The 72,089-nt window shown below is 34.2% G+C and overlaps 2 protein-coding genes and 1 long non-coding RNA gene across 3 annotated transcripts in view; 2 read left to right on the top strand and 1 right to left on the bottom strand.

Moving 5' to 3' along the window:
• The first annotated feature begins 8,157 nt into the window (after nt 1–8,157).
• Nucleotides 8,158–8,734, top strand: LOC149961094 (uncharacterized). The gene is made up of 3 exons (XR_016479782.1): nt 8,158–8,300; nt 8,356–8,500; nt 8,564–8,734. It is a non-coding gene; the product is annotated as an uncharacterized LOC149961094 (long non-coding RNA).
• A 24,463-nt stretch (nt 8,735–33,197) lies between these two features.
• On the top strand, nt 33,198–59,684 carry LOC149961093 (ATP-binding cassette sub-family C member 2-like). Its single transcript, XM_090156714.1, has 20 exons — nt 33,198–33,444; nt 33,522–33,672; nt 34,320–34,494; nt 34,623–34,877; nt 35,185–35,388; nt 36,517–36,663; nt 36,729–36,822; nt 42,016–42,203; nt 43,949–44,125; nt 44,932–45,099; nt 46,436–46,662; nt 46,967–47,063; nt 47,402–47,935; nt 48,953–49,152; nt 50,483–50,609; nt 51,209–51,310; nt 52,096–52,242; nt 56,609–56,934; nt 58,281–58,475; nt 59,492–59,684. The coding sequence occupies exons 1-20, from the start codon at nt 33,198–33,200 to the stop codon at nt 59,607–59,609; spliced, it is 3,879 nt and encodes a 1,292-aa protein (XP_090012840.1). The 3' UTR covers nt 59,610–59,684.
• Nucleotides 59,685–69,336: 9,652 nt separating this feature from the next.
• Nucleotides 69,337–72,089, bottom strand: part of LOC149961092 (uncharacterized) — a 4,515-nt gene continuing 1,762 nt past the window's right edge. The window contains exons 5-6 of the mRNA XM_090156608.1: nt 70,408–70,609; nt 69,337–69,710 (exon numbers count right to left, since the gene is read on the bottom strand). Coding sequence (XP_090012734.1) covers nt 69,337–69,710; nt 70,408–70,609 — 576 coding nt within the window. The remainder of the gene's footprint in view (nt 69,711–70,407; nt 70,610–72,089) is intronic.

Raw genomic sequence — 72,089 nt, 5'->3', positions numbered from 1 at the left:
GTGTTGGTTTATTAAGTAGGAATTCGAGACCGATGGGGATTGGTGCTGGTTGACCATTTAGGAGTTCGAAACTGATGGGCAGGGCTGCTGGTTGACCATTTAGGAGTTCGAAACTGATGGGCAGGGCTGCTGGTTGACCTTTCAGGAGTTCGAAACTGATGGGCAAGGGTGTTGGTTGACCATTTAGGAGTTCGAAACTGATGGACAGGGGTGCTGGTTGACAATTTAGGAGTTCGAAACTGATGGGCAAGGGTGTTGGTTGACCATTTAGGAGTTCGAATCTGATGAACAGGGGTGTTGGTTAACCATTTAGGAGATCGAAACTGATGGACAGGGGTGCTGATTGACAATTTAGGAGTTCGAAACTGATGGGCCGTGGTGCTGGTTGACCATTTAGGACAGCGATTCAACAACATTGAAAATATAATTATTTAAAGGCCGGTTTAAAAAATCGAAATTTCTTGGAAAACTTGGCAAGTGGTTTTAAGAATATCCTTTTTTATACGCTAAAGCTTTTAAAAAGCTATATGCCTTATAAATTGTTTATAATAATTGTTCACACAATTTTAAACTAGCCTTTATTTAAATATATGTTGTTGGATTGCTGTCGAAGTTGCGTTATTAATAATCGCTTGGTGCATTTTAGGTGTTTCCTAGTTTCGACGAAAGTTTGTAAACGCGATAACTTCTCAACCGTTGGTTGTTGAAGGATAATTTTTCCACTTTCTAAATATGAATCAACCATTGTGAATTCAAAAGCGCGCGAGTCAGTGCCGTAGAACCAATATTTAAAAAGTTGTCAAAAATGAGTTTTGACATTACCCGCCTAAACTATTAATTTTTGGCAGACGAAACCGTTAAATAACGAAAGATATTGGAAAATAAATAATAGTTGCAATTGGTTTCATCGATTTATCTATTATAATTTTCTAGCAGAAATAAAAAGAGGGCAAAAATGTCACCTGTCGAAGACTTTTTAAACGGAGTGTACAGTGTCGCCGATGGCGCCGTGTCGTTCATATCTCTTTAGCAGTCAGGGTTCTGGGCTAGAAGGGTCGGAAAATATCAGATTCTCAAAAGCCCAATATGGATTTTTGGAAAATTGTGCCCAGAACTTTATAAGCCCATTTCTGTGGTTTTGGCATTCTTCTACTGAACTCTTCAACCGATACAGTTATAAGAGTAAATCATGTATCAATAGATCGAAAAGGCCCCCACCATTTTGCAATTTATATCAATTTCTGAGTTTCTAGCCCAAAACTCGAGCAATGTTCATTTTTAATTTCGTTGATGGCATAATTTTTTATTTCTCTTATTATTAACGTTTCCCACGTATTGGAACTGGGGAGTATTTTCCCTAAGGCGGATATTGTTCTTAAGGAACAGGGTGGTAAGAGAACGCTCATTTACGAAAAAATTCATCATACCTTGTTATTTTGCGCTTAGAAATGATGTACAGGGTGATTCAAATATGGTTCCTGGTTAATGTACAAGGTGTTTGTAATCGATTCTTTCTATGATAAAAATGACTCGTAAGCTAGTGCGCTGTTTTTTAGGACAGGGTGATTGAAATTTGGTTCTTAATGATAAGGGGGCTTGGGAAATATTCCACTTATTTTATTTAGTGTTTCGGATAATTGTAAATTGGTTTTAAAATTAACTTTAAAATATCAGTTGTACTTAATACATCAGGATTATTATTTGTACTCAAATGTCCGACACATGTTGTACTATTCTGCTTAAAGTTTTCTCGTTCCATTCCAGGGCACCTTTTTAAATTGAGTGGCGTTAAGTATGAGAACCAATTAGATTTTCACACAGGCGTCAAATATTTTTCGAAGCTGAGTGCTTTGCACTTACGTTATGGTTAAATATCATTATTTTGAATCAACCTTAGCCGGCCAGCTCTTCTATTTTCAGGTTAAAAATTATTTCGATATAAAGTGCTAAAATCAACCTATTGCGCTTCGGGTAAGAGAACAGAGCTAAAGGTAAGTCAATGAAAACAAACGTATTTAAAATTATTTAAAAGCTTTAACATTGTAACGAAGTCCAATTTGTCCTCAGTGGCCACTGTCTTTATAGATAAACCGAAGAAAACAGACTTATATCTAGCTTGGGAGCGGAATTGTCGCTAGACTTATCAATTAAGCAGTCTTTTCAATTATATTTTAAATAAATTTTAATTATTTTGCTTGCATTCTATATGAGGTTTTCCGGAATTGTTTTTAACGATACAAAAACGGGGATAGGCGGCACAGGTTGGGTTTGCCGTGTAGATCAAAATAAAGAAATAAAACGGAGGAAAAGGGTAAAGGATAATTTTTCTCTTACCTTTTGTTAATAACGCCGCCCTTCAAGTAAATGAAAATGAAACGACAACCTAATATTTCGAAATTTTGCGAATGGAAAGAAAATTTTAAAATGTTTATTTAATTAAAATGTGGTTGATTCCAGATCTCATTTATTTCCTCTCAATTGTTTCAATTATTGGGATTCATTTGTTTCAATTTTCGCAATTGTTTAAATTGTTTCAATTGTTGGGATTCAATTGTTTCAATTATTTCAATAGTTGGGAATTGGGATTCAATTGTTTAAATTATTTCAATTGTTGGGTTGCAACTGTCTCAATGGTTGGGTTTCAATTGTTTCAATTGTTGGGTTTCTATAGTGGTGTTTCAATTGTTGGATATTTGGGTATTAATTGTTGGGTTAACATTTTTGGGTATTAATTGTTGGATTTCAATTGTTAAGTTTCCATGTTGGTATTTAATTGTTTCGAATGTTTCAATTGTTGGGTTTAAATTGTTGAGTTTTATTTGTTTTGTTTTACTTGTGTCAACGCCTGTCTATCTTCAAGTTCACGATCAACTAGCCTAAGTAAAACTTGAGCTTGTAATTTATTTATTTTTACAAATAATTTAAAGCGTTGACCCATCGCTCTGTTGATTCTCCTACGCCTTTCACGTTTTCTTAATTTAAAGCATAATGTATTATCGACGTTGTAACACTTATAACTTTAGAAAGCTAAAGAAATAAAAACAAGTTCGGGAATTCTTAAGCCATTGACCTTTTTCTTTCAAGACGCTGGGTTCATTTCTTAATTATCGTTATCAATGATAGTTGGGAGAAACTACTTGAAACTTACCTTGTTTTTGATTAACACCACGTTATTATTTTTAATAATGTATTTGTAGCGAGGAACCAGGATAGACTAAAATAGTGCGTGAGATTTTAAAGCTCGATAGACAAACCTGTTCCTTCGTTTCAGGAAGTACCTTATTTTAAGGCAATAGGGATCGTACGAGAGTTAAATGTAAACAGTTAACAAAACTTGTCAATAATGGTTGAAATGAAACTAACTTAAAAGTAGTCCTACGAAATATTGTATTAGAAATGTTGGACTTTCCAGTTTTTAATGAAATAAAAATTGTAGTGATTGATCGAAAGTGGTTTAGCAGTCTTCAACAGTAAATATTTAATAAACCCTTTTGGGGACTATTCATAATAAAATCCGTTTCAGAGAATCAACAACGAAATCTGAATAAGAAGACAGAATATTTCGGAGAAATCTGCAGACCAGAAGATTGATGGAAATAAGCGTAAACAGACATAGGCAAGTAAGTTGATTTGAATATAAATATACGTATTTCCTAATTTCGGTTATAAAGTAAAATCAATTATAAATTTGGATCATTTATGATTGAAAATAACACTTTTTTATTATAAATATTTCTTATATTTATTTAATTCTTTGAAGACCAGCTTATCAGGGCCTAATTGCATTTTGTATTAGAGTCCGCCACTGTTGTTATTCAAAGATGGCGCTAACAAAGGGACTTACTTCGAAGGATTGGATGGTTCAATCGTGGACTTTTTTATAGCTGCAGCCAAAGGACTAAAGTAAAAGGATTAATTTATCTTTTAAAAACATACATTGCCCCGTTTCGCGTATGAATAAATCGATTTGTAGGGACTACAGCGCTTTCCTAAACAGCATTTGTTTAATCACCATTTTCCAAACCAGCGATTTTCAAATCAGCGTTTTGTCAAAATAGCGCTTTGTCATAACAGCGTTTCTTTATACAGCGTTTCCCAAAACAACAAATTGTTCAAACGGCGCTTTGTTATAACAGCGTTTCCCAAAACAACAAATTGTTCAAACGGCGCTTTGTCATAGCGGCGGTTCTCAAAACCGTATTTTATCGAAACAGCGTTTCCAAAAACGGCGCTGCTTTCTATAGCACTAATAATATAGGCCTATTGTAATACATATTTTTTCTGGAATTTCGGCAAATTTCATTACCTAGTGGTTTCTGCCGATAGTTAGTATTACAAACTTACCTAACCTAACCTAACCTAACCTAACCTAACCCCTGAAGTTCATATGTATGTTATAAATTTTCCATCGTCAATTCATATAAATTTTAAGAAACCGCTGTCTTGACCAAAACCGCTCTACTGATAAAGGCTTAACCAAAAAACGCTGACTAAACAAAACGCTCTTTCGACAGACCGCGGTATTGAGAAACGCTATTTCAACAACAGCTGTTTTAATAAAGCGCCGTTGCAACAAAATGCGGTTTTGAAAAACGCGCTTTTGAAAACGCTATTTTAACAAATGCTATTTTAGTCAAGCCCTTTATACCGTTTTAAACTCTTTCAAGGTCTTTTTAACTTTTTCATGAAAAGAATTAGTTGGAAGAACATGATGAAAAGGTAAACCAAGCACTAAAGAAACTTGAAGAAGCAAATGGTACATTAAATCCTTCAAAGTGTGTTTTCCGAGCAAGGGAAGTCAAGTATATGGAAGAGATAATATCACAAACAGGAGTGAGACCAGATACGGAAAAAATAGAAAGTATTCTCAAAATGCCAACCCTAGCTACGAAGGCCGATGTGCTATAAACTTTCTTGGTAAATACATACCTAACTTTTCAGCAAATACAGAACACCTACGAAGTTTGATGATAAAAGATATTGAACCTGAATGGAAACCGGAACACACTCAAGAATGGAACCACATAAAGAAAGTCCCTTTCTGAAATATTTTGATCCACAGAAAAGCTATAAAAATGGTCTTGGTACGGTTCTGTTGCAAAGTACAGGTATAAATGGCTACCAGTAGCCTACGCACCCAGATCTATGACAGAGACTGAGTCCCGTTATGCTCAGATTGAAATAGAAAGTTCGGGATTGGTTTTTGGATGTCAAAAATTCCACAATTACATTTATGGTAAGAAGGTTATTTTAGAGACTGACCATAAACCCTTACTAGCAATGGCGAAAAGACTTCACCGAGCCTTCAACGACTATTTCTTAAGCTGACCAAATATCAATTTGAAATAGAGTATAAACCTGGAAAAGAGTTGATTCTAGCAGATACTCTATCTAGAGCAACATTATCCAGTGATGATCAAACTCTCCAAGAAGAGGTGCAAGTACATGTGAATATGATTGTCAAGTCGTTACCAGTCAGTGCGCTATGATGACACGTCTCCAGGATGAAACAGCAAGAGATCCTACGCTGGTGAGCCTCAAAGAACAAATTCAAACCGGTTGAAAAAGCAAACCGGAGACAGACAGCTACTCAACAATCTAGTCGGAGCTCACTGAAGCCAATGGATTAATTTTCAAAGGTTCTCGTATCGTAGTCCCACAGTCATTACGAAGCCGTATGCTAGATATCATCCACGATGGTCATCTCGGTATTGAAAAATTCCGTAGACACGCACGACTTTCCCTATACTGGCCAAACATGAACAAGGACATTGAAAACCAATCCAAACTATGACCGGTATGTAATTTTTATCAAAATTCTCAACAATACGAACCATTAATCCACAGAGAAGCTCCAGAGAATCCCTGGAACAGAGTGGCTACAGACATTTTCACAAATAATGGGAAAAACTACTTGGTGATAATCGATGCCTACTCAAACTACCTGGAAGTTGAAAGTCTCACGACGAACAATACAGGTGTAACAAACATTTTGCAGCTTGGACACGTGCTCTATTAGGCTTATACATCACTCCATCGGGTTTCTATCTTTTTTAATTTTGCAAGTAAAAATTGTAGAATTAAATAAATTGTTGGAATACTTATGACGTTTTGGGGATTCCTAATCCTCAAATTGGGAAAAGAGAACTAAATTGGGACCCTTCAAATTCCTCTGGTAATAAGTTTGAACACTTCTGAAAGTTTTAAAATTATAAATTAACTATTTGTGGATATTAGATGAAAGTGTACATTAAGGGGAAACATCATCGGGTATGGTACCTCTTAATATTTACCGTTACGTTATATTCATGATCTTATCTCTAATGTAGATCCGACTGAAAATGAATGTGTAGAAAAGGTTTCGTAGGAGGCCCCCAGGCGGGATAAGCTACAAATATACCATTATTATGAATTGTCTTCAGGTATGAACAACCATGTTTTCATTGAAATTAAAAAAAAGTATTTATATGGTTTTCTAACAGATGAAAACACAAGTCTTACAAATTGTTAGTGAAGAGGATGTACTTAGCGATGAGGAGATATAAAGTTTTTTTTAAATAACTCGCTACAAATGACGGTCAAAAGAAAATTAGTACAGGAGTCCCACTAGCGTTGGGAAATATAACAAAACAAGTTTAACTAGCTATTCTGATTTATTGGTATTTTGAAAATTAATGATAAATTTTGTTGTAGTGAGATATAACCTCACAGCAATAGCATCAAAACACCTCCCAAAAGACCAAAAAAAACTCGTGCTCAGCCACATGATAGCACGTAAGAAACCAAGCATTTTATTTAATGTTAAATTTTATTTTTCGTTATAACACAACTTCCGTTTTTAGCGACTGATTTTGACGCTTCATTTGGGGGAATTTTGTTGGAAGTACACGATTTGCTAGAAACTCCTAAATTGGATTTCACATCGAGTGGCAAAAAATGTGCGGCATGGCTAATAAATTTAAATGTTAGAGATTTGGCGGAGTTAAAGAATACAATTAAGGCAATTCTAACTGAAACGCCTGAAGAAAGAGTTACAGTTAAAAGGAATGAGCTCATTAGAACAAAAATAAAACTCAAGAGTTTTAAATTCTTTAAAACATACTGCAGTAAGTGGAATTTTAAAGATTTTCAAAACCAGGAGAGGTTTTGTGCAATAAAAAAAATTATTCCCTTGGACATGAATTTCCCAATTGAAGAGGCTAAAGGCGCTTTAATGTACGTTGTTTGGGGCCACGTTAAGGGCACTTTGTAGGAAGTCTGATTTTGGTATGCAGCTAGTCAAAAATTTATGCACCACTAAAGAACAGTTAAATTGTGAAGTCAGGAAATGGATTGAAGCCCAAGACCGGGTAAAATTGTTTTACCCAACAGAAGCAGCTTTCGATTTTTTTTTGCGAAATTTACAAACACGTATGGAAATATTATAATAAAATTTCCGTACAAGATAGAGTGACTAAAGCCAAGAAAGAAATTCTCCAAGATAGTGAAATCTAAAAAAAATTAGCAATTTTTGTGATAGAATCGTCCCAAAAAGTGAAGAAAAGGAATTATTAAACCACTGTTTAAAATATTTCTTAAAAACAGTAGGAAATGGGCATATAAAAAAACTGAAAGACGAATTCAAATCAAATCGAAAGCCAGAATGAAAGCAGCCAAATCAAAAGCGAATTCAAAAGATAGGCAAAGAAAACAATTGCAAGAATTGTCAAAAAACATGGTACAATTAAAACTTGAAATTTATTAAATCAGTTCTTCCATGGACTCAATAGATGTATTTCCTAAACCATTATGGTAAGGAATTTTATTTTTTCAACAACCAAAGAGTTTCACGATTGTTGCCAATAGATTCAACAGTGGGGTTTTCATTCAAACCATTTGCTTCTCGTTGTCTTGAGAACTCTAGAGGGTCTTGATTAAAATTTCCTGCTGACACAAATCTAGCTTCTTTATTCAATAAGAATTTAATAATGCTTATCATGGCTTTTGCTGTAATTGGGTAACGCGTGTAAAACTTTAATTATTATTAATAGGGACATGGCACGGTGACGTTGCATCACCTATGCTTTTTACTATTTTAAAAAATCGTCACTACAGAGTGCCATTTCCCTATAGTACATTAATCAGTATTTTAAATTATTCTTATATTTTGTAGTTTCAGCAAAATTGCTAACTTTCCGGGAATAATAGGTGCTGTCGATGTGACACAAATAGCAATTGTGGCTCCTTCTGCTAATGATGAACAGTTTAGAGAATATCTTTACGTAAATCGTAAAGGTTTCCATTCGCTTAATGTCCAAATTGTATGATCTTTCACGTGTTTTTAAATTCAAACAATATAACATATAATATTTTCAGATCTGCGATTATAAGTTGCGCATCACAAATATAAACCCAAAATTCCCTGCATCAGCCCACGAGTCACATGTGTTTCGAATGTCTCAGGTGTCTACATACCTCGAAAGGTCTTATGTAAATGATAAAAAAAGTTATTAGCTAATTGGTAATAATTCATCAAATAAAAATGAGTATATTTCAATATCTAACAGTTAAAAAAAATTAACAGGTGACAGTGGTTACCCTCTCAGACCATGGTTGATTACTCCAATAACCCACACTGTTGAACACTGCGGAGGAAAGGTTTGACAAAGCTTTGACGAAAACGCGCCAAATACTAGAAAGAACTATTGGGGTTTGGAAACAAGTATTTCGCTGTCTTTTATTACATCGAACCCTTCATTACCCTCCTACTGCTGCGGCTAATATAGTGCTAGCCTGTGCTACTTTACACAACATGCGACGAGATAGGGCTCACGAAGAAGAGTATGATGTTTTTACCGAGACCGAGTCCTCAAGTGATAGGGATTCTGAAAATTATGAAAGTGAGTTTATGCGAAGAAGACGACAGCAAGTGAGGGTTCAAAGGAGGCAAATAAGAAGAGAGAGAAGGGCTTCGGTTATAGATGCCCCAGACTATGAACCCCGAGCGAATGAATCATGGCTTACTGGGGGTCAGGGAGTCCGAGAACATCTTGTTCTTCGGTTCCGTTAAACCTACTTTAAATAAGTACATTTTTAAACCATTCAAAGTATTAAAAGTTATTGGAATTTTTATTTGTGTATATATGGAAATTTATTGGCTATATTGGGAGAGTCCAAAAAAATGCATAAAATTATAAATTTAAGAAGTTCAAATAAAACAATTCTTAGTTATAAATTTAAAGAGGGTCAAGCAAAGCGTTAAAGTGTAAAATTATAAAGAAAAAAATTTGTCAAAGAGGGTGAGAGAATAAAATTAGGTTAAGTTTATAGATTAGACAGTCCAATAACATCTTGTTTGTCAGTGACATTAAACATACTTTAACTAAGTGATTTTTTTAACTATTCAAAATATTAAAAATCATTTCAATTTTTATTTGTGTGTATATGGAAATTTATTGCCTATATTGGGAGTTATTTAATTAGTACAGAAAAAGTTAGGCCCAAGACTGAAGAGGGTCAAATATAGCTTTATAGTTTAAAATTAAAATATAGAATATGCGGTTAAAGAGGGCGAGATAATAAAACTAACCTAAATTAATAGATAAAGTAAATTACATAACTTGTTTGAATTCACTTTTTTATTACAGTATTTAAACTATTTAAAAACAATTTTTTTTGCAATATCTACTAGATTTTCCACATTTGCTACAATGGAAGAAAAGCTTTCTGACAAATCAGCAAGGGCCTTGCTTTCTTCTCTTCTACGTTATTTCTTGCAATTAATGCATTTTTAATGTCATTAAAAATAACATTTTTTCATCTTCCATTCGCTCGAGTTTTTCGGCTGTCATTTCAAAATTTTCCTTATTTTCGGTTATTGCGCTGCGCTCTGAATTGTTTTTTGCGTCAAACCAAAAGAAACTTTAAATATAGACTAAACGAACACAAAAACGATGTAAAAAATAATAAATTTTACTCATCAGGCCTAGCAGAACACGCAAAAAACAATCTCAACCACCATATTTTATTTGAAAAAACAAAATAATCTGTGAATTAGACAACTATGTAAAATTAAACTTAAGAGAATCATTGGAGATTTTAGACCATAAAAAAACCGAAGTGACCTTTAATCGTGACGAAGGACCTAGTTCTTTTTTAGCCGACTTTTGGATGACGTAACTAATTGAGAGAGGAAAGCGGTTTACCAGCCCTCACGATTCAGTACATAATTGATGATGATAATTAAATATTTAAATTATTATAAAGAAATTAAATCATTATTAAGATGTAAATTAATAATTAGGATACTAAATTGAAATTGAATAATCAAATTAGGATTAAACAATAAAATCATGATTTTATTATTACCATGATTTATTTGTACATCGTGATTAAATTCAATTTTATTTTACACAATAGCATGTTTTACACACTTTTTAAAAATGAACCAAAGAAATCGGATAACAGCCCATCGATTAGATTCTTGGCTAGAACGACAGTAACACCATATACGCCACGCGCACGAAGCTTATTTTATCTAGTGATCAGGTCTTCCTTGTGAATAACGTAGGCACAGATGTAAATAAACATTTACAGGTGTTGTTGTTTAATTAGTGGTCTTTTATACTTTCTTTAACGGTTTTAGCTGTAGGTACAAAGCGAGTGTAGTCTGCAACTATCCAGAATGTGGTTTTCGGATTCATATTTTTCGAAAGGTAAATACAGCATTTCTTTGTTATTTTACGAGATGATAATTGTTGTAACTTATCTTTATTATTAAAAGAAATAGTTTACGGTATTTAGGTCTAGTTAGGAAGGTTTAGGCTTAGCCTTTGCTATCTGATTATGTCACTCTTGTTAGCTTATGTTATGCAATGATACGTTACCTAGGGGAATTTTACATTGGTCGCATAGGCCTAACTATTTATAATACTTAGTTTATAGTAGGTTTTTAGTTTGCTTCTGATAAAATAAGATGTACTTTTGTTTAGAGAAACTCTTTGCTAAAGGATTATATAAGGTATTAACCAAGTATATTCTTGCTGGCTCTAAGATCTACATTTTGCGTTGAAATAATACACAATGTATATACTAATTCGAAGTATTAAATATAATTTATTATACGTTTGATTCACTCACGTTCTACATATCATTGGTGTCGTGTTTTCTTTTCAAAGCATTGATACTGGTCTTGTTTATTTAATCTTTACGGCAGTCAATATGAACTTAAATTGAAGTGACCTATTCCTCCGACTTTCCCATCATTTTCTCTCACAATATATTATTTAGTGCAGAAATAACAAGAGTTAGCTGGGTGGTAAATTTTAAACGCGGTTACATGAAGAGCGGCGGACGCGTTTTAAGTCAACGAAGGCGCAAACTTGTAAGACGCGTTTCGGGTACAACTTTAAAACCGCGAATACGACACAACGATTGCTCGTATGTAAAATGTGCAAAGAACATTTTTGTAGGAAATAGCCAGGTCCTAATGTTCGTAATTGGGTTTATAGCCGTACATACCATACTAACGTAGATATTCGCGATAACCATTACTTTGCACCGGTTTCTCTTATAACCATTGCGCGTAAAACAACTATTTCTAACAGTAACCTGTGAACAGATATGTTTTTGTTTGAGCAAGTACTCCTAAAATAGCTTTCTACGATTTGAAAAAAAAACGCGTTTTCTATTGGGTTCTTAGCGATTGGAAATTATGGTAAAATAAAACTATTTCTAACACGAACCTGTGAAAAGATATCTTTTCTTTTGTGTATTTAATCTAACACGATTTAATTACGCAATTTTGAGCCATTCTTCATTTTAAATAAAAATAAATAAGAAACCACTGCAACAACCTGATAAGAACTGCCCGTATCCACTTCTATAAAAATTCCTTGAAGGTCGCGCAAAATAACCCTAAAAAATCCTGGAAGCTTATAAACGAATTACTAGGTAAAGGTAGAAAGAAACACGTTACCGCAGTGCAAAACTCCCGAAATAATTTCAACACCTTTTTTAATCCCACCACTCAGCTTGATGCTATCAGCAACTCTTCGAATGAAAGCTTATCCAATATTAAACAAGTAACCAACTCAATGGTGCTATTAGATACGGATGAACTCGAAATTCATAAAATTCTAAACAACTTATAATCCGACTCAGCCCCAGGTTTCGACGAAATTCCTCCGAAAATTATTAAGCTAAAAACCTTTTTATAACCGTTGATTGGCGGATTTTTAACCGTGCTTATACTGTAGGCTGCTGTTTTTTAATACTAATTTTCTAATAATTTTTTAATTTTGTTGAAAGTAGTGCACTATCAAACGTTTTGACCACAATCGAAAACGTCGTGTGTTCCGTCGTCTTACCTTTAGTTTACTATCATTTAAACCATTACATTTACCCTTTTTTTAACGGTATGCTATTAAAGTGTAAAATCTATTAAAGTGATAAAGATAAAGAATAAATTTATATTCTCCAGTTCTAAACACCATAACAGAGCCTAAGCCTTAACGCCAATTCGGTATAAGGTCGATGGAAACTATGGTCATTCTTTCGAAGACGTAAAGTAGTAAACGTAAAGTTGAAATTGAAAACTCAGCCTCTGATTTTCGGCAAAGGATGATGGCTCGTCTAATCTTTCGATCTACCCTTTTCACCTTCATATTGGCATTTAGTGTAAACATAAGTCTATAATACTGTTGAATAAGTCTGAATAATTTAAAATGTGAATATTAATATACGAATTGTGAATGAAAATGAACAAAATGTAAATGCTAAAAGTAGTACTATTAAGTAAAAAACCAACCTTAACATATTGCGTAGGATAAAAATTGTCAACATACAAAAATTGTATGCGAGCGTTATAGTTTTTCAATTCTACAAGTACTTTATGTACACGCTAAAAACCAAGATTCCATCAACGTAACACCTGCTGAAATAAAAGTTTACGTTTACTGCAATAGTGCTGGAACAATAAACCATTGCTATCATTCTATGAAACGTTCGATAAAAAATGGTCTAAACGAAGCTTCTCTTATTTCATAGACTTTCTGAAATTCTAAAATATTAACGAAGTATTGTTTACCGTTTAAATATAAGTCTCTAGTAGTATAAACTTTAAAATGTTTCATTCTTTGTGCCGTTCAAGGTTTTGGGTATGATTATTTTTTTTAATTTAATACCTTGATATTATTCAATTACTTTAGATTTTATCATTTTTATAACTTTAGTTATCAAAAGATTTCGCCTTACCAAGACTCAGTGGCATTTTCTTAGTTTGTTCTTTAGCACAATAAAAATTGAAGTTTGGCGATTATTTAATTTGATAGAGATATCTCTAAAAACATTGTTCTATGCAGGGTGTTCCAATTTACTCTGACCAGGCGTTTTCTCAAAAACCATTTAGAGTTTTGAAATTTGCAGGGTATATGTATCTAGTTGGAGACGTTGTTAATCATTTATTTAAAAAATAGTGAATATATTTGATGGTTTTGTTTTTTTTTGGACTGGTAGGTTCTAGAACATACTTGAAAACGTACAAATTAAGCTTGTTCAATCGAAAAAGACTTATTCGTCACTTACAAGTTAGTTAAGACGTCATGAATAAAACCAGTTCAACGTAGGAGGTAACAGGGATTTACTGGAGTTTAAGTTGATTTTTAAAACTAGCACATATCGAGGTGTCACAAGTTAATTTTGTTTATTTAATTAGAGATACAAATTTAAGTTGATCTAACCTTGACCTACTGCTAGTTTTACGAAGCATGTTTATCTGGTTTAATTTCTACAAAGCGTAGTGAAAACATATTTTTTACAAAAACCTGAAATTATTTCCGATTATTCTGAAATTTTGGATTTAAAGCGAACCCACACTAGAAATTACCTGAAAATTTCGCAACTCTATCTCTTGCAGTTTCTGAAAAAAAATGCCCAGACTGAGCAATTAAAAACACCCTGTATAACAAATTACGAAAGATATGGTTTGCCTTCGCGTAGCCCTATCCTCCAGGTTTCAGCTCAGACAATCCAGGCCTGAAAGATTTCTCTATAGATGACCAGGAATGCCTTAAAAAATAAATATTACAATGATGGGTTTTGGCCTCCCAACGAAAGATAACTTATTCAATTTAGACGCGTTAGTTAAAACTTGCCATGAATTTATTTTCAAAAATTGTTTATCAAACAATAACCTGAAAAACAATGTATTTAATTATCATATCAGATGCTACCAAGGCTTAGTAAGTAGTCGTACCTTTTTCTTTGAAAGGCCTTTGTAGGGGTTTTACTAATACAAATTTTGAAATAATTATAATCATTTGGTTAAGGCTCCATCATCGAAGCGTTATAATTCTAAAATACTCAATACCAAACGCGAACGTGGGTCACGTGGCTGGAATTTATTTTTAATTATTTTAGTGGTGTTCTTTCCCAAAAAAGTAAAAAAAAATGGCGTTACCGGTTTTCAACGACCCACGTCCTGTTCACGTGATATTATTTTACCAGGACGATGCATGATTTATCCCTATTGTTTATGCCCCTGGTCTTTTTACTGTGGGAGTTTCTAATTACCGTTGGGGAACTTAGAACTCCATTCGTAACATCTCATGTCCTTAAAACCATGGTTGCCGTTATAATTCGGTAGTTAGAATAGGCAAGTAGTTATATTTATAAATTTGTATTTGGGTAACACACCCAAATTCAAAATTCCGATGACGTAATTTTAATTTCAAACATGACGCTGCTTCATTAATTTGTAATTTAGGGATTAATTAGTGTAATATTATATTTTTCAGGACTCAAATTTGACTTGGTACACGACTAGTCCAGATTTCACACCATGTTTCCAAAATACCGTCCTTGTTTGGGTTCCTTGCGCGTTTCTCTGGATTTTCCTTTTTCTTGAAATTCAATTCCTTAGGCAGTCAAAAAGAAACGGTATTCCTTGGACAGTTCTCAATATTACCAAAACTGTAAGATACAAGCATCACTAACAAATTGCGAAAATCAAAAGTTCATTTCTATCTTTTGATAATAAGGCAGATACTTCAACAATAAAAAAGCAGTATGCAAATTAAAACCACAATTTATGACGGCGCACTCATAAGTGTGTTTTATAACATTAAATTCCGCAAAACTAATACCCAACTTTCATCTAGGAGAAATCATTTAATGTTTGTTCGCTATTTGTAGATTACTAATGTAGCGCTAATAGTCGTCAATGTACTCAAAATAGTCTACTTTTTTTCCTGGAATCAACCTTTTCTGGTCGATATTTTTCCTTGTTTATTAAAACTTGTGACACAAGTAAGTTATTTTAAACAATTATCTGCTTTTTTCTCTTTGCGTGCCTAAATGTTTACTAATAAAAACTTTGTTAAGAGTTTTCGTAGATGCTTACAACAAGCAATTAGTGGATAGTGCACTAGGTGACACCACCCTGAACCTTTTCAAACGTTTTTGTTCACTTATCATATCATAAAAACTTGTTGAGGTTAACATTAATAGTTAGTGTAGGGAGATGTTGGCTTGAAGGGCTGGCCAGCAGCCTCCTACGCACCGTAACCCGGACACCTGAATTAATGGTTCAAAAGTCGCTTGGTGACTGAGGCCTAAGGTGTTGCCTTGGGTATTAGCCTAGCTTATTATTATTATTAAACAAGTAAATGTAGAAAACCAAAAATATTATCTATGCCAATTGTATTAGAAGCTTATCCTATTTGGTTTGATTTTAGGGTACGAACGAATATTTAATGAACAATTGAAAAATAATATTATCGTATATTCCGAATTTAATAGAAAGTACTTTATTTTAGATCAACTATCATAAATGATAAAATTATACACAAATTACAAACCACTACTGCTTGTATCACAATTTGGTATTTGATCTTATTGACTTCTGATATAACCTTCCTATTAGTCATTCCTGTCCTTTATACCTCTTCTTTAATACACAGGTACTGTCGGTAACCTTAATTTCACTGGAACGAGCGTCTGGCATTCAACGTTCAGGAGTATTATTCGTATATTGGTGCCTCTCAACAGTTGCTGTATCTCTTTCATTACGATCAGTCATTTCATTAACGTTAAATGATGTACGTGCACCATAGATCTAACTTCTGAATAGCAGAATTCTTAACAAAATTCTAAACAATACCATTAACACAATTTTCAGGGGCGCATAGAAAATATTGTCACATTTGCAATATCAATTGGCGAATTTTCTTTAGTTGTTTTACTATTTCTGTTGTCTTCCTTGTTGGATGGAAAACCCATTTACGAAAAAACGCAACCCAATGATGATCTCACTAAACAGGTAATTTAAATACATATGAGCAGATTCTTGTAAAATGAATTATTTTGTTACGGTTCATAAAATGCAAAATTGTTTTGGGCCGTTGTTCTCTAGCCCATATGGTTTTTTTATTATCAGTCGTTTTAAGTTATATATTAGTATATGTTTTATGTAATTAAACACAATTTTTAACAATTTTATTTATTTAGATTCGAGGTAAAATTAGTAAATTCTTCAGCATACGCGGATTGGTTTGTCATTTAATTAGTTTCGTGGTTAATTTGCCACGGAACTAATAAATTATTATATATACAAAAATTATCGCTATGAAAGGCTACATAGAAATATTAAAACTGAAACCATAACCATGATTTATTTGTCTTCGAAATTTATAATTTTGTGTGATAAAAAGACTAATGTGTTTAAATAAGCGGAATTTCTTAGATAAGAACTCCAAAAACAGTATTTCCAGAACAATTATCTAGAAGTCTCTTTATAGGAGGTAAAATAATACTTACACAAACTAAGTTAAAAGAAGTCACAAGCGTCCCTTTTAAAAGTTGTTAACGAAGTCGTAAGAGCATGTTTAACGACTCGTTCGATCTTTTTTAGCATTCTTTCCCGAAAAGTGATGTCAAAAATATAGCATTGGTCTTAACTCGACATGAAATTGGGTTGTCTAGAGCAAGGGTTAAAAATTTACATCAATAAATATTAGTTATCGAATTCTTTCATTTCAATTTGGAGAAGCCGAAGCGAAGATGTTGGCTTTGTTATTTGGGGCTGTCCGAGAGATGATGACATTTACTATTCGAATGCGGTACTTAAGATTTATAAATTTGTTTGCTTAGTTTTTGAAAATAAGGATCTACAATTTGGTTTACGGTGGTTATTTTTGAATTCGTGGCTCGCAAACAAATGTTTTAACACTTACGCATTTCTTTATTTAAAGGCTTTAGAAGTAACCATTACCTTTGTTTATGAAATTTCCATGTTTTTAATATGCGTCTCTTTAAAGAGAGTTTCATAATTAATCAATAATTATTATTCAAATCAGTATGAAACGGAAGAAGAAAAATCTTCATTCCTCTCTCTCTTAACTCATTCTTGGTTGAACAGGTCAGTTTATTTTAACTTATTTTTATGCCTCAGCCGTATGATATTCTATCATGTAAAAAAAGAGAAAACCATTCCATTTCTCTTGACAAAAATCATCGTTGTGTTTTCTAGATACTTTTTTATGAAAATAAGTAAATAATGAAAATATTAAAGTATTTTTATAAAAAAAAAGTGAAGAGGAGAACTTTTAGTGTCGTAATACAAATATTTTAAAACTACACCCTCGAAGTAAAATTTTAAAATTAAATACTTCATATCTACCCCAAAATCGGATAATAACGGTGATATATCTATTATTAGCTGAATCCTGGTCTAATTTCCAAATTGATATAAAATGACCGTTAAATCTACAAATTATACAACCATTTTGATGACTTTTGCATCTTAAACAATAAATATATGGTATAAAACTGTTTTTGACTTTTTAAACTTGTTCAAATAATGTTTTCATAACTTTATAATTAATTTACAAGATAAATGATTGTTTCGTAGTCAATGTTATACAGGCTATAAAACATCATGCCGAAAAACATGATTTCCAAATTAAATCTTTATTTACAAAAAGCAGCATGAGATTGTCAAGAGAACTAGAAATATCTTTAATGCGATCAATTACTTTAGATAATATTTTTCTTCCTAGGATAATAACTACTGCATATAAAAGAGAATTAAAGAGCTCTGACGTGCCAAAATTGCGTTCCAGTTTAAATGCGAAATATACCAATTCTAAACTAGAAACAGTTATTCAAAATAATGTTCTGAATTCCAGAGATTTTGAAAAGTAAGAAACTTCGCTGTTTAATTTATTATTATTGATTTAATTTTTTTGCTTATTAATTATTTATCACTTTTTATGGTTTTATACTGTTTGTTGATGAAGGCATACGTTTTTAAAGTTAACAACTTGAAAACACTGCGTTGAAAGCTTATGTAGTAAATATGTTGTATAAAACTTCTTACAGAATATATTGTCGTAACGTTTTCAACACATTTTGGTGTTCAAAACATGACCATGGCTAGAAATTGAAGGGTCTAAAGTGATACAGAGATTAAAACGTGTACAGTAATAAACACCACGTTTTGCTTATTGACGTTTACCCTTTAAAAATAAATTAATTATACGTAGTAACAGAAGGCCTACCAATCATTGTAAAAGGTTAATATTTAAGGGAAGAGACGTTTCAAGACCCTTCATCAATTCTTTCTTGGAATAACAAATAAAGAATCAATATTAACATTCCATGATCGAAGTAGAGTAAAGGACGTGGACATTGGGACTTTAGAGATTTAGAACATGCTGAACCCTTCCGATAAAAACGCGTTGAAGACTAAACCATATGACATAAGCGACATGTTTAAATTATAAACACACGACATTATCAACATAGTACAACTATGGACACACGACATAATGGAAATGTTGAAAGGATGAACACATTCAGTACTTCACGGAAGTCTGGCATGCGACTAGTAGTTCGAAATGATCAGCTACATGTAACAAAACAAAATTTTAAACCTGCAAAAGACCACAGAGGCGGTTCGTTCAAATTTAAGATTGTATATTTTTTATTCTGTATCGCTGTACATCGATTGTTCGTTTTAACTTACCTTTATAATACTACAACTCGAAGAGCAATAGATATTTTGAAGAATATATACCGTTTTCCATTAAAAATATCGTTAGATAATTTTATAATTTAATAGTATTTCTTATATTGTCGTTTTTATTTTAAGAAATAAAAGCAAGGATGATACCTCCTTTGAAAAGAAATCTGAATTTGAAAACAAAAAGGCAGAAATTGATATAAAAACCGCTCTTATGAAGACGTTTGGATGGTCGATGGTTTTTCCTGTCTTTGTACAATTGTGTTCCGATATACTTACTATGTTCTTGCCATTTTTAATCAAGTAAGTTTTTAAGAATGAAAAGAAAAGAGAAAAAGAAATACATGAAATGTCTTAGCGGTTCTTCTATCTGAAATCATTTCCCTGTAATTCTAGAAATTAGCGCCGAAATATAAAATAAGGCGGAGCCTCAAAACCCCCAAATATCTTTCGTTATCTCCTTTTAATAATTTTACACGCTGCCTCAAGCGGAATTTATTTTTTCTTAAAACTGGTAACTTTGTTGAAACCAGTTGCCCAATATTACTTTTTCAGTACATTTCAGATATCAGTTGATATATATCCTAAGTAAAACATTTGCCAACTACGGTTGCGTTGTTGCTACGTAAAGGTTGAAAAGTTTCAGGAATATCAGTGGTTATAGCCTGCCTGAATACTTTTATTATCTTTAAAAAGGTTCTATGGTTAATTTATAATCCCAAATTTGGCTGATGCCCGAATCAAATGATTCATATCACAGATTTTTCATTTAAGAAGCTTTGATATGAAATTTTTACCTCTACGATGGGACTATGTCCATCAGGAGGGGATTTACAATCAAAGTGTCTGTCTGTCTGCCTCTCTGGGCTGCGAACGCGTACGCATTTTCGGGGCCAAGTGTAACACTGTATCCGCAGTTTCTTGGAATTAGGGAAAAGCTTTTTCATTGGGTGTACACAGAAAAAAAGCGGTTTAGATTTTTAACATCTAAACATGTTTGAAAGCTAAACATGGGTTAGAGGTGGTGTTGTACCCTTAAACACATCTGTTTAAATAAAACGAGTTTCTCAAACAATCTTCCAAGATCTTTCCGGTAGTGTTCCAAACTGGAACAGCTGGTATGAGTTCATGTTTAGAAATGAAACTTGGTGGTTTTAAACATAATGCTAAACACTGATGTTTAATAAGTGTATATTGCGTTACTAGTTTAATAAGTGTATATGGCGTTACTGGTTTAATAAGTGTATATTGCGTTACTAGTTTAATAAGTGTATATTGCGTTACTAGTTTAATAAATGTATATTGCGTTACTAGTTTAATGTATATTTTGCGTTGTCTATATATTTCGTTTAATTTCGTTTTCTATTTTTCTAAAAAAAATTATATTCTTTAATCATCGTTATATCAATAGTGTTAACAACAATATGGACCGGGTTCTTATATCATCTCATATATTTAAGTTATTGGTAATCAAGACTAATTAAATAACACTAATGTATATAAATCAATAATTGAACATGAACTACTAAAAATTAATAAAATAACACTACTTTTGATGTGATTTAAGGCCGTATTAACACAAATATAATTTAAATTAATTTCGCTTAAATATAATCATACAGTTAAAGAAATGAAATCGACAGTATAGGCAGTAGGTTTAATTAATTCGTAGCCAATTAATATTAATGTTATTTTAGATCGTAATTATACAACTCAACTATACGGCTACTCAAAGAGTGGCGTATACGGAAAATTAACACATGTTTTAAACCACAACACCCGTACCTTCACAGAAAAAAGTGTGTTTAGGTTTTGAACACATTTAAATGTTCTATACGTAAACACGGTTAGAATTTGAACGCTTGGAAATGTTACGAAGACTAAAATGTGTTCTAGTGTTATTCCCTTCGAAATAGATGAAAATTGATATCTTAAACACAAAACCTGAACACTTGTTCTGTGATCATGTTAATTCAAGAACATGATCTATGGTTTCGTGTTCTATAGCGATAAAATCTACATTTGGCTTTACCGCGATTTACGGCCTCTTATCTAGAAAGTTTCAGAATTCCCGGCAAAAAATTTGCATAGGACCGATACGAACGAACACAGTGGACCACTACGGACTTTCTTTCACACCTTTGTCGTAAAGGTTGGTAAGTTTTAATTTATTGACTGACTTGTTTAAACTTAAAAATAGTTTTAGCTGAAGTATCAGGCCCTCCTGCGTTCTACCACACAACCACGGATAGATGTTTAACATCGTCTTTGTTATTAATTTCATTAGCAACAATTCACGTACCCCTTTTGAGACCAAATTTGCATCGGCCAATTGAAGTCGCATTAACATGGATACCGAGTGGTTCTGACTTCTGTTGTCCAGCTATTTGAGCTGGTGTCCAATTGCAATTGGCGCTGATGGACGATTATAGATTTGATATATCTTATCCACTACTCTTTTCAATTATGATGTTTTTAAAAGCCAATGTCTTCCCTTATAATAAATTTAATTTTGGTATCTAGAAATCAAATTGACATATATGATTTTGCTTGATTTATCAAAAATTATTGAATATATTTAAAAATTATTGTTACGTGATTTTACGCCAATAGATGAGGGTTTTACCTATCTTGTTATGTACAAAAGAGCTTCATAACTGTATTAAATTGATTTATAAGAATAAATTGCGAAGACTTTCTTATCACTTTCTATTTCATCAAGGGCGACAATTATGATTTTTCTAGGCAGAACAGTGAATCCAGTCCCTGAGCTAATTCTTTGATCAAGTGATTTAATATTTCGGGATTTATTCGATATTTATACTCAAACACGAGCTTGTACACGACACTAGAATCAGACGCACGTTGAATAATAATTCCATTTACAGCTTGGGAAGTACCCTCTTTTATAACTTAGTAGCAATAACTATAAGGATGTTACGGTTATAACCATTAAGAAGTGTTACTTGGTCAGAAATATTGTTATTTTCTAAAGATTCGAAAGTAAATGAGAAACCGGTGCACTTTAGGTATCCTATACCGCTTGTAATTACCGGCGATAGAAAAGTTGACCAACATCCACTAATAAAAAAAGCAAACATCTACCGACTGCCGCACCGTTGATGTCAGCCATCTAACCCTCAACCGGCTCAGCGGAACGACCGCTTCTCACTTCTGACAGGTGTAAGGATGTGTACATTCAGCTACAGAAGATCTTGAGTTAACGCTCGTCAAAGAAAGCTCGAAATGGTAAAATAATGGGAATAACTACAGCCCATAACTAACAGCACAGTGCGAGGCGAAAAACGAGAGAAAAACGTTGAGTCTAGCCACCGCGCATTTTAAAATCAACTTTCACAAAGCTAGATGGTCAAAGGAATACTCTCATTTACCTGAACTTAAGCACAGGTATCAGGTCTTAGTCGACCGAAGTCGGAATGTGTCTAGGAAAAAGAAGTATTCGCAGATAATTCGATATAAAGAACCTTGAGATATTTGATTCTTCGTATTGTGAGAACGATTAGAATAACAATCCACTTGGTTTTACACAAAACTAAATATTTAATATTTTACTTTATTAAAGGGTCGTACCTAGTTTTGAAATTTACTCGGTAAGGACAGCTAACACAAGCTATGGAAGGGAAAGAGCCACTGAAATTTCACCAGGTTTTTCAAACGCTGATGTGGCTCTTTAACTGGAGAGTTATAAGAAATATGTCGTAAGCTAGTTAATAAATACATTAATCAGACTATTGATAGAAAAATGTTTCTTTTTACATTCCTTGAGCGCGGAACGTCAATGATCTTTGGTGTTTTTATAAATGACTCTGAACGAGAGCTAGAAATATTAAACACAGCGAGTTAACGATGCACGTGAGAGAAGCGGTCACAAAGTACCGTCTTCCGTTTATAGCTCTGTTGGGTATTGGTCCGCTGATTACGGACTTACTTGATTTAATTAATATGATTAACGTTTAATGGATTTGTTTAACAAATGACTTTACAATATATCGTCACACACTAGAGTTATTTACCTCGAGAATACATCACTAAAGTCCATCGAGGTTCCCTGTCTTCATCACCGTATACGAACATTTTCTTATATTAAACAAACGCCATTCGTTTTTTAGCTAGGCCGCTTTTAAATACATTTATAGTTTAATTAAAACCCAGGCTATAAGACTACAGTTTTACTAATTTTATAATTAACATCTGTTTTGAAAGTAACGCCAAATCGCATATCTCTCATTGACCACTAGATGGTACCCAATATCACACTATACCCAAAATTACGAATTAAGATGCCCATATTGTATCATATAATGTCCAAAAGGCGAGTCAATCCGTTGAGTAGTGGCGTAGATAAACCTCTTATAAATGGCGCCAATTTGAATAGCTGATCAATACAACCTTGCACCATTCTTTTTTCTTTTTCTCAAGCACCCATCTGCAAGAAAGAAAAACCATATGCGTTTAGACCCAGAGGTCGTAGAATTTTATATTACTCCACTGTGGTAAACTCTAACTTACCATTCAAATTAATTCTAATTGTTGTACCAAATGTCTTTATTTTCAACCTTCCTTCGCACAATTTTTTTGATTTGATCAAAATGAGTTAATAAATATAGTGCATATCAACTTATCAATTATCATACATATTTTAATTGGGTACCATGGCAAAATAATAATAAAAATAATTAACTAGGCTAATACCCTAGGTACCACTCCAGGACCAAGTCTTCTAGCGACTTTTAACCTTTACTACAATTAAAATCAAAGGACACGCTACATACTTCATAGTTTGCAAACACTTAATTAAAATTTCAAGTTTTTAAATATATGTAAAACGCGAGGGAGCAGATCTTTTGTTACAAATTAAAAATTTGCATTTATATTAATTTTAAATCAATAATTATTAATTAAGTTAACTCAAAAATTCTAAAAAGAAAAATCCATAAAGTTACTTACTTCAACTTTCCTTCCGGGTTTTAGTTTTGTTTTGGACTTGGTTTACGTTTTAGACTCAATTCAATTTTAGTTTTACTTTGCTATTCTAGAAAATTCCATAACAAAAGAGAACACGCGAGTAATCTAGCCAATAGGCGCTAGAATACACAGCTTCTGCCTTTCACTAAGAAGTTTTAATACAAACGGTATGGATAACGGACGTGCAAGCTACTCTTTATATGGTCCTTGGCGCTGCGGCCTAAAGAGAGGTGCCAGAAATAAGGACTAGTTCGGAAATTTCACTACGCTCTCCTGGGATGGCCTTGAACTTCAACAAATTGTCAAATTAGAAAAAGACCCGCGGTTATTCGACCAATTGCAAACTATTTGATAAAAAATTCGATTATTCGCGAACTTTTCCAAGCGCTATTCGATTCGACGAATCGAATATTCGATTTGGTATTCGATCGAATTATTTGGTCTGACCAAATATTTTGCACACCCCTAGTTTTTTTTAAAACGGTTGAATATTTCTAAAATTTAAGGTTGCAGCTTTTTTTCGGATCTATTGTTTTGTTTAATTAGTAGTTCCGACTTAGTGTTTTTTCGTGAAGCGCGTTATGTCTCAGACGCTAGTTACTTCGTTTTGTGATCTCGTGTAAAGGAAAGATCGGAAAATACTATTGAAGAATCTTTAGAAATGTTGCTCAAGTTGAGATTTCCTAAGAGTGCGACGGATCTAGTGTTGTAGCCGGCAATCGTGGAGTGGAGGTGAATGGAAATGAAGAAGAAATGGCAACAATGAAGAGTAACCCGACTTATGATGTTGCAACTGTCGATGACTAATTTCATCCCATTGACACCTCAACTACAAAACCTGTTATGGACGTGGAGGCTGAAATCCAGAGATACCACCATCTCCACTCTGAATGACACTGTGAAAGCTCTTACGCCCTCGTTTGCTCAGCAACTAGATGATGTCAACAAATACTTCGTTGGGGTAGAAAAGTTGTTTACACTTATTGAAAATTTCAACAGTCAAGGCAGTGAATTACTCAAAATGAAGAGTACTGTTCAGCCTAATCATAGTGCCCTGCTTCAAAGTCTCAAAGATATAGATAGCGGATGTGCTCGCCTCTCACAAGCAATGACTACCTCCCATGTTGGTATTAACCGTCATTTTCAATTTCTAGAAGAAACTATAGATGATCTACGTAGAGAAGTTAAAAATTCTGCTAACTTAGATGAGCACATACGAAATACCGTTGCCACTATAGATCGTAACATTGACAAACACATAGCAATGAAGGTTCAAGAATCGATGGCAGGTATTTCACATGACCAAGAGAATTCCAACCAGCTATTTAATGCCATGTTGTATAACTTCCCTGACAGTGATGATCCTGCTATTGACACTGTGACACACCAGCTATTCAACAACTCTCACGCGACATCGGTATAGAGCCTGATCTAATAAATTTTGTTAAAATTTCTCGACCTCGATCTCAAAAATCTCAACCTTAGCCCGCTAATTAATGTCGTCCAATAAAGCTCGAATTTTCATCATTGGACCTTAAAGTGTTGGTTGCACGAAATTTTAGCTATGGCTACTTACAATTGTTAACTATTCATTAGAAAGAGCAAACATTTTTTAGCAAGTACAGAAAATGTCATCAAAATCGGTTAAGTGTTCTTTGAATTATTATACAAAGAAGTCGAATTGGTGGAAATCGAGTTTTTCGGCGAATTTCGAGACTTCTAAAATTCATCTCGGCACACATGACGTCAGAAAATGCGAAGCGTATCGTTGGCTAATTGTCTGTAATACATTTCTTTACATCTGGGATTAAAAGCGGGTTGATTTAACACAGAGGAAAAAGTCCTACGCAGTAGTAATAGAAATAGGCATACACAAGCCTACGTAGTAGAAAAACGATATGAAACCTCTGGTTTGAAAACTTCTACAAGTAAACAAAATCCCTCCACTTCAGTTCCTTCTATTTTAGGAATAAAACTACAGCTTTGATTTGCCCCAAATTGCTCGTGCTACGGATGAGAGAAATTCGCTGAAAATTTCAGGATTTTGGGGAGCGAAAAAGGTCAGTTTCGGACTCAAAGTTAATACACTTTGACTTGGAAATTTGTTTCGACAATTACATTTTTGGAAAGAGATGGAGTCAAGTCTCTGAAACTTAGAGATCGCAATGCGAATTTTTGATCGTTCGCTGACCCAACGACTAGCCCATCGTATTGTTGTTGCCGAGTTGTAACAACGTCTTGTTACGGGAGAAAGGGATATTTATATTCCCAGTGGAAAGGTATTATTGCGGTCACAACTAAGACCACCCAAGCTTCCACACAACCTGACTCTGCTGGTTTAAAAAACTGATCGAGCCCCAGAAAGTATAACATTCTGGCTCTTCTGTAAATATTGTATAGAGCCAAATTAAATTTATCTTTACCAACACCTCCCCATCTTCTTCATAAAACTATACTCAACCATTCAACGCAACGATTTTGTCCCACCCATACAACTATGCTAATATCTTCAACAACCACAACCTCTGCCTCTTTAAATTTAAGCGCTAAATCCTCTTTCCCTTTTATTTTTAGAACAATCTTACAACACCAACTTTCTCGGATTCCTTAGTGCGAACAAAATTCAATGAACTCAATATTCTCTATACTAATGCGTGCACGATAACGTCATACAAAGTTTCTGAGCTGACATCCATCATTAATACCAATAATACAAATATTGTGGCTATAACTGATACTGGGCTGAAACCTGAAATTCTTAACAGTGAACTGAGGCTACCTAATTTTAACATATTCCATCCAGAGCGTTGTGGATCTAAGAAGGGTGGCGGTGTGGCACTGATTTTTCCAAACTACCTTTAACGCAAGCCAAATATCGCTTATTCCTCCAGATGTTTCAGACCGTTTTTCCGAATTAAATGAGCTTGATTATCTAACTGTTAAGAGTGTTATGTCGTCCATGGTTATTCTGTTCTGCCTGGTGTATCGCTCACCTTACTACAAAAATCATTGTTAAGTTTTGACTGTAATTGACTGTCTTTTTCCAACAAGTTACAGATTTGGCATTGGTTACCATTTCCAGCGCCCTAGCGTACTGGACTTAATCTTCTCGCTTGAGGATCAAATGGTCTATGACATATTTCACTATCCACCTCTTGGCAGCAGTGACCATAACGTTCTAATTTTTAATTTTCATGTCCTAATCAACATTTGGAAACAGCTCTAACACGACTATGTAGAGACTTTTTCCATGGAGACTATGAAAGATTTAAAGCTAATATTTCAGAATTCACATGGTCAACTGAATTTATTGATCTAAATATCAATCCCTGTTGGACCACCTTTTTAAATGTACTGACTTTGTGGAATAGATCTTAACGTTCCTTTTTGCCACCCATATAAGCCATATCCAGTACATTTTTCAAGCCGCTTCTCAAAATCCCGTCAGTTAAAAACTGTGTCGGAAATATGTGCGATCTAAAGCAAGACAAAATTCTCTTTCTCAGTTTGAAAAAGCTTACTACTGTTATATTCTTTGGTTTAATAACTTCAGGACTAACTATATTTTAGATGATAATATGTGTATTAAAATAACCTACATGCACCGAGTATGAGAGATGAACAACTGTTTTATTTTAGAGCGAGCATTCTCCAGCGGCTGAGGATTATAAGCTGGAGAGTGGCGCCATCTATGAAACATTTACATGATTATTTTATACATATATAACATGCCCTTTTTTATAATTAGTACATTAAATATATAACAATAAACGATTAAATTTTAATTATATCTTTGAGGTTTCTTAATAGATCTTCCAAGGCGAGTTTTCTTAACGTCGTCTTGGTTTTCAAGGTTAGGGTCGTTGTCATTGGATTCTAGGTTGATTTTGTTTAAAACTTGAGTATTGATAGTTGAGGACTTAGAGTTGGTTTTGCTCAAACTCAGGTCAGCTGATTCTGATCTCAATTTGGATTTAGAATTTGACTGAGCTATCTGATGAGAAATCACTGAAGAGGGTATTGGGATAGGTTGAGGTAATACATTGTTAATTGGCTTATTAGGAGCTACAGATTGAGTTGGATTATTGATTGGGTAAAATTCTTCAACATTCCTTTCTCTTCTTCTTGGAAGTGATGTCGCTGGCTGTGTACTTCGTAAAGTAGTTGGTGTACGTGTTTTGTCGTTTTCGGTTTTATCAATACGAATATGGAAGCGGTTTCTCGTGTATACGCGACCTTCTTCGGATTGTATAGCGTATGATTTTGGTCCTGGGCCAATTGTTACTATTTTCCCTTTTTTCCATTTCCTTTCTGTATTGTGGCGAAACCAAACGCGTGTATTTTCTTTGAACGGAACAAGTGGTTTCGTTCCCGCGTTTGCATATTTCGTTTGCTGTTGTTGCCGTTTTTTAAGTGTTTGTTTAGCTGAAGTCGTGTCGAAGTTCGGTTGCAAGGTTTGAGGGTGAGTCGGTAAAAGCGATCGTATTCGCCGTCCCATAAGGAGTTCGGCTGGTGACTGTAGACCATTTGTCGGGGTTATTCTGTAGTCCAGTAGTACCAGGTGAATGTCTTTTCCATCTTCGAACGCTTTCTGAAGTTAGTTTTTTAAAGTTTGTACAGTTCGTTCAACCTGACCATTTGAGCGAGGATAGTAAGGAGAAGTTGCGTTGTGATAGATTTTCCAGTCTCTAAAAAATATCTTCATTTGGTCCGAAGTGAAAGGAGGTCCTTGGTCGGAAACCAATTCTTCTGGAATGCCGTATCGTGCAAAAATAGTCTTCATAGCGTTTATAACGGCGGGAGCCGATGTACCGTGCATAAGTTGAAGTTCTACGAATTTCGAAAAATAATCGATGATTAACATGTAATGCTTTCCATTAAGTTCAAAAAAATTGCAGGTGACTTTTTCCCACGGTCGAGATGGTATTTGGCGATCGAGGAGAGGTTCGTATTGAGTTGCTCTCTGGTATTCTTGACACAGTTGGTATTTTGCGATGTAGTCTTCGATGTCGTGCCTCATGTTTGGCCAGTAGAGATATTCACGCGCTTTGCTTTTCGTTGCCACAATTCCTCTATGAGCCACATGTAGTTTCGAAAAAATATCTGATCTGGCTTTGTCGGGTACAACTAATCTTTGTCCTCGGCAAAGAATTCCATCGTCAGTTTCGTGTAATTCCTCTTTGCAGTGCCAGTATTGACGTGTAGCTACTTTGGTTTTGGATTTGATAGTAGGCCATCCATTCCTTACGTAATGGAGAACATCAACGAGAATAGGGTCGTTTTGAGTTAATGCCCCTAATTCGTTCAATTTACCAGGCGAAGCTTGTACTAATAAACAAACTGTAGCAGGTCGTTTATCACCGAGTGGAACATCAAACACAACATTAGGTAGTTGCGCGCGAGACAAGGCATCGGCTATAATCAATTCTTTTCCTGGAACATACGTGAGTTGTATTTCCTAGCGGTTCAGTTTGAGAAGCATTCTCTGCAGTCGCGGAGATATTGTGTCGTAAGGTTTTTTACTTAGACCTAACAGTGGTTTATGGTCTGTTTGTACATTCACAGGTCGTCCGTAGGTGTTGTAATCCAAAAATTATTGCTAAAAGCTCTTTTTCTATCTGAGCGTAGCGCTGTTGCGTCTCAGTGAGCGCAGCAGATCCATAAGCGACAGCCTGGTCATCTTGAAGCAAGACTGCTCCGATTCCAAACATGCTGGCATCCACTGCTAAAGTTACCGGTTTCTTGGAGTCAAATAGTCGCAGACAGGGAGGTTGGGATAGACATTGCTCGAGGGCTTGAAAATCACGATCTATGTTTTCATCCCATACCCACGCAGTACGTTTTCTAAGCAACTGTCGTAACGAGTGAGTTTTGTGTGATAAACCTGGCGTGTATTTAGCTTGGTAGGTTACCATTCCAAGGAATCGCAGTAGATCTTCTGAACTTTTAGGTTGCGGGTATTCTAAAATGGCTTGGACTTTAGAAGGGTCTGGAGTAATTCCTTCATTAGTTACGATTTGTCCTAAGTAGCGGATAGAGGGTTTAGCAAGTTGAAGCTTGGCAGCGTTGAATTTGATATTCTCACGTCGAGCAATTGTAAATACTCGTCGTAGTAGCGCGCAGTGTTCAGTCATGTCTTTTGATCCTAAAGCGGAATCATCAAAGAAAGGAGTTACTGTAGGTTCATTTTCAAAAATTTCGTTCATAGCCCGTTGAAATTCTTCAGGGGCGCAGTTCAAGCCAAAAGGTAGGACAAGAAATCGATAACGTCCCCATGGTGTAGCGAATGTTGTGAGGTACGACGATTTTTCTTCGAGAGGTAGTTGCCAGAACTCATTTTTGGAATCCAGGAGGGTAAAACCGTGCATCCTTGTAGATTAGGGATTAGCTTATCCGGACTTGGTATCGGATAGTGCGGTCTTTTAATCGCCGCATTCAGGGGTCTTGGATCGAGACAGATTCGAACAGCTGGTCCTTTATTCTTGAGAGAAGCGGCACTTTCAAGTGGTTTAGTTCGTTTTTCAACTATGGTAATCGAACTGACCCAATCAGTAGGTTTGGCCACCTTAGTTATTATACCGTTGTTGACCATGTTTTGAAGTTCGGCCTTGACTACATCGTGTAGAGCTAAAGGAATTTCTCGAGGTGCCGATACGTGAGGTACAGCGTCATCCTTCAAATGGATTTTCACAACTCGGTTAAGTCTGCCTAACCCAGTAAAAACGTCTTTAAATTCTTCCACGATCGATTCGGGTGTGTCGTGAGAATGTAGCTTTGCGTTCGATTCTTTAGTGACTGACATAATATTGGAAGCTTTTTTATCTTGAAGCTTGGGATAATTTATTCGTGAGAGAAGTTTCAAACTTAAACTGGCTCGGAGTCCTAAGATAGGAACGGAATTCAAGGACGTTACCAAGAATTTAAGGGTAATTGGCGGTACTTTTGAAGTAGGAACTAGAGCTTCTACCACACAAGAGCCAGTTATCGGTAGCTTAGTACCATTGTACGTCTGTACTTGTTGGGTGGTTTTGCTCAGTAGTGGTTGTATGGGCCATTTTCGTAATTCAGTAAAAGGCAAAACATTGACCTGAGCTCCAGTATCAACTTTCAATTTGACTGTATTGCCATTTAGAAAAACATCTTGGTACCTTTCAGTTTCTGTACCGCTTAATATATCCGCTATATGTAGCGCACCAACATATAAAATTGATTCTTCGTCAGAATCTGTGTCGTCGTGTACGTTTCTATCATTCAGCTCGTTAATTCTACGATCAGAATATTTTTTTTGATTTAAGCGTATTTTGTACCTTAGATTGACACAGTTTTGCCCAGTGATTCTTAAATCCACATATTGTACACGTTTGTCCATATGCAGGACAGATATTTTGACCAAATTCGTGATCCCGACCACAAAATTAACATATAAGTGGCCAATTAGAAGCTTTAGGAATCGCTTTATTCCGCCCAAGGTCGTTTGTTGTAGGCGTATTCGCGTGTTTTTGAAATTTTGGCCTACCGCTCCCACGGTCTTGAAATTTTGGTCTACCGTTCCCACGGTCTAGCGCGTTCAAGGTCGCTTTATTTTCGCTCATGGCGTCCGCGTGGACCCGAGATTGTTCTGCAGATTTGCATGCAGTTATGACCTCTTGGAGACTCATAGCCTTTTTAGTGTGGTCACGGAGTAGCCGTTCTCTCAAGGCATTTTCTCGTAGCCCTTGAATTAATTTATCGCGTAACATACGATCTTCAGAATTTCCATAATTACATTCCACAATAGCTTGTCTTAGGCGGGTATAAAATTCTTGAAATTTCTCACCTTGTTGCTGCTTTATTTCCAAAAATATAAAAGCGGTGTATATTTCGTTTTGGTAGTCCTGAAAATGCTTGTCGAATTCGTCCAGTATTTGCGTTAAAGTCACCTCCTGTGCAGGAGCTATCGGATGTAGCGTAAACGATAGGTATTGTTGCTTGAGTTCATCACCGCAAACATGACGGAATAGAGCGGTTTTCGTATCCTCAGGTTCAAAGCTTTTACGTAGTCTACAAAGTCTTGCTTCCAGAAACGCCAAGATTCAGTAGGGTTATTACCAGAGACAAAAGGCTTAAGCGTAGGGAGATTTGAAGCCATTGTCCGAAGAGTTGTAGCGCTATTGCAAAAGAAACACGGCTAACTTGATGAATGTATTCAGAAAATGCGAGTTCGTTAACAACACTATGACATTATGTTATATTCTTTGGTTTAATAACTTCAGGACTAACTATATTTTAGATGATAATATGTGTATTAAAATAACCTACATGCACCGAGTATGAGAGATGAACAACTGTTTTATTTTAGAGCGAGCATTCTCCAGCGGCAGAGGATTATAAGCTGGAGAGTGGTGCCATCTATGAAACATTTATAACAACTACAATTAAAAAAATGCCAGAAGTGCTACAAAAAACGCCTCTCGTAATTTTAAATTAGAATTCACCCAAAAGAATTTTACAGTCATGTTAACAGCCTCCACAAAACCAAATTTACTATAACCGAAATTAAAACTTCGGACGAATCTTAAACATCAAAACCGGAATCATTGGCCAACGTTCTGAACAAACATTTTGTAGAAGTATCTTCTAAACTGAATACTTCAACTCAAAGACATAGTACTTCACCTACCCAAAATTAAAATCCTGATCGCCCTGTTCTTAAGACATTTACATGTACTGAATCATCTGTGCTAAAAGAAGTTCATGCTTTGAATAATCTCCAGGCCACTGGGCCTGATGGATTGCATCCTTACCTTTGAAAAAAACGAGCTCCATCAATTGCACTTCCGTTATCAATTATCATTAACCAAAGCTTTACTTCTGGTGAGGTACCCAGCGTCTTGAAACTTGTTATCATTACACCTATCATTAAAGCTGGTCTTCGTAACACTCCTTTTAACTATCGTCCCCTAGCTAATACCTGTCAAGTTTCAAGGGTTGGTGACAGGCTGGTTGATGACTCATTGAGAAGGTTTCTAACTGACACTGACTTCTTACATCCTTCCCAGCATGGTTTTCGGCCTAAACATTCTTGTACCACCAACCTTCTTCTAGCAACCAATGATTGGACCTCCTGGCTGGATGACGGCAAACCTGTGGAAGTCATCTACCTTGATCTTAGTAAAGCTTTGATACTATTTATCACAGGGGGCTCATCGACGCCTTACATGGGGCTGGTGTGATGGGCACAGCGATTACCTGGCTTGCCGATTTCATATCCAATAGTAAACATTCAGTTGTACTTCAAGGTCATATATCAGCCCCGTTCAGTCCTACTAGTGGTGTTCCTCAAGTTTGCGTGCTTGGGCCAATCCTATTTTCAAGTTTCGTAAACTCTATGCCAGAGATCGTTCAACACAGCCGCATTTGCCTGTCTGCTTATGAGTCTAAACTTGCCAACTCAGTCGCCACAGATTTCGATACAGCATGTTAACAAAATGATTTAGATGTTATAGTGGAATTCTTCATCTTGGTCGTAATAACCCACATAACGATTATACAATAGATGGACCATTACTTTCGGCCTCAGACAGCCCTATTCGTGATCTTGGAATATGGATAGACCCTTCATTACTCTTCAGTAATCAGGCAACAAGGGTCGTGAATAATTGGATTAACGAGAAGGTGTTTCTTCTTCCGTACTACCAAGCTAATCCGTACACTGTCCACTTTAGATGAAAAAGGGTCTCTCCCCTTAACTGGCGATCAAGATTCTCTGACACGAGCAAACAATCACTTCACGAAACTTACTAAAGGTCTAGACACATTGCCTCCTGAAATTCGAAATGAGAAACTAAATGTTGATACACCTACACTTCGCCACGCTGATTATGACCTTGTGCAATTGTAGTTCATAGGGTCAGGTCTTTCGGCACAAGACCCGGAAATGTTTTTAAATTTCAGTACCAACGCCAAACTAGAGGCCATTGCGCTAAAATTATTAAACAAATAGTTGAAACGAAGTTCAGACAATGGCATTTCACATCCAGAACTATTGCCAGAGGGAATTCACTCCCTGAGTACGTCCTAAAATGAGAAAGTCGCCAGTTATTCCTTCAATATGTGCGTGATTACATTCGTGCGATCCCTGAGGTATAAATTGTATTATGCTATATTATATTAAGTTATCTCATTTGTCGTACTCCGGCAAGGCTGCCTACAAGCTCTACAGCTTAGAAGTTTGTAATTTGTTAAATAAATAAACAAATTAATAAATGTTCTTAAGAACATCTGATCAATTATATTTAATCCCTGAATTTGCAGTTTTTAATTAATATAAATTTATTGTTTTCGTTGTCCAAAGGTGGTTAATTGAATTCATATCTAGTGACGCCCCACTTTGGCATGGATTATTATTGGCTATTCTTATGTTCGTCATTGTCAATATAAGAAATTGTTTGAGCGATTATCGATATAAGCTGGGTTGTATCCTTGCAACGGCCTTACGATCCTCGACCATAGCTTCTTTATACAAAAAGGTTAGTTGATGATATTAATAAATTGTTCTTTTATAATGGTCTGTTATTTTCGGTACCGTTAAGTGTGTAAAACATTTCTGTAAACAACAATTTGTGCCTTACAATGATTTTTTTTGTATTTTAATTAGTCTTTGCGGCTGTCTCATAAAAGTCGAAGTGACTTGGCTACTGGCGTCATCCTAAACTGCATGGCAGTTGATTCCCTACGATTTCGAAGTGTTGCTTTATTCTACCATCTACTAATTACTGCCCCAGTGGTAATTGCATTGGGAACGTATTTTCTCTACACATTATTAGGAGTGGCAGCGTTATCCGGAGCAATTTTAATTTTGTTATCCGTGCTGTTCACACAACTAGTGGCGAAAATGTCGAAAAAATACCAGGTTATAAAACATCTTGCTTTCTCTCAACTTTCACGGGCTCAGTTAATAAATTGATATTTTCAGCGTTTTTTTTAACTTAACATTTTTAAAACTTTTTAATTTTTAAACTTTACTCGTTGGAAATAAAAAGCAAATAAATGTTTATTGACATTGACCGTCACTTCCTAATCGTGTCACAAATTTTAAAGCGACGAGTTTAAACATTATGTTCTAAAAAACGTATTTTCAACAGAAATTTTTATTAAAATGTAAAAGTATAAATATGATTAAACTACCTAATTAAATTTTCATCATTTTAATTTTTCAGCGTAAACTTATGCTTGTAAAAGACAAACGAATTAAAATGACGAGTGATATATTGAACGGTGCTCGTGTGCTGAAGATGTACGCTTGGGAGAAATCGTTCCAGACAAAAGTTGATGAACTCCGAAATGAGGAAGCCACACATTTGAGAAACATTGGCATTGTTATTGCGTTAAGTGTTAGCGTGCCGCAGATTTCACCGATCTTGGTAATTTTCCTTTACATAAGATTATATTTAAGTTTAGTTTATGCAGAATTATACGTAATTAATTTTGAAATAATTCTTAAACATTTGAAACGAGAAAATCATAGCCAGTAAGAGAAAACGAAAAATATTCGCCTTTGATAAAATGCCATCAATTTACAGTGAAATTTGAAATGCATTACTTGTTTGAAGATGAACTGATTGATACTTCGGTTCTGTGTAAAACTACGAGCGTGGTCGTTGTATGCACATTTGAGTGCAAATTGTTTTGACTTCGAAAAGCCTCACTCGCTCACTCGGCCACTCGTGAATATTTGAGGCTTTTGCGTTTTTGTTTCTTTTTTTATGCCTCATTATGCTTTTATTAAACATCTAACATAGTTTTTCTGAGTAACAGACCTTCAAATTTTATAATTTTATCATTTAATGCAAATTATAAAAGTTATGTTGATTAGACCATTGTTATAAAAATAAAACAATTTATTAAACAAATTTGAAATTTTAAGTTTATATTTATTGGTAAAGGAAAGGTAATTTAAAACTTTTTGAAAACATTTAATAGTTTTAGAAATTGTTTTTCACTGTAAGGTGGTAGACAAAAAGTTTCATGGAGAAAATTGTCGATAATACTCTGACGCTAACAAAAGATTTATATTTTTACTGCGTTTTGTGGTCATAACAACAAGATTCAAGTTTGCTATTACTATAGCATCTTGTTTAAGTAGACTATCAAATTACAATTTTAGAATAATATCATTCAACCTGAATATAATTCTAAAAGAAAAACTAAATGTTTATTTCTATCAATAGTCAAAATATAGAAGCAAGAGATTCCGAGAGAAGCCCAGTCTCGCCCTTTTGGGGCTCATCAGTAGGAACTCTGGTTTTACTCGGAAATCTGCCGATATCAGTTATACATTCAGATATAAATATCTTAACGTTGGATTTCAACGGACGCCCGGCGGTATAAATGGTCTGCTGTATAGCGACCGCCATGCAATAATTGGTCAAGAATTTCACTATAAATTGAATTGACCTGCTCACATATAATAATAATAATAATAATCAGCTAGGCTAATACCCTAATAGGGCATTCTAAATTTTTAATTATTGTTTAATTCTTTTTTTCAGGCTTCTCTTTTGTCATTTACGGCCTTCGTTTTGTCGGACAGATCTAATGTTCTATCACCTTCAGTTGCATTCGCAACTGTGCAAATTTATTTTGCCATCAATACGATCTTTACAAGCTTTCCAACGTTTTTAAATGATCTTTCAATGGTAAACAAAAACTTAGCAACATACTATTTCTAAACATTTAAACCAAAATTATTTTGTATTACCAGTTACAGGTATCTTTAAAACGAATGAACGGAATTCTCAATAGCAGCGAATTAAATTTATATATTGAAACAGCGCATTTAAAGAGTTCCAGTAGTGGTATGTGTTTTATGTCATATTTAACTTAGCAACCCGGCTTTTGAGGCTTGCTAAACCTTTATTGTCAAAAAGCCGTATTTTCAGGGTAGTAGCTTAATGTTGAAATTTTTGCCAGGCAACTAATTGCAAATAATATAAATTACGAAATTGAAGTTAGAAATAAAATAACACGAGTTCTTGAACGTGAGCAGAGTGCATCTATTCTGGACCAAAGTTACAAAAAGATATACAGTGGCATCAAAATGTTTGAAGCCTTAATATCTGCGTTTCCAGACTCTAAATAAAATAACAAAAATCTACTAGTGTTTTGGGAGTTAGCGAAAGTGTTTCGAGTTATAATTCAACACTCCTTCTTATCTTCATTAAACACTGTCAATTAATCCCAAAAAATGCAAATGCTTTCTATTAATAAGCTAGGCTAATACTCAAGGCACCACCATAGGCCTAAATCATCAAGCGACTTTTAAACCATTTATGCAGGTGGCCGGGTTACTATGCGTAGGAGGGTGGTGGCAAGCCCTGCATGCCACGTGAGCCAACAGCTTCATACACTCACTTTTAACGTTAACCTCAACAAGTTTTTATGGAAGGGGAAACCGAAGAGCTCGGGGGAAAACCCCTTTAACCAGTGGGGAGAGAACTTGAAAACTCTACGCAGTAGGAGTTATTCCGGGTTTTCACCCATTACCATAAGCTGGGATCGAACCCAGCTCCTCTGGCTGCGAGGCGAAAGTGCTCCCCACTTCTCCACCCATTTTTATCATACCACTGCACATCTTCTTTGGCATATCTGCTAGCATGACATATTTTTCTTAATATGTGAAGTTTTCCACTTCATTTTTAATGAAATTTCTTAAGAAATAGTGTTTCATATTTCGACAAAAAACTGTTTCTTTAATGACTTCTGAGATATCGCTGTTTTCAGCTTCGAATATTGAAAGCGCAACTTCAGATAAAAGAAACAGCTTTAAAGTGAGAATCTTTAAAAACCATAAAATACTGAGCTCTTTTTTCCTGCCAAATCAGAAGGAACTTGAGCTAAAGGCTCGCTCCTCCTTCCGCGAACTTTGATATGCTGATCAATAGCATACATACAGAGCAGTATAGGGAGTTGTTCTTTTCTGGTCGTTATGTGCATGTAATAGTTTTATTTCTTGAATTCTCTTAACGGCTTTAATAATAATTTGATTCAGTTTTGGTGTCATACATGTGCTTGAAGTTATAATTCAAAATACGCTAAGGCAATCTGCTTTCGTGGTTCAAATAAACATATATCCATCTTAGTCTTGCCCTTTGTGCTTTTTTAAACTTGGTTAGCCCACGGAAATAAATTAAATACCCTATAAGGTCAGAAACGAACAAAATATTTTTAAGAGTGATAAAAAACGCGAATAAGTAAAAAACTTAATAATGAAAAAGGATACAAACTCTAAACCCAAAAAAAATTGAAGAAATTTAAAAAATTTCAAATAGTTCATAACAATAGGTCTTTGAACAAACCAAAAGACGAGAATCTTCGAGTGAAAAACTAAATAAAATAAAATAGCCAGTTATTCCATCGTTTAACGGGTTTCGTCTTATTTGGGACTCATCACTACCGTGCGGTGGTTCCTCTTAACTTAACAACTCGTACATATTACCCACCACTCTCCCCCATTTCGGCTTTCCGTTACTACGCAACGCGTTTGGAACTTTTTAATGTGAAGGCTTAGTTTCTCTTTCCGGTGTAATAGTCAGAAACCAGTTTTCACGTACGGTATTGATGAGTTCCAAATTCAACGAAACCAGTCTACCGTTGGAACCGAGGGGTCGGACACTTGCCATTATTTTGTACGGGATTTCGGTATTTCGTAGAGATTTTGGCGATTTTATCATTACTTTTTGAAGTGATTTTGGGATTTCAATGTTAATTTACTATAGAGAGAGTTGAAAGATTTTGCGATTTTGGACCAAGTGTACGGGATTTTGGTAAATGTCCGACCCCTCGGTTGGAACATCTGCCTATTTTATTTTATTTAGTTTTTCACGCGAAGATCTATTTGGTCCAAGAATCCCATCTTTTAGTTTTCTCGAAAACCTATTGGTACGAGCTATTTGTAAGTTTTTAAACTACTTGAATTTTTTTTTGAGTTTAGCTTTGATCACGCGCTGTTCGCGCTATAGCGGCCAACCCATTCGTTGAAGTTTCAATGTTAACCTACGAGCAAAAGATATCTGTATATTTTTTTAGAATAGATTCTTATATACGCGGGGAATTCAAACTTATTCACATTTAAATTGTATTATTTTTACGCGATTACTTTGGACAAAATTTATTCACATTTAAATTGTATTATTTTTACGCGATTACTTTGAACAAAACTTGTGGTATGACCATTTAATTGCAAGAGTTGACGATTTGTATGTGATATTTAAAAGACGCGTTAATAAGTGAGAAACTGGTTTAAGATGAAGGGATTTCGTATTTGGTGTCGGAATTTTCAATTGAAAGACGAGTTTTTATAGTAGCGTAAACAAGATAGTTTACGAAAAGATAATAACCGTTTCTAAAACAACGTTTAGGAAATAAATGTTTAAGGATAGATTTAAAAATGCTTGTTAATTAATGTACATCAAATACCTATAAATGTTCATACTTGTCATTACATGAGATTTCAGTAAATTAAAATTACCGTGAGTTATGATTTCATCAAAAGACTTCAAAATAAGTGATAAAAGCACATCAGATGTTGTTTGCAGCTTACATTTCCTGGATTCTAACTAAAGCCCAGGCTAGTAAATATTAATATATTTGATAGTACTATCTCTGTGAATATTTATAGTTCGAAATTAAATATAATATCTTTATTGCATAATTTTTAGGTTACAAAATTTAATTTCAAGCAAATTATTTGCCATTTATGAAATCACAATCCACATTTAAACATGGGGGGGGGTCTCAAGCGATTGGCATAGTTTGTTGCCTCATCCCACTTTAAAAAATTACAAAAAAATTTCAGTCGGTCACAAAGTTGTAACATTATAATTATATTATTATTCAACCGAATATTTACATATCAACTTTTATACATTGGTTGAGTGCCTCTCTGGTTTACACTTTAATTTTAGTTTAGCTTGTTTTAAATATAAATATCATACCAAATTTATATCAAACATAGGAACTAATTAAATAACAAAAATATATTTATATTACCTTGGTTTCATCAAGATTTTATGAAAAATTATATAGGAGTCGACTTTTTTCCCAATTTAAACACCCGTTTTGCATTGAAGCCAATATTAAAACCTGTATGAGTACAGCGCCACGCTCGTTTTAGCGGAAAAATTCTTGCTCATGGAATTTCGGCGAAAGAGTTGGCCACTTTAGCTCGAACAACGCATGATCAAAGTTGGTCGTGATTTTTCCTATTCGCGTTTTTTTATGAATCTTTGCAATTGGTGGTTCTCTTAACTTAAAATATTTTTGTTTTTTGTAAAACTTGCGTGCTTCGATATTAGAGTGAAAGTCAAATCTCTTTACGTTCCATTGAAATAGTTTCTTCATTGGCTATTTCTACAGCTGATTCATATGCTTGAAAATTCTCTAATTTAATTCCCTGAGACAGCTCCTAAATCTTAAACACATTCATTTTCCTCTTCTGCAAGGATTTAACACATTCGAGTGCTCTTTCTTCTCTTCGATTTCTGATGAATAATCAGAACACTCTAGGAAAATATGATTAAACATTTCACACGAGTAGAAATAAATAACTCGTCGTCTAATACTCAATCTGTGGATGGTATCTTCTATTTCTATCACGGTCTTCTTTCTTCTCTCTGCTAAGTGTCTCTTTAAAAGCTGACACGACGAGTACAGTTTCTTGTATTCCGTATTGATGTTATGTTCTTCTTTTTATAATAATAGTTTTGGTTTATCTTTTGACTGAAAACTAAATCGAAATCCAGTGAGAAAACAAGTGGTAAATTGACGCTGGCTATTTTCCACAGAGAAAAGGGGTAAAACAAACATTTAAGGAGTACGTGCACTTAGAAGGAGACTACCCGAGGTGGTTATCTCCGATTTCGTTCAAACTCGGGTGGTAAGTAGACCTTCATGTAACTTGAAAAATCCTAAAGGGAATTTATGCAATGGGCAACGGTTTTGCCATGTCAACGAAAAATGTTTTTGACAACATAAAATGGAAAATTTCCCATTGAAAATAACATGGGATTTGGACCGATTCCCCCCTGTGAAAAATTTTACACAATTGAAAAAAGTTTAAAATACCAAAATTATAAAAACAAATTTTAAAAATTGACGAAAAAAATCAAAATTGATCAATTTGAACCAAATGGGTGAAAATGAACCGATATGGCTTAAATAGAAAAAATTTCCATTTTATGTTGTCAAAAACATTTTTCGTTGCCATGGCAAAACCGTCGCCCATTGCATAAATTCCCTTTAAGTTACATGAAGGTCTACTTACCACCCGAGTTTGAACCAAATCGGAGATAACCACCTCGGGTAGTCTCCTTGATAATGTAGACGAACAGCATATGTACACCTAATATCTGTTAACGTGACACGTTGTGCGATAAATAATGGACAGTAATTTTAACTGTATGATAGTGCAAATAGCACGAGTAGAGTCGGAAAAAGTTCCCGGAAAATTACAGTTGCCTCTTTTCCAGACAATTTTACGTATTTTACGTAAAAAAGAAAAAGTTTTTATTCCAATATTAGTTTAATATGGTTCACAAATTAATTTTATCGAATCCAAAAGTGAAACTAAACCTCAGAACTAGTTCGGAATTAAAACCCTTAAAAAGTAATATATGTTAATTTTTTATTTTTCCGATTTACGGAATTTTCTCCGCAATTAAGTTTTTGAGAGAATGAACAGCTGGACGAGCCATGTGATTTTCACTATTAAAAAATAGAGTTTGATGGTAAACGAAGCCAATTATTTTTTAAAAACTGAAAATTACAAACTTTCGTTGCTCCAAAAAAAAGTTCACTGGTCACTACGACACAAATGCTCAAATTACTTCAACGTAAGATTTTCGCAAGCTTTGCCATAGGTCAATTGCTAGCATCTCTATTAGTATGACGTTCTCCAATATTTACTGGTTTAAGTGCCTTAGGTTTTACGTTCTGATTCTAAACTAAAATTATACATTATAAACATAATATTCCTTTTAAAAATTTTTAAGCAATAGAAATTATTGACGGCTCATTCTCTTGGGACTCTACCAACGAACCTGCCGTTCATGGAGTCAGTCTGGATTTTCCAAAAGGGATTTTGGCTGCTGTGGTTGGAAAAGTCGGATCTGGTAAATCTTCTCTCCTGTCGTCTGTTCTTGGAGAAATGGAGAAATGTTATGGACAGGTTAGAGTCGAGGTGAGATTGCTTGAGGCCTTTAAACTGAACTTCAGACCAACGCAGAACTGCGGTCGAAATAACCTAATTGCTAATTTAACTCCTACGGAAAGAGGCGAGAGTTTTCATTGCGTTTCAAAGAAGAAGAATATTTTGTAAGGTTATCCAACAAATGGTAATGTAACAGCCCAAAACATACTAAGAAAGAGTTTAATATATCTTTTACTCAAATTGGTTTTCGATATGACAGTGAGTAATAAAGTAGACAAATATAAAATAAATCATATTAAGGGCTCATTATTAATAGTTACGTAATAAAATATATTTTACACACATTATTAAATTAACAATAATTTTATATACCTCTAAATTTATAAATTATCAGTTTAACGGATTACTTTAATTTAATCAAAGGGGGTAAAAGTCTTTGGACAAAACGTGATATCAATCAATTTACGATATAACAATCCTATTTATGATCGAATATAATCAAGATTAGAATGCGACGTCAATCCAACGAAATGATACATGGTCTTTATTGAGTGCGATAGTCAAATTTGAAAGTTTGACAACTTCTTCTGCAAGATAGCGATAGACCACAAATTTAATTTTTGACCACAATTCAAAATTAGAAAGTGACATCAGCCTTAAATAATGAATTTTTTTTCTGGATCTAGCATAAGCACTACTTTTAAACGCGTTTGTTTGGTATCAAAATATATTGAAAATGAACCACACATAGAACATAGATAATATTTTTATTTTCTATTTGAAGCTAGGTATGCTAGTAAAGCATTCAAATTTACAAATAGATTAAATAAAATACCAAAATTAGCAAAATATTAATCATGAATCTATTCATAAAAAAGGTCGCATTGTTAAATGAGATACAAAGTCTATATGCAATCTGATAAATAAATTGGTTTTAAAAATGAAGTTATCATTTTCACTCAATCGGTAAATTTTCTAAATAACCAACCGCTTACTTTGACAAGTTCCTCAGAAATAATAATGTTTAATTAACTTTAACAATTACTATGGTAACAAAATTTAATTTAATTATTGTAAAAATGATGAAATTTATAATAAGGGCTTTCAATAAAAAATAACTCATCTTTTACTGTTTTTCTCCTTAACTAATTTTTCTCATCTAAAATTAATTGTGTCGCATTTTTTAAGTCAGCTAGGCTAATCAGCTAGGCTAATACCCAAGGCACCACCTTAGGCCTAAGTCATCATGCGACTTTTGAAGCCCTTAATTCAGGTGGCCGGGTTACAATGCGTAGGAGGGTGGTGGCAAGCCCTGCATGCCACGAGATCGAGCCAACAGCTCCCTACACTAAATATTACCGTTAACCTAGACAAGTTTTTAAGGAAGGGGAAACCGAAGAACTCGGGGGAAATGATGTAATTGCTTTGATTGATAAAACAAGTGAACTGTTAATAATATTATTCAATTGTTATTTCCAAACTCTTTCTCTTGATGTTGCTTTTTGGTGACATTATCGACCCATTTTTTTGTATAAATGCGTTCCTAAAGTATTTCTGACATCGAAAAATATTTTTCATTTATTTTATTTCTAGGAAATCGTTAAACATATCATTATTTTGTTAAACAATTTTGATTGCATATTGCATGTGATCATTAATAAAATTACCTTTTGACTTTTTATAATCAGCGTTAGAAGAGCATTATAATTATTATTTTTATTTGGTTTCACTATCACCATTAAAATATTATTGTTTTAATGAATATAATTTTGAAGGGATCTGTGGCTTATTGCCCTCAACAAGCTTGGATTCAAAATGCATCTTTGAAGAACAATATCTTGTTTCACGGCGAAATGGAGAAAAAAAAGTACGAGAAAATTATTGAGGCATGCGCTTTGGATAAAGACATAGACATTCTACCCGCATTTGACGAAACCGAAATTGGCGAAAAAGTAAATTAAATTTGATTTTACTATTTGGGGTATGAGCAAATGAAACCAGACTAACTAAGTTCAGAATTATAAAATTTTGGCATATAGATAAATTTTAAGATGCTACTACAGGTAACTTCCGATTTCTGATAAATATTGCTAAAAATATTAGCTGAAAAGTAACGCAATTACAAGTTTGCCGGCTCTTGCTGCTCTTACGAAATAGTCATTTAAATTATTACTTATCTTAAACATTGCAAAAATATGGTTTTCAAATAAGCTCAACTTCTGAGCAAATTATTTGGTGTATGCTTCTTTGGTTAGGCAGGACACATCTGTTTAGTTTTTAAATTTCTTGTTCCTGAAATTAAATCTTTCCATAATCTAGCGAAGACGTTTCCTCCATTGATTTACTTCAATAATAATACTAATTATTATCAGAACAGGTTCTTTCAAATAGCAAGCAATTATTCAAATGTTTGGTGTTAAGTAAATTTTGTGTTTTTTAACTACATGACATGTATTACTATTATTTTAATAGCGTCTACATCAATGTTATTATATAATTTTAAAAGAAAAACTTTCCTTCATTATCTTAAATATCATTGCATTCTATGGTTACCATTGATCATATGAATATTACTAAAATACACAGTCTTAACCTTCACAAATTTCCTGGATATATGTTATTTTTTGGTGATTTTTGAAATTATTGAGAAAAATATTTTTCATTTTTAAAGGAATCTCATTTACACTGCCAATTTATTATCATTCGCTCTAATGAAAACAATTTCATTTCGAGATAATCGCAACGTTATTATTTCCAGGGAGTCAACCTCAGTGGTGGACAAAAGCAACGAGTGAGTCTAGCCAGAGCCGTATATTTGGACCGGGATATTTACTTGTTGGACGATCCTCTGGGTGCGGTGGATACCTACACAGCCAACCATATTTTCGAGAACGTCATTGGACCCAATGGACTCCTGAAGAACAAAGTAAGCTGTTTAATATGTATTAAAATATAAATTCATGTGAAGATGTCTTTTGGTTGCGTTGATTCTGGGAATTATAATTCCTTTCTAGTTGTGCGCGCTGATCACGCAGTCCTGGGGAGGATAATGTGTTCCCATTTTCTTTGTCAATGTACGCGTTTCGCGATTGTCAGGAACCCCATACCAGAGTCCTTTCAAGTTTTCCTTTCAAGGAATGCTCGTTAATCTTCTCTTCGTATAAACTTTAAAGCTTTTTTCAACTTTCCACCCATTTTAAAAGTGTTAAAACTATTTCTGTATTGTATCAATTGGTTGTCACAAGCAAGTATCGTGCTCCGTAAATTCCCTTTGCGGGTCTGCGTGTCCTTGAGAAACTAGTGACGTCAGTGGTGACCGTTGGATGGGATAAGTTGACCAAAGTGAGATAAAGGTTGATACCAAAATCGAATCCTGGCCCAATGTTGGTTAGTCGTGAATACATTTTACTGTCGGGAATACTGAAAACAAGGTAATTCAATACTTTAATCGACGAGAAAAAGGGTGTTTCATTGCTTAAAAAATTTAAGCAATCTAGAATCGAGACATATCCTTTGCTGTCAGTTTCAAATGGAAATAATACCTCCTTATAAGATCAGGCGTAACACAATTTAGGTTGTAATTTTCAATGAAAACATTTTAATCGGGACAATTTTGTGTATAATTTTGGAATACAGTTAGAAATGGCTTTTTCGTAGGAAAGCACAAAATCAATTTCGAAAAATTTAAAAATTCCTAACTCAAAAATGACGATAATTTGGGGTTTATTATTTTATTAAAATTGAATTGAGCTAAAGCATTACCACGCGTATAATAATGATTAATGGCGAAATATTTTGGGTTTTTCAAACGAAGATCCGGAAAATTATTTGGTTTTCATAGGGTCGCTGCTTTGAAATGTCAGCTAGGTATTTTGTTCCTTTCAATTAAATGTCAGTCGCTGACAATCAGAATGCAGAGCAAATTTCAAAAAAAAAATAGAAAAAAAAGGTCGGCGGTTATGGAAGCCGAGATACATAAAATTTATTAATTTTATGAATTTTGTATCATAAGTCTAGTAGTTCAGAGGCAGATTATTTAAAAGTTGATAGATTTATAAGAATTTCAGATGATAGTTTTACAAGTGAAATAATAGTTTAATCGTTAATAAAATATTACTTTTGGAAAGGTATTCATGAATTAATTTTTAATTTATCAGTTTAATATGCTCCTTATCGAAAAAATGACGTCATGCATAAAATTTTGTGTCAGCCCATAAACCATGTCAGTCCTTTTTATAAAATAATATTTCTTATATTTTCAGACGAGAATAATAGTAACTCACAACTTGTCCCTTCTTCCACACGTCGATGTTGTGTACGTCATGGAAAATGGTCGTATTTCAGAAAAAGGGACATACGACGATTTTATCATGAAAGATGGTGCTTTCAAAGACATCCTAACTGATTTTATCAAACCAGGATCTAAGAATGCTAGTTTAAGTGGTAAAGAAGCATCGGTCGATAAAATTCGTAAATATACTCCAAAATGGTAATTCCACGTTTAATAGATTTTATAAAACATAATTATTTACGATTGAAACTATATTAACAGTCACTTCCCCTATGATATTAATTCGTAAATTTGCTGTAATATCTTATTAAATACAGTAAAAGTTAAAATTCGGTTCGGCTTAGTGAAATAACATAAAGCTTTTGTTCGTTGACATCTTTTTTCGTCGAATCTAATAGTTTCAGTAAACTTTTCTACAAAGCATTTACCTCTATTTTTATTATTAACGTATTTAGTGGATCATTAATTATTTTGACATTTGTATTGAATATAACTATCACAGGAAAAACAACTCACGAAGAAATGAAGATATTTTGAATGATGGAAATGAAATCATCGGAAAACGAATTGTTTCGAAAGAAAAAATAAATATTAACCGGGTAAGTATCGTGTTAGACATTTTATTTACCTAGAAATATAAATAATCACACTAATATTTTGTGCTTAAAGTGGTTCTGCGTTTGTATGATTTTTTTGTTCTTTGGCATTCCCGGGGATCAAAGAACAGAAAACACTTGAAACACTTAAACCTTATATATAATTACTAAGGTATTTTAACTAGAGACTATTTTTTGAGTTGTAACGCTTTGATAAATATCCCTTGGGCATATTATCCTTAATTAATATAAAGACATAGTAGTGAATTTATTTTTTTATAAATGCATTTTGTGAAATTTACCTCATAAGATTTGGTGACCATTCTCGATATTTTTTTCAGGGAACATTCTCAATTGGATGGCAATACTTCAGTTTAATGGGAAACAGTCGCTGTTTATTCATCGTCTTTGGTTTATTCTGCATTCAAGCTTTATCCGTTTACTCGAATTACTGGTTGGTTCTTTGGACTAATGACTATGAATCATTAGACACCAATCAAAGCAATACTGCTTTTTCGAAAATAACTTTACTGTCAGTTTATGGAGCAATAGTAGTGTCTCAGACGGCCTTTACTTTAATAACTTCAGTAGTTTTCCTAAATTCAATGGTAAAAGCTGCAGTTGCAATGAACGGAAAGATGCTCGCTTCAGTTCTTCGATCGCCAATGAGCTTCTTCGACACAACGCCAGTTGGTCGCATCCTCAACAGATTCTCGAATGACATGGAGGAAGCGGATCAAGGAATGAGTCGTTTTTTGTGGTGGTTTGCCATTTGTTCATTTCAGGCGGTGGCATTTTTACTATCCGTATCTATTGAAATTCCATTCTTTGTGTTGGGAATTGCAATTTGCCTGGTTCCGTTTATTATTTTAAAGGTATGAAACATGTTTGTTAGAATTTTTACATTAAACTCAAAGCAAATGTCGGCTCCAACTGTATTATGATAAGGTCTTTGTTATTAGAGATGGCAATGAATATATCGGATTCTTCGCAACAACGACTTTACTTAAGCGTGGTGCCATCTATAAAAGGCAAATAATGCTAAAATTCAAATTAGCAATACAAAAACGTCGTCAGAGAACCATTATTATTATAATTCGATAACTAAAACATTACGAAGTGGACTTTAACCAATATATCCAATATAAAATATATTGTTAAAAATAAGTATAATTTCAGTTATTGTCAAATTTACAATCGAGCTAATCAACGTTAGGGATACTTTTATGTCCTGCCTTTTGGGTCAAAATGTAGCTCAAGTTTCTGGGTTTGATTTTGACGATAGCGACATCTGTTTATAAAAAAGCAACTACACGTAGAGCCGACACTGGTTTTAAAATACCGCTCTTTTGATTCGGCTAATGCAATACATTTTCAATACATAAATATTTATTTATCATTGCTTTATAGAACACCGCATTCGGTTATAATTTTTTCTTTTATAGAAAATGCATCTATTAATTATCGATTTATGTTTCAACTGATAACAAAAATTACTTGCTGAATAAAAGGTTTCTTAAATCAAAATCATTAAATTATTTAGTTTAATAAATACATGATATTTAAATAATTATTTTGCGTCGATTAACAAATTTAGTTGTCTATTAAAAACAATTGAATTCGAGGTAAAAATTTAAATATTTTACTACATTTTATTTACCGAAAACAACGACACGGATATGAGCTTAACTTTTGTATAATTTTTCTTAATTTTTATTTAAATTTTTGTGTACGGTTAGTCTTAATGACGAGCGAAAATGCTATGACTTCTTTGAAACAGAAGTTTCTTTGCAATAGCTTAAAAGTCTTGCTGTGTTTTAAGCATTTTTGGTCATACCTTTATTATTCAAATATTTAGCATGTATTTACTTTAATGGTTATTTCCTATTTAGCTGTATTTCGAAAAAGCTCATCGCCAAATGAAAATGATGTTCGTTAGTTCGAGCTCTCCTCTGTTCACTCATTTTTCCGACACATTGGCTGGTGCAAGCGTTATAAGATCTCTAAATGGTTCAGACGTATTCACGGAAAAAGCTTTCAGATTAATTGACGACCACGAAACTAAATTTTATCCGTGGGCCGTTTCAATCAAGTTAGAATGCTTTTATTATTATATAAGAATTTGATACGGTATTTAAAGGGGAACAGCCAAGCTTTTCCAAATATCGTCTTATTTGCATATCAAAAGACAAACAAGACGTTCAATATACTTACACGTACCTTATTTTGTCTTGAAAAATAACTGTTGGACTAAAGAGTTGAAATGCAATAAGTATTTGGGTTTGAATTTTCGCCGCCATCTTAAGGTGTATCGCCAGCGCCAACAGCACCTTAGTGAGCGATTTGCAAACTGTCCTTACCTTTAAAATCGCGCAATTTAGGCTTAGGTCTCGTATAACTGGTGTGCCCCTACAAGCCCCGATCAACCCAGTGGGAAAAATTCTGTAACCATTGAGTCGAGAACTTTCAAACTCAACGCACAAGGAATTGATCCTTGCTCCCATTGCTGTAAGTTGAAAGTGCAAGCCACTCCACCTCCCCGCAACTTAGGTTACTATGAACTTTAACCCCTGTAAAAAGAGTTACCGAAGCTTCACTATAAATGCATTTTTAATTTGAGACCTACACGATTTATCTCAGCGACTTGTTTGAAATAGAATATTTTTGAATTAAAGTTTAAAGCACTCCATGAGTTTAGAGGAATAATTTTTTTTAATTCTTATTTGTTTATTTTTTTCGATTAAAAAGGGGCTTATATTTGTGAAATGTTTATCGTTAATGCACTTGGAATTTTATACCGTATGTACATGAAATAAATTAAGAGGATATATTTCAAACATATTAATTAAACCTAGATAAGCTTATTCAGCATTAAGCAGTTTTATCAAATATTTTTGAAATTTATATTGATAAAAGGTTTTTATGTTGTTAAGTAAACTATTTTTAATTTAACCGAAGTTTGTTTGGGTAATCTTAAAGTGTATTTATTTTTTACTCTAGGACCTTCTACCGACGCTCCCTTTATTGTGGATAATTTTTAAACCTAATTAAGTCACGAAATATTTTCACTTTACAACTAATTGGATGCTCTCTATTCTATAGAAAGTTATTTGATAAAACAATTTTATTAATGAGCTAAGCGTCTTAAAACGGTTTTAAAATTCACAATATATTTATTTAAATATCCAACGTTTCGGAGGAACTGTTCCTTCTTCTTCAGGGATTTTTACATTTAGTTTTTCACAATGTGCTTCTCTTCACTTCGAGCTAAGCGTCAGTATGTCGTTCGGGTTTCTTGAAACATCATATTTAAACACTAGGCAATATACAAAATTAATAGAAATAAATTCTGGAGATAACTATGACCTAGTGATAATAGGAAACTTAATCAATTTACACATTTTTAAAATTTTTCTTTTCAGATGGGTGACATTCCGACTGAATTTCTTGGGAAGTTTACTGGTTCTTTTAGCTTCAATATGGGTTATTTTGGCCAAAAATTATTTTTTACCTGGAACAGTTGGATATATTTTAAATAACATAAACACGGTTGGTTCTTAGTTAACTTAAAGAATTTCACCAGCAAATTATTTACGGTTTTTTGTTTAAACAAAGGATTATATCAAGAATTGATCTATATATATATATATATATATAGATAATGTTTGTATTCCGTCAGTCGCGACGCATCATGAACCAGGGGAATCAACTAAAGAGGGGAGGAAATGGAAAAGGAGGCGTTCTTATTTAACGCCTCTCGGAGCGGATATACGTATATTACGTCAATCGCGTCGAGAGGACGTAATATTTAGGGAGCCAATAGTACGCCGCCTGGAATTGACTGAATTCGAAGGGGAGGGGCCAGGTTCATATCCTAGAGCTGCAACGGGAGCGAAGGTAAAAATGGACGGAATATAAACATAATCTCTATATAAAAATAGATCAGTTCTTACTTATATCTTTACATTTATATCGAAAATAGTTTTGAACTTTATTACGAAAACGTAAGCAGTAAAAAAAAGGTTCTAAGAAGTATTTTTGATTTGAAAATACTGCGAAAAACTAATCAAAAATTTCAAATTATTGAATTATGTTTAATAGTGTTCATGAAGAATTTCAAAGAGTAACTTGAAATATTTTTTTCATAGCTTAATTCTGTTCTGGCTTTCGTTATAATTTCCGAATGCAACGTTGAAGCATCTTTACAGAATATAAGCAGAATATTTGAATATTTCACCCTAAAACCTGAAGTAAGATCTTTATAGTTATGCAAAAAATGTTGAAAGGTCGAAAAGTCCGTTTTATACGGGGCCAAAAAGCTAAACGTTAGAAATTGTTTAAAAAAATTGGAGGCTTAGTCGGTTTTTCAAACCATTATATCCTAAGGGCTTAGCTATTTCCCCCTTACATGATGGACTTTTCCACCTTTCAGCATTTGTTACCACTCTTAAGATTTCAGTCTGTCGGCGATTTCTATATCGTATAATTTGTTTATTTTGTTTCACACTTCTGTCCTCTTCGTCTTTCCATTTCACAGCAACGACGTTTTAAATTTAAAGGGTTAGCTCCTCTTTTCTGTCAATTAGTCACCCCTTTAATTCCCTGTACAGTGCTGATGAGCCACAAACTAGGCAATACAAGGTCTACTGTTGGAATTCCTGGCTAATTTCTGTATTTTATCATTTGCTTTTGATTAGAGGACCGATTTGGTTCCAGTAACTAATTAAGTTTAGTAGTATTTTGAAATTCATATAGGATTTACGATTTTCTTCCTTGATGCATTTTATCCATTCTTTGTATTCCTATCTGTAGTTCATTAGTTCACAATAACATTCTTTATACATATGATTTTCTTAAGACATTTCGATTCCATTTTAAACGGATTCAGGCCAGGGTTACCTCATGTTATCAATACTCCCTTTGAAAATGGTTTCCGTTTAAATACACATTTTCAAATTCCTTTTTTTTTGGCAGGCTGACACTATGAAGATTTTTAATATTTTTTGGGCTAACCAAATGTATCTTTTTATTACAGGCAGATTGGGAGAATTCAGAGGCCGGTTTATCTTCACAATGGCCCGATAAAGGTCAAATAATATTTGACAAATATTCAACTCGCTACCGTGAAGGATTGAACTTGGTTTTGGATAACGTCTCTTTTGTCGTTAATCCAATGGAAAAAGTAAGAACTTTTAATATAGACTAAAAGCCCGTGAGCCAGGTACATTCCATTACCACCTTGGCGGGCAAACTGACACCTTTTTTTCGGATAAGTGGTCTTAAAATATCATAAAATCCGCATGATTGTCTAGCGCCCAATTATTTCAGATGGCGGCCAATTCAAAATGGCAGATCAATCCAATTTTTAACACTCAATCTGTACACTCATTTGGTTAATGGATGATTTCCAGTTCAACTTCGAAGCACTAAGGCCCTCGGGAAGATTGCGGTTGATCAGACAACTAAAGAAACCGTGAACAAGGATACCCAAAATGAAGTGGGTACTAGATGATTCAGCTTTAAGCCGCGAACGCTATCGCGTTACTATCTAACAGCCGATCGTAGAGCCGTGGCTTTAAGGCAATTTAGAGTACAGATCTCAACTCAAAACAATAGTCTATCTCACCAGGACTATCTCATCAGCGACACTCATCGAAAGAGATGAAGACGACGTGTCTTCGATCACTGAACCCTTTCGGAGAAGAACCCTCCGACTTACAAGGAGACATCCCGAGGTGGTTATCTCCAAATTTTTTCAAACTTGGGGGTTAAGTAGACCTTCATATACCTTGAAAGCTCCGAAAGGGAAAAGTTCCAATGGGTATTCGTGTTGCCGTGGAAACGAAATATGTCTTTCATAACTCAAGTTAAAACTTGCTCAAAGTAAAATATCAATGGAAAATCACATGTAGAAGGGTCCCCCCTTTGCAAAATCCAATAAAATTGTGTAAAATCCATCTACCAGCTTTATCGATTTTTCCCCATTGTTTTGCCAAAATTTTATTTTTTAATATTTTTATCAAATTGTGTTTTTCCAATGCTAATTGAAAATATGAAAAAAGAGCTTGGATCTACATGGGAACCTACCGAAAAATGTTTTTCGACTATAGAAAAACTTTAATGCCAGTTGTATTGTTGCAACAATAACAACACTGAAGTCAATATCCTAAGCCACCAAATGTTTCGTGCCAAGAAGGAGAACATCGAATTGGGACCGCTACCAACCCGTTTAGTTACATTGTGTCAATATACAAATCGTGCAAATTACCAAGCTGTAATATGGAAAAGGAGTTTTGTAAGTTGGGCAGAAATATCTGACATCACAAAGGGTCCCGGGTGGAAAATTGACGATAGCTGTCGCATTTACGTATTGTGGATGACCGGTTTCCCGGCCCCAGAAGTCATTTTAACTCTGATGGCCTGCAAATACGTGAGGTCGTGCAAAAGATCTGACTGCTCGTGTATCATTAACGATCTAAAATGCACAGCCGCATGCAAGCAAGCATCATGCTCTAGTATGGCTACAGAAAACGAAAACTATACTATTGACGAAAGTGATTCCTCATATAACGAATAGGATTAGTATGTACCGGAAACTTCGATTGTAAGTTTATTCAGAGAAAAAATAAATTCGATATTTAAAACACGTTTTTATTTAAATTTCAAAACACTCCCTTATTTCTTTTCCTTGCAGCGCAGCCTGCATTTACTCTAGAGAGCTCAAATAAAGGGCATTGTACCCTGGGATGCTAATTTATACACAATTAATTTTTATAAAAGTTGCATTTCAAGAAAACGACCCAAATTAACGTAAATCAAACTATTGTAATTACATATTTTCTCGATTTACCAGCAGATTACGCTATAAAGCGAAACCGGTCTTCAAACATTATCTTTCGATATTATGAAATAACTTTAATGGTAAAAACCCCATGATGATCGTATAAATAGAAGTTGAGATATTGAGTGTTAAAAATCAGACTGATCCGCCATTTTGAATTGGCCGCCATCTTGGATAGCTGGACGTTAGACAATGCCATCATGCGGATTCCATGATATTTTAAAACCCTTTTTCTGAAAATATAGGTGTCTGTTTGCACGCCTAGGTGGGAATGGAAAGTTCATATGGCTCGCGGACTACAACTAAGGTATCGCCTTTTTACGGAAAAACTGTAATTAAAATTAAATATTAATTATATATTTTAAATAGTTTTATTCTTGGGTTAAAGATTTATTAAATTTATAAAATTTTTACTACAAGAAAAACATTGATTTTAATAAAAACTTATAAAAATGGGTTATTTCTGGGCCTATAGAGCTTGGGGAATCGAATAAATTAACCACCAAAATTTCAATTAATCCTAAAAATTCGATTAAATTTTATTTTTGGATATTATTCGCGAATATTATACAATTTAATATGCAATAAATAAGTTTTTATTGGATATGGATAAATAATTTCTTATCCGAGCGCCGAGCAATTATGACCTAGGCTCTTCTTCCCGCTCGCTTATTACGCCCCTTTACTTCTTACAAATGTATGGTTGCGAAACTATTTAAAATTTCGTACAGAGCCAAGTTGTTTCATTTCCTATACTTTTTATATTTTTATCATTTTTTAAAGAATTATTACCCCCAATAATCAATTATTTTTTCCTTTAAATAAATTTATTTTACTCTTATCTTTAATATAAACTGCTCTTTAAATCAGTTAGTTTCATTTACAATATTTTTCCGTATTCCACTGTATATTCCGATTAGAGTTTTTCCATATGTGTACACTCTGTTAAATAAGTCTTCGGCCGTTGGGATTTTGGCACTTATTTGCGATTTTCTCAAAAACTATGAATGATAGCAAGTTTAAACCAATTTTTTTTTAATATTTTACTAATATCTTTCATACCTATGTCTTGATTCACGTGAAGCATTTCCATATCCGCCGGAAACGCCAAATATCGTTTTTGAAAACTTTTTTAATAATGATGTTACGCCCCTGAAACCTGCATTTCTGGATTCACAGGGGTCGATTCATATTAAGAAATTGCCATTGTTTTCCGGCTATGTCAAATGGTTGCTAAGATATGGCCTATCGAAAATTCGGGTCTCATTCGGAAAATTCTAAAATGACTAATTAATCAATATTATTAATCCGGCATATAACCACAGCGTTCCAACAACTCGTTATATCAATATATATATATATGCTTATTGTGTTACCCGCAATGAAACGGCGAAAGTTGTTTTTTCCTCAACAATAAGATATTATTTCTCGGTCGCCTCGAGCATTTTATAATTTTCCAAATGAGACCCGAATGTTCGATAGGCCATATCTTAGCAGCCGTTTGACGTCGCCGGATAACAATGACACTTTTTAAATATGAATTGACCCTTGTTAATCCAAATATGCAGGTTTCGGGGCGTAACATCATTATTAAAAAAGTTGTCAAAAACGATATTTAGCGTTTCCGGTGGATATGCAAATAATACACGTGAATCAAGACATAGGTATGAACGCTATTAGTAAAATATTAAAAATAAAATTGATTTCAACTTGCTATCATTCATAGTTTTTGAGATAATCGCAAATTAGTGCCAAAATCTCAACGGCCGAAGACTTATTTAACAGAGTGTACATATAAAACATTTTCCGGGTTTGCATTTTTATACAATCTTTGTCCTTTTTAAAGAAAGTTTTATTTTTGACACTTTTAAAAAGGTTTTATTTAATGATTTCAGCCTCCATTAAATAATAAATAAAAATATTTTGATAAAAGTCTTTGAAATAATTCGTTTAAATAAAATCAAATAATGTTTCTCCAAATCTAGCAATGAGTAATTTGATAAACAACTTTAAATTAACAAGGTAGTTTAAACACTGAAGTAATATTTGCACTTTAGCATTTTAATCAAAGATGTTCTTCTGGAAAGAAGAGTCCATTTAACTACAAAATTAAAAGCTGTTAAGAAATTAAGATTTTCCTTAAATTATTCGAAAGCAAGTTAACTTCAAGGTAGAAAAACTCCTCGTCCCAATTCAAAAACCCGTGTGTTTCGAAATCTCCCCAAATAAATTTTATACATTTTATTTCAAATCAAATATTTTTTTTATTATTTATACCATAATTTACAATCTGTCATTTTGTATCGCCTCGTTTTTGTTTAGGGCAGGGTTCAAAGGGAGAGTAAAAAAGAAGAGAACTAAAACATACATTTACATATATAAAATAATCGATTTAAATTTCATAAAGTTGCATCAAATGTATAATAATTTTGGGGTTTAACATATTTTAAGTAACAAACGATTTTTTAATGAATTTTTAAAAACAATAACATTTGAGGTATTTTGTACATAATAAGGTAGCTTATTTAAGATTTTAATACCATGGTAGAATACTGAATTTAATGTTTTTGTAGTATTATCAACCGGCACTGAGCGAAGATTGTTTTACCTTAGTTGATAGCTGTTATTAGAAGCTATTCTAAATACACGATTTGTCTGTTGTATGGATTTAAAAATAAAAATTATACAATTGTTCTTTAATTTCTAGGTTGGCGTGGTAGGAAGAACAGGAGCTGGGAAATCATCTTTGACATTAGCTTTGCTTCGCATGATTGAGCCAGCGAGTGGACAAATCATCATCGACGGACAAGATATTAGCCAACTGGGGCTCCACGACTTGAGATCCAGAATCACTATCATCCCGCAGGACCCAGTTCTCTACTCGGGGACGCTCAGGTTCAACTTGGATCCTTTTGAATCGTACAGTGACGATGAACTGTGGACAGCGCTGGAACTGGCTCATTTAAAGAATCTTGTGAAGACGTACGAAAATGCTTTGAATCACGACATCACGGAAGGCGGACAGAATTTGAGGTGAGACTTCACGGAGGAATACGTATTATTTTTGATGATTCGCAGATATTCAACATGTAGGTAATTTCATGTGTGGTCAGAAACGATCAACGATCTTGAACGCGTAATGCGTTATATCGTTATCAATTTTGACGAACTCACGAGTGAGTTGTGAGTAGGTGGTGCAGGTATACGAGTGTATACTGTTTTGTGTACGTGTTTTAGGAAGCGTTTCCTGTTTTTGTATACAGGTCGCCGGCTCGGCCAGGACAGATGATGAGTAACCCCTGTAATGCTTTGGCAGTGCACGGGGTATATAAATAAAACAATCTGATGTGGTCAGAAAGTGATTCGACCTGGTGTTCACCGAATTCTATGAACCGTAGACGACTTCTTAACAAATCTTATATAGTGCTGTGAAATAATTTCATTTCGTTTGATAAAAATTCTTTATTTTTTATTTTCTCCAATTTCACACACCGCAATAAACCCCAAAAATTAATGATATTTTTGGGTATTTTTCGTAATAGCCCATGACTAATTAATTGCTACTTCAATATCTTCATTTTACTTCTAAAAGGATATTAATTAACTTTTGCCACTTGTTATTAAAGTTTCTCGCCCCACGGATAAAAAAAACGATAGTTTAATGAAAACAATTTGGTTCAAGAAATAATATTGTTTGCCAGTTTAAGGCTGTGTCTGGTTTCTAAGGAATTTTTTTAGAACCCATATCTCTGAAACGAAGCACTTTAGGACCCATGTTTATTTGACATTTTTTACTCATAGAGACCCATAGTATGCATATAGAAAGTTTCGGTACTCTTATCCGTAACACCCTGTATACAGGTAAACAGCATTAACAGAAGATTATTATAATGTAAATCATTAAGGCCAAAATGACCTGGTTTAAACCAATAAAACCTGGGGCTTGGTGTTTTTAATTGTTCGAAATAATTTATGTTTTTGAATCAATAAAAAAACAAGTTTTTCTTGTTCTTCTAAGATCTTCTGGTAATGAATGATAACACAAGGAATTACCCATAGATATAACTAACGTCTTAATATTTATGCGGTATAATTTCATTGGCTGAATTAGAAGAATTATTGAAAATAAAATATTTAAGAATGACCAAATTTGAGAAGAACGTTAAAATAAAGATTTTTATTAATTACAAGAATTAAAACTTTTCTATTGAAAATTTACAATTTTTTATTAATTTCCATTTGTTCAAATGATTTTGCATTAAAGCACGGTTTCTACAATTTTCCTAATATATTATCAGGGTTTTTGTTTCTAATGCAAATGCTATATAATGAAATATTATCTATTATTCTTTTAAATATGTTATAAATGTTTCATGTAGCGTTGGTCAGCGTCAACTGGTATGCTTGGCAAGGGCGCTTCTGAGGAAGACGAAGATTTTGTTGATGGACGAAGCGACGGCTTCAGTGGACATGGAAACTGACGAGATTATTCAAGCCACAATTCGAGAGCATTTTAAAACTTGCACAGTTTTTACCATTGCGCATAGAATAAACACCATCATGGATTACGACAGGTAATACAACAAAACAAAACGGACTAAACTTAACAGATTACGAGCACGCTATTCAATGATCTTTAAATGGGGTAATGAAATATGATTAAGAATACAAATTATTATACTGCTGATTTAGACACTTCGATTTGAAATCCCGGATATTCTAAATTATTTTCTGATCAAGTTTACTATGTATGTTAACTCGTAAATTAATAGAAATTTAAGTCGGGAATAGCATTTCGTATTCGCTAATGAGTCATTCCACGTCAGATCGAATCATCCGATCAAAGTGAAATATTATTCACAATAGAAAATTTTAAATCGGCATTTCATTAAAAAATCATAATTTGTTAATAATCAATGCGAAAATAAAGCCTTTTAATTAAATTTTCATAAATTTAATTGAGGTTAAATAAGAATTGGTTTCTTTGGAAAGCTAGGGTTGTGTTTTACTGCGGTTAACTAAATAAAACATTGAAAAAAAAAACATGTAATGGGTCAAATTGCAATAAAAGAACCTTAATTTTTACAAAAACTAACAAGTCCATGAAATATAACGATATTTTCAGAAAACACTGCAAAAGCCAAAATTACTATTATTTCAGATATCAGATTTTTAAATTGGAAATGTTCGAAAATGTTTTGAAATATTAAAATTTCCAAATGTTCCAACACACAAGTTTAGGTAAATTAGCTTAAGAATGAGCTACAAAATATAAATGTGATCACATACGACACATTCGGGTATAGTTTAAAAAATTCCAGTAATTTTATTTCCCTCATTAAACTCTCAAACATCCACGATTTATTTTTATCGCGATTTGTTCTTAACAGAGTCATAATTTTGATGAATAACTGCACGTGATTTGTGGGCCACGACATCTTGACCTTGAATCACTCTTTAGCTATTTTTATAAATTTTCGAAACTAAACGAAAAGTTTCAATCTTGCTTTTCATAAATTCAAAACATTTATCGAAAACTCCAACGAGAAGTACTTAAGTCAAAGCCCATGCTTTTTTGTGTTTTTCACAGGATTCTAGTTCTGTCGCAAGGGAAAGTCGCCGAAATTGGCCCACCTCATGCTCTTCTAAACGACAACACGTCATTGTTTTTCGAACTTCATAAATATGCTGAATTTGGAAAGCAATAGGTTATAGGTTTGCTAGTTATTAGGGTGTATTACAGAAAAAATATTTATACACATTCTTAATCAATAAAATTGTACACTGTTATCAATAAAACTGTTTGTCCTTAGAAGTCTTTCAAGTGATTTAAAAGCTGACTTTCCTTGAGGAAACTTATTTAAACCCTTTCGCACTGTCTTATAATCAGCTAGTCTAAAAATACTAGGCTAATACCCTAAGCGTTTCAGAATTAAATAGGGATAGTCGGGCCCAGCCAATTTTGGTTGTAAGAGCATCGACCACGCGATCAAAACCAATAGAAATTGGGGATATCCAAGACCTCATTGCTCAGCACCATACTAATTTTGATAATAGCTAAATAATAGAATATAATAATATGTTATTTGTGCAAATACACAGTAGAAACATTCACGGATATACACAGCAAATGGTATAAGGTACAATATCACTATTTAAACATTCTTAAATTAAAAGATATATATACATTTTGAAATATCTTGGTATTTACAGGATATAATATTAATTTGTCAATGAAATCGTTACAGGCCATTTGGAATCTCGTTAAAGGACATGAAATGTTATTTCTTGCTCGTTTTTAAAGAGGGTGCGTGAAATTTGAGAGATTGTGTTTAGTCGGAATTTGGATATAACAAATCGTTTTTTTTTAAATATAAATTCTAGTTTTTCCAGGTTCTATCGATTCCAAGTATAACGATCAACTTAATAATCAGTCACTTATAACCAAAAACCAAAAATAGCTCATGAAAAACCTTAGATTGAAATTTAAATTGATTTTACACTTTTTATTTGATTTTTCTTTCCTTAGTAGCCATGTAATCAAAAAAACTTTGTTACTCTAGCACCGGGGGTTCATAACGAACATGGCTTACAAGTAACAATCTAACATTGATCCTCGCAGGATCTGTTACATTCGAAGCGTGTTCATACTTCAGGACACTGAAAAAAAATATTTTTAACAAAATTTGTCAAGCAAATGGAATTCTTGGCTTTAAACTGGATGTTATTTCAGTTTAAACTGATAACTTTTTTTAATGTTTTTGTTAAGAAGTCATTTACGTTTTTCCCAGGGTTTGGTCGATGGGAATATGTATGGGATTTTAAATCTTAAGGTGACTTCGTCAAACACATCGAAATACAGCTTTAGAATTATGCATCTTAGTCTGAATTTTTTCAAAGACACACATGGTGTTTATGATATCGCAACTGCACATATAACAGTTAGGTTTCTCTTTATACACAAAAAAATAAAGAATGAACTGGAATAGAATAAACAGCAAACGTTTTATGTGCTTCAAATTTAAGCTGTATGGGTCATTAGCACTTCATATTTATTTCCAAATAATAATAATTAGCTTGGCTAATACCCAAGGCACCACCTTAAGCCTAAGTCATCAAGCGACTTTTGAAGCCATTAATTCAGGTGGCCGGGTTACAATGCATAGGAGATCGAGCCAATAGTTCCACGGAACCCCACACAGTTGGGGAAACACTGCTTTACGATAAAGAAATACTTCCTCATTGCTAAACTTCATTTTATATATTTTTCTTGACCTAGTCTCGTTGCATAGCAATCTTTGATGGAGAAAATAGCAAATATTTGATGTCAATCGGATCAGATCTTATCGTAGCTGTATTATTAAGTAAAACTGATACTCTTTCAGCAGTTTAATGTCAAAGTATTTTAATGTTAATTTAACGTCAGGAAATATTTTTTAAAGATTATCATAATATAATAAGGGCATCTGTACTTTTAAACATAAAATTTATTCGCATTAAATCCAAATAATATTAAAATACTTGTTTTAGAAAACCTTATAGCAATGGACCAAGGGTTTACTGTGCAACTTGATTGGGAGAAAATTAAATCAAACGGAGTAAAAATTTAAACTCTAAGGGTAAAATCAAGTTTTTAAGGGGTTAATAATTTGTTGGTGTTTATTTTAACCTATTTAACTTTTTAGGGTTGAAAGAAGAATCCTCCGGGTTTTTCTTAACCCACAAAAATGGGAAATAAATCCAACTTAAAATGGTTTCATCAGAGTCTCAATCGACGGAACTGTAAAAGGTTTAATTCTCCTTCAAAAGCAGTACTACTTTGTAAAAAATCATTATTTATAACGAAACTTAATAAAATTAATGTGTATTAAGTATGTATTATATAATTTTTTTTAATTGATAAAAAAGTAAATTGTTTGTGTATGGTTCAAGTTGTAAAACGTGGCAATATTTCCGAATATCAGTCTCGAGGCAACGGCGTTTGGGATATGTTATGACAGGAGAAGTCTTTTGGTGATGTGATATTTTTGATAAAGAGCTTGAAACATATGTTTACCCTAACATCTACAGACTGATATAGTTTATGCGTAAACTAAGAAGACTTGTTACATAAAATAACATTTGAATCTCCGTTGCTTCATTTTAATAGCAGCACCAAATTTGGAGGCCACATTTTTGCTGTACATACCAACTTCATGATCAACTTTTTCTGTCCACCAAAAAATGCCTGTGTATCTAAATATGTTGACATGGTATAGTTCTAAAATTGACCACACGAGGGTCAATGTTCTGAGATCCACCAATGGGAATATTCCGGTATTTGTTGACCGTCTGCTACTCAATATACTCAGTTTTGTTTGTAAATTGTAAAATAAGAGGTTGCTTAATATTTATTATATTTAAAAACAAATCTTTAGCTGCGATTTCTCTGATAAAGATATTAAATAGGAAAAATAATAGATAGGAAAGGTAATTGTGGAGAAGGAAACCACAAGGTGTTTTCGAAAACTTGCTGAGGGCATTTGGGGGAAGAGCCCCGCAGGAATTAAATTGAGGATAAATATAAAATTGGTAAAATATTCTTATCTCACTACCTTTATTTTGGTCCTAATTCAGTTTTTTACAAAAGTTATGTTGATTTTCAAGAAACAAGCAACATTATGATGAACTAGCATAAATTTGATTTCGATAGATTCATCCAATCAGAAAATCGGCTCGTCTACTCTGTTTTACCCAAGTTACGGTAAATATCCTAAAATACTGTCGTGATGTATATGATTCAAAAGGGCCTTATGGTCTAGCTTTGTACACAGAGTTTTCTTAAAACATCAACTTAAATTTGGTTATCAATGTTTTCATTGAAGAAGAAAGATTCCTTTTTTAAAAACAAAGTAAAACATATTGAAAGCTCCACATTTTCTTTGCTTAAATTTCAAGTTTATGAATTTTTGGAAAAAGCATAATGGCCCGGCCCCCCACAGGAATGTTTTACAATCTCCGTCGCTGGCTGAGGGTGATAACAGGGATCAAGATGCGTATCAACGATATTTCAGAATGTCTCAAGCTGTTGTTGAACTAATTTTGGAGAATATTCAACACAAAATTAAGAAGGAAGATACCGTACTTAGGAAGCCTATTGCGCCAGCTGAAAGACCCGCAATGATTTTTACCAACAGGTATGTATATTCCCTCCAAATGGCTTAAGTGCATTTGAAAGTTAATATCAGTTTTATTACAAGGGAAACTAATCACTCTCTTCACACACAATTTCAAATGAGTACAAGTACAATTCATTTTATTATGTATGAAACTTGCAGAGCTATCTACGATGGTATAAAAAACGAGTAGTGGATGATATGGGTTTTTGTTGGTTTATATTATAAAGAGTTAAATATATATTTATTTTCTTCAATGCATTTAAAGTTCCCACAAATTGCAAAAGACTGGATGAAAGAGGCTGATAAGTTCACTTACATTTGGCAGTATGCTCACTGTATCGGAGCCTTAGATGGCAAACACATTGAAATGATTTCCCCACCTAACAGTGGTTCGTATTTCTATAATTACATAGAATCATTCAGTGTATTTTTGCTAGCTTTTGTAAATGATTATATTAAAGTAAGATACATTATGATTATGTGCAGTAATTTAACTTGATAATGTATTACTCTACAGCAGCGGTTCCCAATTTCTTTTTGCTATGGAAACCTAAATTATGCAGCTAATACTGGCGGAACCCCAACTCATTTTTTTTACTTATCTTAGAAGACTGTTGCCACGACCAAAGATGGCCACGATGCGAATTCTCGGAACCCCTGTGACCCTTCCGCGGAGCCCCAGGGTTCCGCGGAACACCTTTTGGGAACCGCTACTCTACAGGCTTGGACTTGTATCGCTTGATAACAGCTGCGTACTCGCAGATACCGAAGCATGTCGCGAGTTTTTAATTGTAAAACACTTTTTTTAATTAAAAATCTTTTAATAGTGTACTGTAAAACGTTTGCGAAGTCTTCTTTTCAGTATCTTATACACTAGTCTGGAGTTAAAAACCATGTACAGGGTATTTCGAATAAGAATGTCGTTAACTCAGGGACGTGTATTTTGGGTCCAGATGAGCCGAAAATGTCTATTGAGTAGGGGTCCTACAGTGCTTCGTATAGGGCTCGGCATTATCCAACCATTATCCGTTAATTTTGCGGCTATTTGTGGTTAACCGCAAAATATTTTAGTTTTAACCGTATTTTTACCGTTATGCTTAGGGAATGGTTAATTTTTTTTTACAAATAATCTCATTACAATGTGATTAGAAAAAATAATCGTTAATCGTATAACGCTGTTTTTTTATTTTGATATTTACCGTTTGGTTTAGAGAACAGATAATTGTTTTAATAAATAATTTCATTACAAGTTTTTTGGCAAAGATAATCGTTAAAGATATCATGGGGTTTATTGTCCAAATATTTACCGTTTTATTATAGAAAACAGATAATTGGTTGTATAAATAATTTCATTAAAATTTGATATGACAAAAATAATCGTTAAACACATAGTGCAATTTTTTATTTTTATGTTTACCACTATGCTTATCGAACAGATAATTCTTTTTATAAATAATTTAAATTATATTTTAATTTAAAAAGATAATCGTAAAACATATAATGCGGGTTTTTATCTTTATGTTTACCGTTACGCTTATCGAACAGATAATTTGCTATATAAATAATTGCATTACAATTTTATTAGGGAATAATTATCAGAAAATAAACAATTAAGTTCTTTTATCTCTAAAATAATTTATTTGAATCTACACAACTAAAATTACATTATAAAATACCGTATTGAAATGTCACAAGAAATTAGAGTTTTAAAAATGTACGAGACACGCGTAGTTAAGCGAAATAGCAGACCAGAATGCAAGGGCATATCCAGGATTTTATTTCAGGGAGGGGGTGGTGAAATAAACAATTGAAGAGGATAAGAGTGCTGACGGAGGCTCTGCATTTTTTTTATTAACTATTCCCCCTGGTCATCAACATTTCGGGAGGATTTATCCCCCAAAACGACCCTTAAATTCGCCCTTGCCAGGATGGTACTTCAACTTAGAGGTGTCAACGAACCCATCCAGCTCGCGAGTGCTCGCAACTCAACACGGCTCAAGTGGATCGAGACGAGTCGAGCTAAGAATTAACAAGTCGAGTGTTGAGTCGAGCTAAAAATTATCGAACCGAGTTCTAGAGCTCGCTCGTTAATCAGAAGAAAACGAGCCGAGTTACGAGCGAATCGAGCTATGAGCTAAAAAACCGAGCGCGGAAACGAACCGAGTGCGCTCGCTTGAAAATTGATACGAATCGAGTTTTTTCGCGAGCGGTACACGAGTTGGCTCGTTATTTAATAGCTCTAAAATTTACTTTGTAAGTTTAAAGGAAAGAATATTAGAACAATTATCTAAAAATGGGAATTAGGTAATTTTATTCCATATTATATTTGAGGCATTCAGGGCCGTTCTTTTCAAGGGTGCACTAGGTGTTTAATCAGCGATAGTCATGAATGGTAATAAGATTTTGGGCCCACCAACAATTAAACTCCATTGAAATTTTTTTTTTAAATCGACCGTGTAATAGTTTTGTATGGACTTCCGGGGATCGTGGACCTACCCGCAATGCGGGTTCTCTCTTATAGCAACCCCACTGTTGCCGAAGAATGTATGAAATATTTTTTACAGTTGGCCTTAATTTTGAACCCAGATAATAAACAGTTTGAACAAATGTGCTTTCCGGAGGACTAAATTAAATTTGTTCATTTCATTAGTGCAGCTAGGACCGGACTGGGTATGTAAAGGTGCAGTGGAATGTTACCTTATGCTTGTTTTCCACTAGTGCGCGCAACGACGCGTTTCTCAGCTTTGAGACGTACAAATGTTTTTACATTATGACGCGCACTTGTGGAAACTAAGGTTAAGACGGAAATTGAGTGCCTAGTTTCGAACCAGTGCGTCAAATCTGCTTCTTGAGGCACGGGTTCATGGGCGATCTGGCCCTGAGTTTAGCGGCCTTATGATTGTGAACAAAATAAAGACCTCAAACGGACGTTTATCATAACTCGATTTACATAGCAATTGTTGCCTGCTAAAGGGAAACTACGTAAGTTTTCGGTTTATTCTGTCTTTATCTGAAAGGAGACTGACTGCATAGGACATGGGTCTTAAAGCTAGCGTACTTCCAGTTCTAGACCGAGTTAACCAAAAATTCATGTGGTCGGCCTTTAAAGCTGGTTAAAATATTTTAAATTTTTAATAGAATGATCGCATTGAAACAGATTCGATTTAAAAAAAAATCACTAGTTGAGTGTGAAGATTAAAATTTAGACATGGACAATTCTTTTTATTTTACTTATTTAAAAATTGCCGTTAAATGTCTAATTTGAATTTTAGGTGGGTTTTTACGTTGCTTCATTGCCTTAACGTCACGCGTTAACTGCCCTTTTACTCTGTTTGCATTTGGACTGATTTGAGTTCGAGCGTTGATGGCGGTTGTTATCCATCAGTTCACTTTGATATAATCCATATTCAGTAAAGTTCGATGATACATATAATTTCTACTTTATTTTTTTGTGCCAAAGTAAAAATTATAAATAGCATTCTTGAGTAGCCGGATAATGTAGATGACCACAAAACCCCCCAGCAGCTCATACTTCCGACACAGGTGTCACACGTATCACCGCTTTTGGATCCAAAGAAGCAAAATTTCTTCCTGGTGCCGTAAAGGAACCATTTCTTTAAATGAATGGGTAAAAAAATCTCAAATAAATAAAACAAATATTTGTAAGCGCTATGGTCGATAGTATGCAATGAAAAGATAACTGGACAATGTTCAAGTGCTCAATAATTTTCAAAAACTCGCTCGATACAACGAGCGATACCCGAGTCGAACCGAGTCATTTAACTCGGAAACCGTTTCGAGCGAGTTATGTTTTGAGCGAACTTAAAACGAGTCGAGTCTTAAATGATCCGAGCTAAACTTGAGTCGACTACTGGGCCCAAGGGGCAAGACTACTGGGCCCAAGGGGCAAGACTACTGGGCCCAAGGGGCAAGACTACTGGGCCCAAGGGGCAAGACTACTGGGCCCAAGGGGCAAGACTACTGGGCCCAAGGGGCAAGACTACTGGGCCCAAGGGGCAAGACTACTGGGCCCAAGGGGCAAGACTACTGGGCCCAAGGGGCAAGACTACTGGGCCCAAGGGGCAAGACTACTGGGCCCAAGGGGCAAGACTACTGGGCCCAAGGGGGAAGACTACTGGGCCCAAGGGGGAAGACTACTGTCGCCATTGTCTACTTTAGCACTATTTCAAGCTGAACTCTTATTTTTGTGTTTTAACTTATAAAATTAATATTTAGGTGTAGAACAGCCTCTTGTTTAGTGCTTAAAGTAATTTTGACAATTTTAACTTTAAGAGTAATTTAGTTATTACGTTTTAATTCGGTCCCCCGGCACTAACAAGTTGGGAAAGCGCTCAAACTGCCTTTTAGTTAGGACCTTATTCTCGTCAACTATTCATATTAGAATTATCAAAATTATCAAAAAGGGAGTATAACCGTTAGCGGTATTTAGGGGAAAAATCTTTTATTTCCCTTGGCACGAAAAAGAAAACAATTTTTGGAAGAATGAATAGGATTTTTCTAACTAACTATTTCCGAATAAATGCTGTTAAAGTTGATTTTTAATATAAAGCTAAGGTAGCCTAGATGGAGATACTATATTTCAGAATATAGCACCTTTATAACTTAACTATTTACAAAATTACTGAGGTACATTTATTTTACTAGTTATAATGGTTTTGTTTGAAAATATAACTGTAAAATCAGTAGGGTTTTGAACTAAGACACCGATGTTTAACCAAGCAACTACCAAACTAGAAAGGTCATACTCCCTTTAAGCACTAGAGGAAGGTTCAGTCTATTAATAGCAATATAACTCGATTGTGTAATTGTTAAAACGTTCAGCTTGAATGAAAAAGAGTTCTCTACTGTAGTTTTCTCCCTTAACGTAATCTGCGAGCTATGGTGTAACTTTAAATTATCCCTTTGTTGTATGTCTTAGTTGAGACTAAAATGATCGAAACTACTGCCATTTTATTGTTTAATATATTAACGGAAGTTTTAACAAATTTTTTGTGCGACTTCCGTGAATTGTTACAGTTTTTTAAACGTATTTATATACTACTTTCCTCTTTCCACCAAAGTTTTAAACACATCATTGCAGATATGGTTTCTGCTTGTAGGCTTGCTCTTTTTGATGTTATGAGATCCGGTCCAGCAGAAAATATTCGTTCTGCAGGAACCGAAGTAGCTGGAATGGCGAGGTAATCCCTCGCCATTTTGGCAACTGATGGATAATTTGCTTCATTTGCCTGGAATATATGTTGCATTAGCTTAAATACATCAGATGAAATTGTTTTCTTCTCTAGTATGTCCAAGAGCAACAAGATAAAATAGAAACACTTATTTACAATAATATATAAATCAAAAACATATTTTCGCATACTAGCACGGTATAATACAAAAGGGGCGCGTGACTCGCGCAAAGAACGTCCGTGGTCCCAAAGATAACTCGGACCCCGCGAAACCCGTTTTTATACCGTGCCCGCTCAGATGAATTTACCATTTTCTAGCCCCATTGGTTGGAGAGGAAAGTTCGCAAAGGTATATTCGCTTACTTTCCGTGGTGCAATAGTAACATCATCGGCGACTTCACCCCGCTCTATAACCCTTCGGGTCAAAGGTCGCCGTCTTTCGGAGAACTTCGAAAGTGGACAATGCGAGCGAGAGTGAGTCATCTTGCCCTTCCCCAGCAGCGCTCTCCCAAAACGTCGAGAGGATTCTCTGAAGCAATGGGGAAAGCTGTCAGGGACAAAGCCTACATTTGCGAATGTATAAATGCGGGCTTTACAAAACCTAAAAAGAGATAGGAAAGTGCGCACACACTTCCCGCGCCCTAACATTCTAGAACATGCACAGTGGCGTAGCAATAATTAGATGTGCCCGTGGCAAATTTTTCTTTGGGGCTGAAAATATGGCTTTGATTTTGTTTGAAATATGTTTCAACCAAGGCACGACGTCTCCGCCCGATGAACCTTCTCGGGACCCAAGAATCCCGAGGCCCGAGGCATTTTCCGCCCAGGCCGCCCTATTACTACGCCACTTAACACGCAATAGAGACATAAAATGGGCCAATCGTTTCCCTTTTTTAGAGCTCGGCGGAACGGATAAATCAACAGCCAAAATTTCGATTAATCGTAATTATTATGGTTAACCGTTTATCCGTGGATATCCTCGTCTAAACAACGATATAACATGCAAAAAAAAATTATATTTTCGGATAATTGTAGGTTATGGATAAAAATAAAATAAGCGATTAATGTACGAGCTACGCGGACGACTAAGGTAGCTGAATCAATAAAATCGTAACGAAATATCTATGCACCATAAGTGTTTGCATTGACTTGATGCCCTTGACAATAACGGTTTGTTGTTTACTGACCTTCCACCATTCAAGTACATTAGTTTTCGGTGGCTGCAGATCGTCTTTGAAAAATTTTAGAAGCTCGGAGCCTCGTGCCAACTTAGCCGGTCGCTTAGGATAAAAAGCGAATATTCCCTCGCTGTCTTCAACGGTAGAATTACTAGTCGCAGCCAACGAACTACTTTCATACAAAGTGTTAAAAACGTTCAAAATCATAGACTTTATTGATTTAATCATTGGTTTCCCATAGTGCTTTTGAATAAAGTCCATTTTTAAAGTTGGATCTAGAGCTATATAAATAATTATTTATTTAGACTTCATTTTTAGGCCAATGGTGAATCTAGGTGGTAGTATAGACATACTAAAGCCTACTTGTAATTTCGGTGGGGGCCCCAAGTTGTTTCGCAATTTTTTCACCGAAGAAAGCTTAGGTAATTAGGAGGCAAATAAAAACTAATGACTTATCTAAAAGTCAGAATTATTGATATATTATTCCTAATGTACCGCGTTATTGAGTAAGCGCAGCCTTGAAAATTTTAATATGCAAGATATACTTAAACACAATTGGGGGAGGAATTTCTCGAGTCTGGGGTCCCATTTTCCGTACCACGAAAAAAATCCTGGAATTGACACCACTGGCGTAGACAAGGGAGGGGGGTTTCCGTGACCGGACCCCCCCTTGCACCTAACTTTGACTGTACTAAATTTCCAGCCCCCTTCTCGACCCCCTCTTAACAGTCATAATTAGATCCCCCCTTGACGAATTTCTGGCTACGCCACTGATTGACACTGTTCAAGTCATCCGACATACAAAAGTTTCAACAATTATCTTGTATTATGCGAGCCCTTGAACCACAAATCCAAGGTTTTTATTTGAAATTTAGAATAAGACCATAGCTATTGTAAAGTAGAGCTCGTTTGAACAGATAAATCAACCATCGAAATTGCAATTAATAGTAATGATGAAAATTTATAAAATATACGTACCAATCGCTATCCAAAAAGCCTCAATATTTGAAGCTTCTTGGTAGCTCTTCAACTTTTCGCTCGCACTAGCGCAGGCGTCGTCAAAAACGGGGTCATTTGGACCCTTACTCAACTTATCGAGAATCCAGTGATAAGCTGGCATTACCATTGAAATAGTAGGATATTTTGCCGAGGAAATTAGATTAGTTGCAAGATCAAACTCCTATAAAAAGATATCGTTTAGAAATTTTATAGACTTTTGCAAGAATGCATGTTAAAAACCTTCAAAAGAGTCATTAGTCCGTTCAAGGTTTGTCATTCAGCTTCTATTAAAGCCAACTTTTTAAGTCCTTGTCTGTCTGTATGATTGATTCTAAAGACTAATCACTTAAGCTATTAGTTGATCTCAACAGCGGTACAGTGTGCCGAGAAACCGAATTTGTGGATATATCATATCCACCTATAGCATATAAACATTTAACTTTGTTTTGGTGAGAGGATTTCAAAAATTAAAGTCGATAGCGCCATCTGGTGGCTACCTCACGTATAGGTATTGTTACATGATCGCTCTTTTGATATATAACTTTCCAAAAATTGGGATTAAAAACGTCAGAAATTGGTCATTTCAACCAGCTTTAACCTCTTAAATATTTCAAAATTGCACAGTTAAAATTTCAGTAATTTCGAAAGTTTCAGCACGGTATATCGTAAACAAAAATTAGAATTTATATATTGAGTTGACGAATAAAGCAACTGAAAATCACGTGGTCATACATTAAAATTTTAGTTTAATTAATGAAACTAAAATTATGTTATTAATTCGAATGATTTAAAATACGGAGTTTTTTAATTTGTTAATTTGTAACTAAATGTTATGGGTAATATCAGTGATTTTAACTTGCTTTATTCGTCAATTCAATAATTAAATTATATTAAATTTTCCACGGTGTACCGAGCTTTATCTTTTGAGCTGACCAACTAGCGCAGAATATTTCGGTGCAATTTAGCTGCCCAATTTTGAGATATTTAGGGATAAAGCTGACGCCAAATTTCTGATGTTTTCAATTCCAATTTTTGAAAAAAATATTAAAGCTCATTTAGAATCTAACTTCGTATAATAATAAACTTATAAAAGGGGTGTAATATATTAAAATATCGAACAGGTAGCGCAACCTGTAGACAAAAAAAAAACCAGCTGATGTTGTCGTCTTCAAACTAACATTAACACGAGCGAAAATTTTTGCAAAGCATTGTTGGCCAACATGAGTCGAAAACTGAGTTTCTACAAGTGAATGGAGAAAAACCTTTCAACAACTTGTTGAGAAACATTTCGCGTTTGTTTACGAAGTTTTGAAGAATAACTGATTTTAAGACTGAGTCTTAACGTAAAAATTACAATCTAACAATTTTAGCATACATCGTTTTGATTATATAAAATTAAAAATATTTTGACTCGCCTTTATTACTACAAATTCACTTTTTTTATATAGCAGTAGGGGTAATTTATGAGAATATTATCAATAATTTTCTTTGTCGGTTAACGGGTGAAATCTTGGCAACATTTCGTGGATAGTGTGAACGAAAATCCAACGTTTCGTGTCAAAAACTATGTTCATCAACAAAGTTGGGCAAAAATGTTGGGTCGTGTGAATAGGCCTTAAGAAACTTAAACAAGGACGAATGTGTACATACTATTGGTAAAT

This window comes from Leiobunum rupestre, chromosome 1 (genome assembly GCF_980474605.1).
Source record: "Leiobunum rupestre chromosome 1, qqLeiRupe1.1.hap1, whole genome shotgun sequence".
NCBI classification, from domain to species: Eukaryota; Metazoa; Arthropoda; class Arachnida; order Opiliones; family Sclerosomatidae; genus Leiobunum; species Leiobunum rupestre.
Note: the sequence above shows the minus strand (reverse complement) of the source record. Positions and strands in the feature narration are given on the sequence as shown.

Coding starts and splice junctions, on each gene's coding strand:
- LOC149961093 (XM_090156714.1), top strand. CDS start 33,198: ATGGGCACAGCGATTACCTGGCTTGCCGATTTCATATCCAATAGTAAA. Junction 34,878..35,184: donor AAATGTCGAAAAAATACCAG/GTTATAAAACAT, acceptor TTAATTTTTCAG/CGTAAACTTATGCTTGTAAA. Junction 47,936..48,952: donor TTCCGTTTATTATTTTAAAG/GTATGAAACATG, acceptor TTTCCTATTTAG/CTGTATTTCGAAAAAGCTCA.